The following is a 72089-nucleotide window of genomic DNA, read 5'->3' on the forward strand; positions in this document are numbered from 1 at the left end:
GCCATCTGCTGGGACCATTCCCACCATGTCCAAAAGTACAATCGCTTTGAGAAGCATCACAAGAATGTCTGTGCACCTGTCCCCCTGTTTCAGGGATGTACAGATTGGCTACATTGTCACTGTAGGTGAGTGTAGGCCCCTGAGCAAGACAGTGTGCTTCAGGGTCACCAAGAAGCAGTATTCTGGCCTCTGTTAACTGAATCTGAGAAAAGTCCAACATCTGAATTAGTTAAACAACAAGGAGAACTCTCAGAATTATCCAAAGACCTTCCTGTTCTCTTCACCTCCCAAAGCAACATTCAGGGCAATTGGATGGGTTGTTTACCAATGCTGGCTGTTCCTAATGAACCCTGGGTGTGTGCCTTTTAGAGAAGCATGCGAATCAACAAGGCTATACATAGAACAGAGTGATTTGCTCAGCAGCCAATGGGTCCCCACAGAGAATAAGCATACAGACTAACCAAAGAAAGGAAATGTTCCATTTCCCTGTTTCCTTATTTGTAGGCATGCAATGCATATTTTCTATGCAGTTGGTCGACTATTCAAATAAACAGTGACAAAACTTAATGCTCATTACAAGGGCTTGGTCTGTATAGTGCCACTATTACTGAGAATGCAAGTATTACTATGTGTTACCTTAAGTGTCATTTAGAAATGGAATGTTTAAGGGAATCACAAATAAACTCAAAAGGAATCAGTAAAACTAAATATAATTCCTGTATAGTTTGCAAAGCCATACATTAACTGCTGAATTCTGTTGAATGACGTCCAAAACCCAGATTAGCAGGTATCTGTGCAGTGGTAATGGCTTTCTCATATTTCCTTAATGATCTTATAATTGCCTCTCTGGAAATACAGAAAGTCGCTTCCCATCCGCTCAACACAAACATGTCACCTCCTGTTTTTCATTTCCTCGTAGTGCTTGTTAACCCTTCTCAATATTTTCCGGGCAGTCTTCAGTCCTAAAGTTGGTTGTTTTTTTTTTTTTAAGTTTCTCTCTTAAGGATTCTCTCAGAGGCTGGTACATTTGTGTAGAAGGAAACAAGGCAAGTTGCCCGTCGGCAGTCCGAGGAGAGCGTCTGCTACACAGTCTGAAGTGTGCAGTGTGCCTTGGCCTTGTCTGATTCCCTCCCGAGTCCCTTTGCAAGTGGGTCTGTGCAGAATCCTAGCGAAGGATTGCCCAGGATTGCCGCCAACCCAGCACCAGCTTCTCCTTTTCCCCGTTTCTTGAGTTTATGTGCAAATCTGCATGGAGACAACAAGGCTTTCTTCGTAGGGGTGTTTTGGGAGTGACTCCCTTCTGGGCTACTGCTCAGATAACCCTGTGAAGAAGTCCTTTAGAACAGTGTCTGGCTCTCAAAGTGAATTGGTAATAGGCACATGACATTCCTGAGATACGAACTGTCAGGCGTTACATACTGTCTGCTCTCTCCTGGTAGGGACAGAATACTTCCTGGCTGGTCCTAGTTCCCAGTTCCCAGAACAAGCACCCACTATAAGATCTACTTCTTGTGTGGGGAAATTTCACAAGAGCATAGATTTCCAGATACCTTTATGATTTAGCTAGTTCTGTTATTCTCATCATCTTCTAACACAGTTTGATTCCATCTCCTTCTGCAAAGCAGTTCTGAGTCTTGCCCTGAGCAAAGCCCCCTTCTTGAAATAACTCCAGGGTAGCCCAGGTAAAGAGGTCTCACGTGCATCTGCACTTCTGCTCCGCTGCTGCCTGTCATGAAAGTATGTCCCTTGGAGCTCATAATAAGCCCTTAAGGAGACTGGCAACAGGCAGATGGGATGATGGAGAACATCATCCCATCTCTTCACTCAGCAGGGAGCCTTCTGAAATGAATGTGTGCCCGGTGACAGGAACACACATTTAGGTCTTATTTTAAGCTTCAAACTAGGAGTTCCAGCTAGGCACTAAGCAGATGTCACACAGGTGCAGGCATCTTTAGTCCGAGGAGCCAAGTCCAACTATTCCACAATCCAAAACTCACTGAGCACTCAAGAGGCCACAAGTGCAAAATTCCACATATGATATCGTGTAATATGTTGCAGTTATGATAAAAAATTGCCCTCGAGTTACATGTATATATGGTGCATATATATATATATATATATATATATATATATGGATTTTGTGTTTAGAATTGGTTCCCATATCAAATACATCCTTCTGTATATGTATGCCGGTATTTCAAAATCTGTAACCTGAAATACATCTGGTTCCAAGCAGTTCCAATAAAGGACTTTAATATGTAAATTATAATTGTCCCAAAGTTGTTCACGCTCCCTGGACCCTGGCAAACAGGTCTCTATTCATTAGGTTGCCTTAAACCTGAGTTGGTCCTTAGCTCTCCCCTCACAGGAGCACCCTTCCCCACACATAGCTTCTAAATCCTGCCATTCCTATCACTCAAATTTGTCCATTATTCTTTATTTGTTCTGATACTAATGTCAGCAATCAAAATGTTTCCTGGATTAGCCTAAGAACTTCCAGATCAGTGACCTTTCTCTCGGTGCCACTTACTGCCAGTATCAATGTCTTTATGAGGCATCATCTTCTGATTACCCCAGGAGTCCCTTGATGATCTTGCCCGCCACACAGGGGGCAGCCTGCCTCCTTTCACTTTGCGATGTAGCAGCCTTTCGAATGCTTCTGCTTTGGCTACAACTGGGAGAGGAAGAAATGTAATCCCTCTTGCACAGAGATTATCTGAGCCTTGTGGTCTAGTCGCCCAGTGAAATATCAGTCATGTGGAAAACTGGCCAGCAACGTAGCTCTGTCTACTGGCTTGCCAGCTGGTGGAATCCAAGCTTGGAGGAACTGGAGGCCACCTGGCCACAATCAACTCCTGGCTGGCCTGGGATGGGCAGAGGGGTCATGGACCATTGAATTCAGGTTTGTTTCAAACAGCTGTGCTCTAGTCTTAAAAAAAAAACAACAACAAAAAACCCAAGCTCTTTGTTCTCTAATCAAATCAATTTGAGGACTGTTTATTTTTAACCTTTAAAACTGGAGACTTTATTGCTATGGCAGCTTAGGGTCATGGGTGATCAGGCCTCTCCCTGACCTTTGAAGACTGTAGCCTTCCCTAATCTGTAGGTGGGAATGTTACAGCAAGTACCCCCCCCCCCCATGTGCTTTCTGGAATTCTTTCCTATTGCTTTGCTTGAATAACTTTGATTCATTTTTCAAGAACCACATTTGATAAGTGGACCCTGACTTCTCTTGACCCCTTCATACCACATACATTACATACTAGCTATCAGTGTACTTTCTGGTGACTCCCTAAAGACTGTAATCTCTCTGACACTGGGACCACACTTTTCAACGTTATAACTTAAGAACCTGTATCTACCCACTCTTGTACATTAAGGAACAACTGAAGCCTCAGAAAAAAGATAAGGTAAGTGACTGTCTCAATTTAATTTTTGTGTGTATTGGTTAATATTATTATTGCTGAGATAAAATGTCATGACCAAAAGAAACTTGGGGATGAAAGGTCTTATTTCATTCATTGTTCCATATTACAGTTCATCATCAAAAGCAGTGAGGGCAGGAACGCAAGCAGGACAGGAACCTAGAGGCAGGAGCTTGATGCAGAGACCATGGCAGAGTGCTGCTCTCACTGGCTCGCTCCTCATGGCTTGCTCAGCTTGCTGCCTCATAGAACTCAGGACCACTAGCTCATGGATGAAACAGCTGACAGTAGACTGGGCTTGCTCCCATCAATCACTAATTAAAAAAAAAATGTCTTACAGGCTTGTCTACAGCCCATTATATGGAGGCATTTTCTTAAAAAAACAAACAAACAAACACAACTTTTTATTGACTTTGTGAATTTCCCACCATGCACCCCAGTCTCACTCATCTCCCTGCCCCTTCATGTCCACCCTCTACCCTTGCAAATATCCCCACCACCCATAAAATAAAATACTAGTAAAGACATCTTGTTGGAAAAAAACAAAAACATCTTGTTGGGGAAGCTGTACTGTATCACAGTATTTCACACAGTATAGCCTTCTGTCCACACATCTTTATTTGCAAATGTTCATTCCAATGAGTCATTGGTCTGTTTCCAGGCCTCTGACTTCTGCTACAGTATCTATACTGGATCCTCTCAGACGTCTGAACTGGGCTCCTCTCGGATGCTCTGTTGTTGCCCTGTGTCATGGAGATCCTGAAGCTTTGAACCTGCAGGAATGGCCCTTTGGTGTGCTCCGTAGATGGGTAGATGTTGGGGTGGGCAGACTCAAAGCCCCGATCTGGGCCTGGGAGGCAGCTGAGCTGGTTGGCCCTCTAGCTCTGCTTTGCCCACACCACCATCTCTACAGCACTGCCCCCTCTAGCTTACCCCATGCTGCAGACCACAAGGGATAGCACACGCCTCCTGCTCTCATGTCCTCAGGGGCAGCTCGAGGCATTTTCACAATTGAGGTTCCCTCCTCTCAGGTGACCTTAGTTTGTGTCAAGTTGACATGAAACTGTTCAGTGATATTGTGATATTATAAAGGAAATAGTGTAATTTCTTTTCAGGGTTGTATATTGCTCTTATTCAGAAATACAATCTATTTTTTTAAAGCTATGTTATATCCTCTAATTTTCTAAGCTCATCTATTATTGGTAGGTTTCAAGATGTATTAATTCTGTTTCTGAAATAATAAAACTTAGGTATTTAATGTGCTGTTGAACAAAGGTCTAAGGACTCACAAAAGAGTCTGGGGTTGCTTGAGACATATCACAATTACTGATATGCTTTAAATATCTAAAATCCATTTTTAAGGAAATGGGAAACTGAAAATTCGGTTTTAGAATTGTTTCTGAGGCAAACTAAAATATCTAGGTTCGTTAGTAGCATGGAGAAAAAGAAGGACAGGAATTTGGAAGTGTCTGTCTGCGTTTCCTTTTGATTTTTTTCGTAGTTGACATTCCTTCTGCTCCCGAAAAGCCAGCTCCATGGCTGCCCTGTGGCTTGCATCTACAGGGATGCTCTGAAGTCAACAGGTGTTCTCTGATGTCCGAAGTCTTCCTTGTTTCCTTTGGATGTTGTCCAATGCTGGATTAGGATGTGTCTGCCTGAATCGACTTCCCTCCTCATGGGATTGGTTGGCTACAAGATGCCGAGTCCCCTGTGCCAAGGAATTCCCCTAGATAACACAGGTCTCCATATTCTAGCCTCGTGGTATAAATGGCATGTGCCAGTGCCTGTGTGGAAACCAATCAAAACATTTTGATTAAAACTTATAAACTCCAGAAACAACTAGGAATTATTTGTACAGGAAGTAGATACAAACATAGTGAGTCTTTTTTCTTCCTTTAAAAAATGGCTAAAATGGCTTTCCAGTTTTAAATATATGTAGCTACCTTCCAGAAACAACTAGGAATTATTTGTACAGGAAGTAGATACAAACATAGTGAGTCTTTTTTTCTTCCTTTAAAAAATGGCTAAATGGCTTTCCAGTTTTAAATATATGTAGCTACCTTTAAGCCTATATATAGAAGAAATCATGACATTTATGATTTTCATGTTTTAAAAAGCCAACTTGGTGGTCAGCAATTGATTTATGTCTTCTATCAATGAGTCATGTGAAAGAAATGATGGTGTATTCACTAAAGTCATTTCATGTCTCCACCTACCAAATCATTTAAAAATATGTTGACTTCTTTCTAGATGACATTTAATTGCCTGAATTTAAGTTGTGGTTTAAGCCATTCTTTCTGTCAAAGTCATCATTCTAGGGGTTAAAAGGTTGACTCAACAATTAAGAGCACTGGCTGCTCTTCCAGTGGACTAAGGCTCAATTCCCAGCACACAGATGATGTCTCCCAATCATCTGCAACCCCAATACCAGGAGATTTGACACCCTCTTCTGGCCTTCACAGACACTGCATGTATGTGGTGTACAGACAGACATGCTGGCAAAATACCTATACACACACAAAAAAATAATAATAATTTTTTAACTAAAAAAATAAGTTCCAAAACAGAAAAAGACTTTGGCTGTATCATTAAAACATAAAATGGCCTATGTAACAAACTTGCTGGGAGAACATTTTTCTTATGCCACATCTCTTCATCCTTGCTTCGCCAGGGTCCTAAATGCCCCCTTTTCATTATAGGGCTCATTGTATTGCATCATTCACTGAAAACCAGCATAATGTCTTCTTCTAACTGTAAGCAAACTCTTAACCTACTCTACCAACTATCCAAATTATTAGTTATTCAAAGATCTAACTTTACAGGCTGTGGTCTATGCTCCAAGAGAACGTGGAATAGTCCCATCTCAATGGATATTTGAGTCAAATGAGGCAAGTTCATGCACTCATTAATTATAAATACTGATGTTATGGAGAGCAGGACAGGACAGGGTAGATCCCTATGCTTGTGGTGCTCGCAGATCAAGCCAAAGGTTATTAAGAAGGGGCCATGACCAGGTGATGGTGGCTCACACCTTTAATCTGGGCCCTTGGAGGCAGAGGCAGGCAGATCTCTATGAGTTCCAGGACAGCCAAGGCTACCCAGAAAAACCCTGCCTCAAAGGGGTAAAACACAAACAAAAAACATAAATAGGGGTCAGGGGAGGCATTTCCAGAGTATCTGGGAGAGATGCTCTTGATAACCTTGTAAGTTCTAGAATTCTGAGCACACCTCTAAGAAGCCATTTCCTGATTGCTGATTTATTTGGGGCATGAGTAACTATCTAATGCAGGGCTGTCCCCATTTGACTGCTTCAGAGAATCTCAGCAGAGCCAACAGCCCCCCCCCAGCACTCAGTGTTTACTCTCTCTCTCTCTCTCTCTCTCTCTCTCTCTCTCTCTCTCTCTCTCTCTGGCTTCTAGCTCCTTGTCATCTTTAGCCTGATCTTACTAGATAGCAACATTTCTCCTCCCATTGGCTTTCCAGATTCCCCAGTGCTTTCAAGAGAGGGGAAAGTGATCTCAACAGAAATCCATCTTTGGAGAGGCAAAACTACTCTCCAACCAGCATCTTCTCTCAGTGAGCATCTGATCAACTGCATGTCTTCTCCCCTGCTTCTTGGGCCAGTCATACTTCTGTGGCTTTCAATGAATTCTGTTCTTGTGTTGCCGCAGCCTTAGCCAGAGCAAGCCCTTTATACCTCTTGGTCACTCAGCCATTGCTCCGTGTCTCAAGGGAGATGTCTAGACTCAGAAATCTTATCACCCAGCAGCAGAGAACTAGGTCAGGCTGGCAATGATCTGAGTGTGAATGAGGAGGAAAGGGCTAGCACAGTAGAGAATGCATCCTCGGGATGGAAATTGGGGTGGGGGCTCACATCCTATTGCTGTCCTTGATGGGGAATCCTATAAAAAAAAAATCCCTTGCTAATGTATTTGAAACCTACTTCTTTTTAGAGACTGTTTTAAATAGATTTTTATTTACCTTTTGAGAATTTCATACATGCATATTACAATTATATTCACTTCCCATTCTTCTCTTAATCCATGAGCCTTCCCAGCCTGAGGAAGTTTGCCTAGCCTCGGTCTTACAGACTGAAAGAATGGAGGTGCAAGGAAGCAAAGGAAGAAGGAAAGTGAGACTTGTGTGTCCTGGGTCGACCTCCCTGGGCTCTCTCTGCACCTGTGGCAGCACTGCCTGGGCGGAACCCAGGTGGAGTTACTCATTACCCTGCTGGGCACTCCCTCCAAAGGGTGGCTGAGGCTGACGGAATGATTTGAAGATACACTGGGTTGGGTCAGATGGTGATGTTTGCACAAGTGCGTCAGAAGGTCCAGGGCTGGTCTTAGGAGATCTCACCAGAGAGCCCAACCACGTTAAAGATGAGAGGCTCAGAGTGATCTCCCCTGGGCCAATTGTAATAAGCAGCAGGGCCAAGATATATGGCACACTCTAGGGTCAAACCTTATGTCATCAGTAGCTACGTAATGATACTTATCCTCTCTTGGTGGCTCCTCTGCCCTGACCGATTCCATCCGTACATAAATTAGCCAGGGCTGACTGCTTCGGCTGCCGCTCTAAGAATGCTAGCTTAGGGTAATAAAAGCCGAGGCGCTGTATGAAGAAAAACCACTTTGCATTTCATAGTGGACTACATCCTGAGGGACCAAGCAGCAACTGTTCTGAAACATAACTAACTAGTGATAGAACTAGTCCTTCACTACAGTTCTGAAATCCAGTCAGCTCTAAAACTGCAGGTAAAGCCCGGCCTAACTGGACTCGTGGCTACTCAAAATGGGTTACTCCACTTTGTACATTGTCTTTTGCAAAACTCAATGCCATGTGACTCCTCCAGGGCCATGATCCCCACCCCCCACCCCAAGGAACAGACTTGGAATTTTGTCCATCTGCCTGAGCTATTGACCTGCACCCCAGGGTCACCTGCTGGTGGGTGTTCCTGTCCATGAGCAGGAATAGCATTTCTTGACTGGCAGTAGGTGAGAGCTGTGCCCTTTCCCTCAGGCAGGCTCGTTCTCTTGGGCTAAGTCCTGCTAAATGCGTTAAGCGCACAGCAAGAAAGTGAAGACTCACACTTTCTATTCCAACCTGTTATGAAGTCTTCCTCTCTACACCCCGAAGAGCATGCCTACAACAGGCAGACTACCTCAGAACCGTGTGGACTGAAAGCATCCTTTGGTAGATCCAAGATCCCTCAAGTAAAATTCTAAGACAAACCATAAAAGTCCAAGACTGAAAAAAAAAAAAAATCCACACCATTTTACAATCTAGATCAGACACGGGGGTAGGAGGAGCGGTGAACGTTAAGGTCTCTTTTCAACTTCACTTATTTTTGCAGTGAAAATCTCACTGGAGAGCCCAACCACATTAAAGACGAGAGGCTCACATTTCAACGCCCACCTGTGGGGTACGACTGTACCAGACCTCTCCAAGATACCAAGATACCACTGTGCAGCTCATTGTTTGTTTGTTTGTTTTTAATAGCACAAATGCTTTATTTAACAGTTGCCGGTCATCCTGTGGTTAAGTGTTGGATATCCAGGACTCGGCAGCAAGATCCTCACAACCTCCTATCCTCTCTTTCTGACTCCAGGAAGGTGAGCACATCACCCTCTCGAGCGGGGCTTTTGATGTTTCCTGTGCTAGAATGGCTGGTGTCATTCATAGATTCCACACGTAGCTGCGCGCGCTGTACCTGCCAGCCGGTCCTGTTCGGCGCTTTTATCACCCTAGCCAACTTTATCGGCCGCATGAGCCTCGTGTCCATGATGGCGGCGATCTGGTGGAGAGCGATTGCTTCTGTAATAGGCCCAAAGGCTCTGAAGTAAGAATTTGGATCTTGTCTTTGGCCAGTTACGTTGGCGTATGGCTGCACTCAAGCCTGAAGAGGATCCTAGGCTTGAAGGCCAGCCTGGGCTACACAGTAAGACCTTGATTCAAAGCAGCAACGCGATAACAACGCAGAGTTCTTGTAGCTTGTTCACGCAGGTGACAGGGGACACTCATCAGTACCTGGACACCAACAAAAGCATTGTCCCTGGGTGCTGGAGATGTAGCTTAGTTGTTGGAGTGCTGCGGTATCCTCAAAGCCCTGAGTTTAATTCTCAGCATCCCTAAGCCAGGTCCTGGGATATATGCAGCCCTCAGGATGTACTCAGGATGCAAGAGGATCAGCAGTTCAAAGTCATCCTTGGCCAGCTGAGTTCAAGGCACACTTGGGATACAAGAGACCCTGTGTCAAAAAAATAAACAAAAGAAGTGTTCAGGGATGGGGATGGAGCTCAGTGGTGGATGCTAGCATAATGTGTGAGGCCCTGGGTACTCATTCCAGAAGTACACAGCTATTTAACATACTTCATTCTAAATACTAAGGATGTATGGTGCACAGATGATCGATGCAGAACTTTCTAGCCATTTCAAAAGTGAAGTTTCTGATACCAGGAATGCTAGCTAGCCACCTTTGTTTCATAGATTAATATAATTTTCACTGTACAGACATTTTTAAAATACTGCATGTTCGCTATGAAATTATTTTAAATTTTATTTTAAATCTGCCTATATTTTAAAATGAAAATATTTAATTAGGCATGATGGTACATGACTAAAATCCCTCTCACAGAGCAAGAATTCAGGTAGGGGATGGAGAATTGGCGTTACCTGAGCTATGTAGGAAGACCCAGAAAGAAAGAAAGAAAGAAAGAAAGAAAGAAAGAAAGAAAGAGAGAGAGAGAGAGAGAGAGAGAGAGAGAGAGAGAAAGAAAGAAAGAAAGAAAGAAAGAAAGAAAGAAAGAAAGAAAGAAAGAAAGAAAGAAAAAGAGAAAGAAAGGAATGAAGAAAGGAAGGGAAAGACATTTGAAAATCTTAAACATCTTACTGGGTAAAAGCTGGGTGTAATGCCTGTAGTCCCAGCACTCCAGAAGGCAGAGGCAGGTGGATCTCTGTGAGTTCAAGTCCAGCCTGGTCTACAAAGGAAGTCCAGGATGCCAAGGCTACACAGAGAAACCCTGTCTTAAAAAAAAAGAAAAAAGAAAAGAAAATCCTAAACATCTTCAAAGGTTTATTTGAAAATATAATAGTGAAGAAGCCTTGCTAACTCCCTCTTCTAGTTTCTTTTCCTTATCTCATAGCTGTTTAAGTGGTTTAGCTGGGACTATTGTGTGCAAACACAAAGTCAAGAAGGCCATTCCAACAATATTGTCACCAAGGCAGTATCTGTGATGATGTCTTAACCAACACCTCAAACTGTAAAATTACATAAAACTGAATACATATTCCAAGAACATATTTGAGTTTTCCAAAGTTCTAGGAACTCTGCTTTGGAACCCGTGAGGCAGTTTTGTCATTATGTGTGAAATCTAAAAGGAGCCTCAGGACTAATGCCAGTATGTGTGTCTTAAGTTCTCCAAGCAGATGGATTTTGTCTAACCACAGGTCTAACCACAGTGGGGTAAGGGTCAGACTATACTTGTTATCTAGTGGATAATCAATAAGATGCTAAAGATGACTGGCAGTGAATTTAGGTGACATTTCAAAGAAAGCCAATTTGTGTGTTTGCTTGGAATTGAGTTGATCTAAAATGTGAAACCCATCTTTTGCTGATTGAGGAGAAACTTCTGAAGATAATTTCTTTCTCGTATTCTATGGACTTTTGTAAAACATTCTGCTTATCACATCCACTTATTTCCAATTTAGTGACATTAGATGCTAGTGCGCTTTATGTCATAGCATGTCTTACGTTGTTTCAAAGCTGGGGAGACTATGGTGCTTGTGGAGAAACTGCACATAGGTGGGCGGGAGAGGACAGCAGCATCTTTCTGTCACTGGGTGCTGAAAGGCAGGTGAAGAAAGTTGTCTCTGCTTAGAAAAAACAGCAAGTTTTACTCTTACAATCCACATTCACAAAACTGGGCGTGGGAATAAAGCAAGACTTCAGAGACCCCTTAGGTTCAGTGTTGGCCTGGGTATTCTAGGACATTCTTTGTACGATTCTAAGTTTATTCAACACTATGAAAAGAGTTGAAGATACATATGAGATGGGTTGGAAAATACAGAGTCATCGGCTTTATGGCTTTTTAACAGCCCCTAACTGTTCACCCTGAGAACATCATGAAGGACAACAAAATTAAACTATGCTTAATGAAATCCTTGTAGAAAACCCTGTCGCTCTGCAACAAATCATGTCATTGAGGAGCGAGTGCTTAGTGTTCCATGGAGAGTAACATTCACCACCCACCATCTTAAGTACACAGCACCACAGACAATTAAGGATTTCCGTATAGCATGAAAACATTCCAGTTCAACCTAATAAAAAAATTATACTACTACAAGTTCTAATTTTGTCTTCCAAATTTTACTTCTATTTCTTTGCTTGCACTAAATAATGGCATGCTGTTTATTTGCCTAACTACAATATTCTGTAGTATGACACCACAAATAAAAACCAGGCAGAGCCATTGTGTCCAGTAAAAGCCATCACTCTAATGTGTGTGTGTTGCAAAGCAGATCAACTTTGGAATTATCCCAGTTCTCAATATAACAACCAATTATGGACGGACACACACACATGTTTGTATAATTTAATTAGCCAGGGATCTAGACTGACGGACACAGGAAATACTCACAGGTTATGAAATTCTGTCTCATTACCAATCCTTTATGTTTTCTCAGTAATAACCTCCCTGGAGCCAGCAGATCCTTCCCTTCTGTGATTCCGTACAAGAATTAAAGAAAAAAAAAATGTTTTAAAATCCTTCACCTTTCTCGGATACTTTTTTATAAGGTAGATCCAAGAAGGGGAGGCGGTGGCATCTGTGACAACAGAAACAGCATGCACGGGACAAAGGCTTCTTTCTCGAATGTTGGGACAATGCAAATCTTTAACCATGTCCCTGTTGGTATCATCTGAACTATCTTTACAGACCGTCGGTTGGAATCTAACTGTATTGGGAGGAGAGAAAGAGCCCACTTTACCCTGCTCACCTGTGTCTTTTCTAAAGGTCGATTGTCTTTCTAGTGGGGGATTATTACAGTCATGAGGACACTGTAAAAAACAGCTGTGACGCTCACTAAATGGCTAGCGCCACCTATTGGCTACTCAGAAGCACAAATGCTTTTTCACAATTCCTTTTCTTTTTATATGCACGTTCGTGCTTTACGAAAGCCACTATAGTTGGGTGCTGGTAATGATAATGAAAAATACAGAGTTCTTCTGACTTACAGCTTCTGTCAGTGTGTATGTGCAGCGACAGCCTACATTTCAATTGTAAGATGAAAATAGAAAAATTATCAAGTACCAGAAAGACCCTCATGATACCACATGATTTTTGTTTCTTACTGTTTATCTTGTGTACATACGGGCAGTGAGTGAAGGCTGGGGAATCTGGGACATCTATTCAGCAGTGGGAGGCCATTTAACATTGTTGAACCTACTCTTTAAATGTTAGATAGCTGGCTGCGGTGGTGCACGCCTTTAGTCCCGGCACTGGAGCCCAGCCTGGTCTACATAGTGAGTTCCAGGACAGTGAGAACGATGCAAGAGACCCCATCTCAAAAAAAAAAAAAAAAACAAACAAAAAAACCAACCAACCAAACAAACAAAAAAAAGGAACAAACACAGGCATAAACAAAACAAGTAGCAGTAAGTACCAGCGAGATCCGGAAAACCTAAACACAGACGTATGGCTGGTACATTTACCAGCATGGTGCAGCTGCTGTGAAAAACAGTCTAGATGCTGCGTGATGGTTGCACAGTCATCATATGGCCAGTGTTTCCATGCTAAGGAACTTGAAACCGAAAGTCTGCCCAAGAAAATTGTGCATAAATGTCCATAGTCACATTATCTGTAATAACCCCAAATAGAGACAACTGGACTGTTTGCTGAATGCTGTGCCCGTTGATGAGTGGTAAATAAAATGTACTATTTTCATACAAAAAAAGGTTATTTGAACTACTGACAAAAATGAAGTGTCAGTCCATGTTAACAACACATATCAGCCTTAGAAACACTGTATGGAGAGAATGCCTTCACAAAAGAAAAACAAAAAACAGGTATGATAACAATCCTATTTATGTGAAGTGTTGAAAATAGACAAAACTGGAGGACAGAACTCAGTTTAGCATTTCTGAGGGTCAAGTTTAGGGTAAATAAGAGTGACATAAATTCCTTTGGCAAATGATGAAATATCTTAACATTTATGGCGGTTGACAGATGTACATGTGTGAGTATAATGGAAAAAAACTGGACTGAATACTTAAAAATGAATTCTATAATATGCGAATTAAATATCAGCAAGAACTGTTATAGGGACTGGAAAGATGTCTCAGTAGTTTAAAAACACTTGCTGCTCTTGCAGAGCAAGAGACCCAGGTTCAATTCCAGTACCCACATGGAGGTTCACAACCATCAGTAACTCCAGAGCATCTTCTGGCACCACATACTCACATGGGGCACAGACATACAGGCAGGCAAAACACCCCTACTCATAACAATAATAAAATCTCTAAAATCATTTTAAAAGAAAAGTGACTCATCATGAAATTGTAACTTAAATTAAAAGTAGCTGCAGAGCTGGGCAGAGGCGTGTGGATCTCTGAGATCACGCAAGGTCAGCCTGGTCTATGGAGTGTCTTCCAGGACATCAGCGCTACACACAAAAACTGTGTCTCAAAAAAAAAAAAAAATGAAGGAAAAAAGGCATATAATATGCACACTCTGCTTTATAGAGAAAGAAGCAAATCGGTCATTCCAAAGTCCTACAAGCAACTGAGCTACAGGTTTCAGACAGACCTGGGCAGGTGGGGGGACCCATTTTTGATGCCCCAAACAGCATCCTCAGTGGTCTTGGGCAGGGTTTCACTGACTAAAGACCTCCCAAGTACATGGTATGACTCACCATTAGGAAAGCCTCCAATTTCAGATTGTACTATAAACAGCATGATCCAGAGAGAAGAAAAACGAATCAGTGTACAGGAGGGGTTACCCTGCTTGAGGACAGCTCTTCTCCACTTTCCACACAGATGTGAGGCCGAGCACTGAGTCTTTGGAGAGCATCTCAATGTGCAGCTGCAAGGGAGAGAGCACTGTCTGTACCTGCAGAGCTGTTTTTCCATTTCTCGTTGGCACTTGTGTCTCCCTATTAAAGATTTTCCAGATGTTGCGATTCCTTAGAACAACTTCAGAAGATGGCTTCCTCCCCTCCTCCTCAGCCTCCTTTCTTTATTTCTGGCCCTGGACATTGGCCAGCAGAATTATTTGTGGTTCTTAGTTGGTAACATACCTTAATAGTAGGCAGAAGCGGTTTTCCTTTGTTTTCAGTTTTCTGCGGTGCGGTAGTTAAAAATTGGCTCCTATCAGAAAGCTCTCTCTAAGCCTAATGCGCTCTGCCCTGTACATACATGATTAACCAGCACGGCGTGTACAGCAAAGAAGCCAGGTGAGAGATTTATCGATTCTGGCTGAGTGAATGGAAAAGCAACCTTGAACACTTTGTGAAGTCCATAATGGGCTTAACGACTCCACTCTGGAGCCAACTTAGCATGTCCACTTAACCGGGCAAGGAGCCTGTGTTTGATCTGACTCAGTAAAGCAGCCCAAACTGACAACAGTCGACAATTTAAAGCTCTTATTCTTTTTTTTTTTTTTTTCCTTACTGGTATAAATCATATTTATTTCAAATAGAATTAGTATTTCATAAAATTTCACATTTTGTTAGATATCTTGGGGGAATACTTTCTACTGACTAATACTGTGAAATAAATTCATACGATGAATAATTGCTTTCAAGTTCAGAACCCACTCAAGGTAAAGTTCAATGATCTGGCAGTTCTAGAATATTCTGATTCCAAACTCAAATTGGGCTATATATAAGAACATCTCATTGTGTTTAATGAACTGGTATTATACCACAAATATTTGTTTTGTGGGCACTCAATCTGTCTGATTCAAATATGTTATCCAAAAATATGAGGCAGTGTCTTCTGAAACTAGATATAATCTTTCTTTGGAAGTTTAAATAACACCAGAATAGAAGACAGGAACTGTTAAACCATCTTCCACTAATTAACTTTCTAAAATCAGAAAAAAGAAATACAGAGTGGAATAATTGCACATATATTTACATTCAATTATGCAAAAATTACTTTCAGCCCAAATTTTTATGATGGTCTGTTTGTTGGTTTGAAAGCTATAAAATGAGGTTTTTCTTTCTTTGGGTTTTAGTTTTCATTCATAATAGTTTTCTGTTTACAGCAGTGATTTTACAGCCCTGTGAAAGTGGAGAATCCATTTCATATTATTTTAGAGAAATAAGTTAAAGTGGAAAAATGTAAACCATCCAGTTGGTGCATGCGTTTAGTCCCAGCACTCAGGAGACTGAGGCAGATGAATCTCTGAGTTGGAGGCTAGCCTGATCTACAGAGCATGTTCCAGGACAGCCAGGGCTACACAGAGAAACCCTGTCTTGAAAGACAGACAGAATTGAGAGGGAGGGAGGAATAGCTAATCCCCCCACCACCACCAAAGTAACAATGTCCAAGTTTTGCAAAATGGACGTCCATACAAGAACCAAAAGGAGTGAAAACTCTTCATTCTGATTCTGTCATACTACTTACTTGGATATGGAGAGGGGAAAAGGAGGACAGCAACTTCCAGATTTCAAAATGAGTGGAAAGGCTTATCACTTAGTGTTACAGAGAGTCTAATTTTCTTTTCTAACAAATGTTTCCAACAGAAAATTTAGCACAATTCACTTTAGAAAAATTCTTCCTTTGGAGACAGGAAGGACGCGTTAGGTATTTATGGGCAGCTGGCAAATATTCACTGCACCTCAGTGTGGCGGAATGCCTCCAACCCTGAACCTGTGGGGCCTCGATTTACAAGGAGATGGCTACCAACTAGAATTTTAGCAATTTCTTTTATTTAGAAACTTCTTCTATTAACAATTTCTTTTATTTCTGTGGTGCTAAGAACTCACACCAGAGCCGTGAGCATGTCAGGCAGGTGCCCTACCATCCTCAGACCTGATTTCCACATGTCGGTATTAGTCATATGGGGAGAAAACAAAATATCCACTACCGATGAAATTTTCTACTACAGGGATATTTTTTTCAGCTGTCTCAGCTGCCACTCCAGTAATTTGAACACTGACCTACGTTCTTCTGAAATTTCTCAAGTCTCAGAGTGAAGAAGGGAAGGGATGTTTGATAAAAAAAAAAAAAAAAAAAAAAAAAAAATGGACTGGCCAGCCCATTCATATCAGGACAAAGAGAACAAGCTAAGTAGATTTTCTTCCCATCCTGGCCGTTACCCACATCGTGTTGAACTTGATTGACTGAAGGTAAGCTTATCCATTGTTTCAGCTCCTCGGAATTCCTGAAGCCTAGCTGCCTGCCACTTGCTCTTAATAAAACGGAGAAAATGAACGTGAGCCGCCAACAAGGCGCTTCCTCGCTGCAGGAAGAGAGGAGAAATCTCATTTAAGACTCTTAATATAAGTTTGCCCAATGCTTTAGGCAAACGAAAAACAAATACAAACCCCCTTTTTAGAAGTATCTGTGAATTCGTTTCCAGTAAGCCCTGACGTTTGCATTTTTATCTGTTGGTCCAAGAGATTATGGACAGAATGTTTTTCTATGAAATGCTCTGGGGGTGGGCAGATGATCTCTCACCGCTGGGGTGGACCAGGCTGCCACAGCCAAGCTGGTTTTCAGCTCCAAACCAGATCTTTAGTATTTGTGTTGTTGGTTTTTTTTTTTTTTTTTTTTTTTTTTGTTGTTGTTGTTGTTGTTGTTGTTGTTGTTTTCCCCCCAGATTGCTCTGGTTTCTAAATTTGAAGGTAACTGCATTACTGAGATAAAATACAATAAAGTTCACTTGTTTCAAGTATACAGTTCAGTGGGCTTTAGTATATATTTAGTATATTCTGTTGCGCAGTAACCAAGACTATCAAGTCAACAAAACTCCAGTTCTTGTCCCTCAGGTCTGAGTAGCCCATAGCCTTTTCCCCGATATACAATGTCTATTGGGGATATTTTTTTACCAACAGAATCAAGTGAATCATGGTCCTCTATGACAGGATTCTTTGATCATTTGTAATGTTTTCAAGATTCAATGACTACTTCTTACAATTAATTTGGGAACACTTGTAAACTTACAAAGAATTGCTAACCTGAGAATTGTACAACTCTTCTCGATGTAGCCCAGGCTACATCTATTTTATAGAAAATGTGGTGGATGGACTTAACAAGATTCTTTCCTTAGAAGTTTTCATCATTTTACAAATAACCATGGATTAAGAACTGGTTCTTAAGGTAGCACCCCTTCCTCCCAGCAGTGCTGGTGACTGAATCCAAGGCCCTTCGGATGCTTAAGCAACAAACATCTACCAAGTTCTACCTGTAGTCTGTGTATTAAAACTTTCCATATGGGGCTGTGGAGCCTGTTAAGTGGGTACAGGACCTGCTGCACAAGCACAAGGACCCAAGGTTGATTACCGACACCCACAAAAAAAATCAGAGGCAGAAACAGAAGGTTTCCAGGGATTCATGGGTCAGCTAGTCTAGACAATTAATGAGCTCCGGGTTCAATGAGAGGTCCTGTCTCAAAAGAACAAGTGGAGAAGCAATGCAAGAAGACAACCCACTGTCAGCTTCTGGCCTCCCAGACAAGCAACACACATGCAGCCCTCCTAACTTCCTCACAATAAGTAAGCAAACAAACAGGCCTTATACTGTGATAAAAGAACACATTCTTTGGCTAAGGAGCAGAACTCCAGGATGCTTGGAGTACAGATTCCCAAGGCCCTCTGCAGATCCATTGAGAAAAAGAAAATTCCTTTGGATGGAATTTGGAAATCAACTTAAAGCATGTGCTGCCATCAGAGTGTATAGGATAAATGTAGTACATTGTATGTTCTTATATTTGTTATTGGCATCTAGTCATCCAGTATACTATTGCAAAAAGATTCCATTCAAAGTATATTGTAAAAGGTGAAACATGACTTAGTGGTTTGCCTAACATGTTTAGAGATCAGTCTTCAGCACACACACAAACATACATGATCATATGCTCACACTCATGCATGCACACATGCTTACACAATCACCACACTCATGCACTCTCACAGGTGCACACACCTGCTTACACACACACACACACACACAAGACTCATGTTGCACCACATCTTCAATCCTTACTGGGGTGCCCTTACTAAGTGAGCCAAAGTCCTTCCAGCAATAGAGAGAGAGACACACTGGCTCACAGAAAGGCAGCTTGTATAAAGCCAAATTAGTGGTTCAGATTACAGAGAAAGCACAAGCTATCAAATGAAACTTAAATTCTTATCACTCTAACTCCATTTCCTTATGGGGGAAAAATGGAAGCAGTAGGAACATTTACTGTCGAGGCTATTTCTAAAGTTAATCAAAGTACGTATACAAAAAATACTCTGCAAGGTATTATATAATGTTATTATAGTTTTCAAAATATAATAAATAAATAAGTGCCTGAATCCATGTCCTTTAAAATGTTATACTACTGCAACAGCTTTTCACAAAGTAATATACTATTTTAAATAAATTTTGTAAGCCTATTGTATCAAAAAATAAATCTACAGGAGAACTCACTTTTCTCCTTTGTGCAGTCCTCCACTCTGTATCAGTTCTGACAGCATCATAGTTTTATAACCTAACAAAAAAATCCCACTAGAAAGTAAGGGAAGACAACTGTGGTTGAATGTTTAGTTTTGATAAAATGTATAGATATATAAAGTATGTAATAAAATTCACAGATCATTTGAACTCCAAAACTGCTACTTAAAGAAAAATTCTGAATGACTATAGCTACATTATTGAAGACACAGCTGATGATTGCATTTTAAAGTGAAATGATTGCAGACAAATCATTCACGCATCTCTCTGTGTACCAAATGATATATCAGATGATGATTATAAACTATGTTTTATTAAGAAGTCTGAACTTCATAATAATTTTTTTCTGGCTTAGAATGGTAATATTTGGTGTAGAGCACTGATGTTTGTATACTTTCCTGTGTATGGAAATCTGCCACATGGCTGTTTCGTTGAGGTGGAAGCAACAGGAAGAACGCAGCCAAGACTTCAAGGTCGATGAGAAGGATGCTGAATGTTTGCAGAGGTAGGGTAGAAAGCATGTCTTTAAACATGATATCAGAGGTTGGCCATTTAGCCTGATTCCCTGAGAAGGACAAACAACCTGTCCTTGACGTGGACTACGCTCGAGAGCCAACTATCTCGAAGGCTGAAGCACAGAAGACTGATGCCACCGAAGCTGCCAGGGCGACAGAGAAAATGCAGCTGTGTCTCCTGCTGCTGGTGCCCCCGAGCGCTGCGCTCTCAGGTCAGACCACCCCTCAGCCTCACGTCAGCAGAACAGAAAGAGAAGTGTTTGGTGTGTAGGCGTAGCTACGGTTAATCAAATGGGTTTAAATATTTGGCAGCTGAAGAAAGAAGTCAGTGTGGTTGAGAATTGGGTCACTGGAAGGTTATGGTCACCTGAAAGCTCCCATTCCCCGTCTCCTCCAGCCCTTTTACCCCAGACACACCTAAACGCCATCCCAGCAGAGATGCCATAAGATCTACGTTTGCACTCCGGGGGTGGTGAGCCCAGTTTTTCCAAGGTGACGTCAGTGTTGTCAATAATTGGCACTCCATTAGTTGGTGGTCAGGAATGACACAGGTTTTCCCGCTACTGTTTTAGTTGGGTATTTCTCCCCCCCACCCCACCCCCTTTAAACTTAGAACTAGTGACAGAACTGCAAAATGTAAAACAAACAAACAAACAAAAAAACCGGGAGGCTGCTCCCTTGAGACCCCCTGATCTGATGATTAGCTACACCGGACCAGTAGGGGCAGCACAGAATCCAGGAGCAAGCAGGAGGCACCTGGGGAGCAATTCCAGTTCCAGTCATTTGAGTTCAGCCACTTGTGATACACAATGTACCGTTCTATTTTGCGCACTTTCATTTGTCTGGTGATTTCTTCTCATTGTTTGTTGAAAGGTAACGTGTGCAGCAAGTTGAAAGTAAGGGAACACTCTGGTATTTGTGAACAGATATGCTCCAAGAAACCCTACTTCAGTGAAATTTTAATACTAAGTTGTGACTCGTACTACAAACGACTGAATCATTTTCTCCCTAGAAATAGTAATCAAGGCAAGAGCAAGAGGGTGGGACAGGAGGCTGGTCCTCAGATCTTTTTGTTTGCCATGGGTGTAGGAATCTTTCTTAGTGAATCTGCAGGTGGCTTGACAGAAATTCCTTCTTCCCAGCTTCTGGCTCTAGGTGATAGCTGGGCTCTCATCCCCTCTGCAAACACCTTCAAAGAGTACACTGCAGATATGAAGGACGGGAGATCAGCTTTCTCCAAACACAGGGAGACTGGGCTACGGGAGCAGGTGAAAATCATATTCTTAATCACAAGCAAACACAATTAACTGGCAACTAGATTAAGATACCTAATCAGTCAAAATTATTTAGAGGCTCTTAGAAGGAGCACCCTTCTTTGGAGAGTTCTTAGTTACCCTTTGAGATAATACTGTTAATGAAATACATGTTCCCAGGGGAACCCTTTTTAGAGGCATTCCTCCTCCTATAGGGACATAATGAGGCTTCAGGAAAAAAATGATAAAAGTTCTAAGAGTAAAAAGTATTTTCAAAAAAGTGGGGGTGGGATTTGAGAAAGTCTTCCCCAACTTCAGTCCAACTGATGGTCACAGAGAAAGTGTTGGCGAGATGCTTTATCCACTCAACAAACGTGGTGGCATTCTCGTTGTATACTATAGTACTGAGCACAAGGCATGCCAAAGCCATGAACGACACAGGTGACTTTGGAGGGAGCTGGCAGTAACGGGCCAAGGTTAGATAAAGACCAAATAAATGTAATGACCGAATGTAATAAGTGAAGGAATAACGATGCAGATGGGAGAACGGTGGCATACGTTTCAAAAAGAAGAGAGGGGCCTGATTACAATAGGTGGGGTGGCCACAGAAAATGATCTGTGTCCTTAATAAAGGGAAGAGGACACAGGCTCTGAGGGAGAACTATCTTGCCGTGTTCTAAAACAGCTAAAGGCTAGCTGGTTAGAGCTTTGTATTAGGAGATGTGGGTAGAGAGCTAGAAAGGGCGCGAACATTCCGGGAGGACCATGAGGCTGCCACTGTGATATCCTGTTTGTGTAGGATTGAGCTGGAATTGGGGATCACAATGACACAAATCTGCCCCAACTGTCCTCTTGCTAATAAAGTGATAGTCATGTCAAGCTGAGGATGAAGCCTAAAGGTCCGGTGGCAGAGCGAAGGCCATATGTTCAATTGCCAGCACTGAAAAACAAACAAACCGAAAACAAAGCACCCAAAGTCAAATCCTGTAGGAGAGTAGTAAAGGTATTCCTATCGATCATCTTTATAAATAAGCTATTATACTTTATTTACTAAACAGAATAAGTACTGGCGAAAGCAGATCACAGCTCCCCTCCAGTTACTGACTACTGGAGATGTATAACTGAGTTTTCCTGGAAGGTACACTTTGCCAGTCTAGCTAAATCCCACTGTGGCCAGACCAGGTGCTACATGCACATTTGACTACTGTCAGCTCTTTCATGATTACAGTCTCAGTCAGCAGGCGTTGTCCCTTCTACTCTGGGAACAGCTGCAGTGCTGTAGACTGGGTCTCCTGTGCTTTGGAGAAGGGGAGAAACTTGCCCACGGGGAAGAACTGGGGTAAGTGCCTGTCTTAGTTTGGGTTACTATTTCTGAGATGACACATCACGACCAAAGCAACTTGGAGAGGAAAGGGCTTATTTCTCTCACAGTTCCGTATGACAGCTCATCGTCAAAAGCAGTGAGGGCAGGAACTCACACAGGGCAGGAACCTGGAGGCAGAGGCTGATGCAGAGGCCATGGAGGAGTGCTGCTTACTGGATTATTCCTGCTAGCTTGCTCAGCCTGCTTTCTTATAGAACCTAGGACCACCAGTCCAGGGATGGCACCATCCTCAATTTGCTCTGCCCTCCTCTACTGATCACTGATTAAGAAAATGCCTTACAGCTCTAACCTGTGAAGACATTTCCTCAGTTTAGGCTTCCTCCCCTCTGATGACTGTAGCTTCTATCAGGTTTTCATGAAAACCAGCCAGTAGCATGCCGTGGCTGGTCATGTGACTGAAGCTGGACCTGTGCACTGTTTTGGCATCTGAGCTATCTCAGGAACAGCAGCACAAAGATGAGTGCAGATCTTTGAAGTGATCCAGTATGTTTTGGAGATATGGTGGTTGGTCTTCATTTTCATGTCTTTCTGTTGAACTTTGTCCTGCTGAAGGTGGCAGTGACTCATGGGAATTCAATCATGCATAGAAGCGGTATAAATTAGATGGGCCAATCCCTACCCTTGGGACAAGTCAGAAAATCTTGCTTGTGACACATTATGTTCTTTGTGTAAGGTCATTGAGAGTGGTGGGGAGGACAGCAGGGAAGAAGGGTAGCAATAATTTGCGAAGTATTTCTTCAAAGATGTCTATAAATAAGTCTAAAAATCTTATTGAATATTCTACTTCTTCCTGCATTTTTGTTTGGCTCTTTAAAATGTTAATTAATTAATTAATTTGCTGCAGTGCTGGGGATGGAACCCAAGGTCTTGCCTTCCCTAGACATACATTATACCATTGAGATTTGATGGTTTTGAGTAGGGAAATCCTGTGAAGTCAAGCTAATCTCACATTATTCACGTTTACAAACTCAAGGAGTTTTATTTCTGGTTTTTCATGATATAGAGTTGTAATTTCAAAACTGTGAGGGACCCTCTTCAAGTCAAACATAAACAGGGCTTTATGATTTTTTAACTTTTTCCAAAAGAATCTGCCAGCACGAAAAGACACTGAAAAAATGTTTTTTTGTTTATGGCCACATGTATTACTTGAATTAAAAAAAATGTGAATGAGAAAATTAGGCCTAGAGAAAATGTGTGTACAGTCTAAGAACCAGTGAGGTGAGGCAGTATAGGGAGCCTGGGCAGTGTGGAGAGACAGCGTGAAAGCACAGAAAATCAAAGGTAAATTTAAACCCAGCAGCTCTGCTTCCTTCTTTTTACACATTTCTTTATTTGGTGTGCGGGGTGCACATGCGGAGCTAAGGGGACAACTTTCAAGAGTTGTTGTTCTCTTTCCACCCTGTGGTTTCTTGGGTGCAACCCCAGGTTGCCAGACTTAGTAGGAAGACTTAGTTGCCAGACTCAGCCCTTACCTGCTGAGTCCCCCACTCTCCCTAGCTATTTGTTTCTCTTGGAGGAAGGGAGTTGCTGGAGAAGGGCCACCCAGAATTGCTGGCACACCTGGAAGCAAAGAAAATAAGAGTCCAGATTGGGAAGCTGGTAGGGCCGGGCGATGGTTACAGTGAGGAAGCGCACAGGTATGGAAGGACATGGGGTATTTCTCAGTTTTCATGGTGGAAAATGGATTCTGCATCCGTGCACATGTACCTTGAACTAAGTGAGAATATTACTGCATAACACCGAAAGTCTGAAAGTTAGAAAGAACCTTAGGATTGGATTGGAACTGGATGTATTCTCAACTCAAGGCATATATGTGCACATGTATGTGGTCACATATATGTAGAAATGGTTATATACGTGTGGGGGGGCATACATACACAGAATTCCTCATTCATGAGGCATATGCCTTAAGATCCCCCTGTGAACAACAGAAGCTAAGGATAATACTGAACTTTATATTACTGTTTGCTCTCTACATACATTTCAAGGACACTTATGTGTCTTAACTTATAAAATAAACTATAAGCTAAGACACATATAAGTTAAAACAATAACTATAATAAGCTATTTTAAACTTTGAATTGTACTTTTTTAGAACTTTCCATCTAAAATTTCTAGTCTGTGACCCTTGTCAACTGAAACCACACAGGAGGAAGGTGTGGTAAGTGGAGTGGTGTGGAGATAGGTGCATGTTTCTAGGCTCTGTCTGCTCCATATGTGTAGAAGTAATGATGCCTCAGGATCCAGGAGAGCTCAGGCCTTCCTTTTCAAATGCTTTCTTCCAGAAACAGATGCTCCTAACTCCCTAGAAACAAGGCCGAGGTAAGGCAAAGAAAGTACAGGATGATCTGGAATGTCTGGTTATGCCAGATGTATGGAAATATCCAGAAATGACTAGAAATCGAAGGGTAAAGGGGAAATCTCAAAGGGTGGTTTGCAGGACAAATCTGAAGCAACAAGAAGCCTCATCTAACGGTATCTATTAAGGATGGCAAACTGTTTAAAACAGAACGTGTGGGTCTATGACTCCACCAACAACGCACAGCAAATAATGAGAAGGAATAACAAGAATAGAAAACCAATTCAAATAAAAGACATAGTATAAAACAATGCATAACCCATCTACAGACCTAAAGAAGCTAAACACTAAGGAGGACCCTAGGGAGGATGCGTAAATCTCATTCAGAAGGGCAAACAGGATAGACACCAGAAGCGGTGGAAGAGAGAAAACAGGATGGGAGCCTACTACAGAGGGTCCTCTGAAAGGATTCACCCAACAGGGGGGATTGAAGCAGATGCTGAGACTCAGGGTGAAACTTTGGGTAGAGCACAGGGGAATCTTATGGAAGAAGAGAGGGGTGGGAATAGAGGGACATGGAGGAGACAGGAACCCCACAAGGAGACCAGCAAAACTAAAAAATCTGAACCTGCAGAGACTGATGCACCAAAGGAGGACCATGCATAGAGAGGACCTAGACCCCCTGCTCTGATGTGGCCATTTTGGCAGCTCAGTCTCCATGTGGATCTCTGAGTGAGGGGAGCAGGGGCTGCCTCTATCATGAACTCAGTTGACTTCTCTTTGATCACTCACCCCTGGTGATGCATCCTTCCCAGGCCATTGAGGAAGAGGATCCAGGCAGTCCTGATGAGACTTAACAAGCTATGGGCAGATGCCAATAGTGGAGAACTCCTCCTTTCATTGGACTAGAGGAAGGGAATAGGAGGAAGAGGGAGGGAGAGTATGGCTGGGGAGAGTTGAGGGAGAGGGCTTCAATTGGGACTTAGAATGAATAAGTTGTGAAAAAAAATAAAAATTAAAAGTTAAAAAAAAAAAAGAAAACAAACTCATGGGGCGCAAGCCAGTAAAACACTCCATGGTCTCTGCTTCAGTCCTTTCCTCCTGGTTCCTGTTGCATTCCAGCCCTGTTTTCCCTCAGTGATGGATTATGACCTAAGAGTGGTAGGCTGAAACAAACCTTTTGCTTCCCAAGTTGCTTTTGGTCATGGTGTTTTATCATGGCAACAGAAGGCAAACTAGGATAGGTAGTAATGATGCTCCTTTAGTAACGGGTTACATGGCTGCACCGTTTCCCTTGGGTCAAAGATGAGATCTAACTGACACAATAATTCTAAAACATCTAAAAAAAAAACTTTTGCTCTATGTAAAAGAACACTCCACTCTAGTCTCTTGGCCTCCACTTAATTTCAGTGTAGTCTGTTTGTTGTACTGTCTTTTCTAGCTCCATCTGTCCCCTGGAGCATTCAGCCAACAGCCCTCTGTGTATTAGGTGTGTCTTTTAGCACTTCTACTCTGCAAAAGTTTTTGTGGTCATTTTGTCACTTCTTTTTCTAGAAACACTGTGGAGAGACCAGGTACTTACACACACACACACACACACACCCACACACACACATTTTTTTAAAAAGATAATTGAGTATAAAGCAATTTGAGTGACTTGCTAGTTCTCTTGGTATCAATTATTGAACAACCATGCCAGAATCTGGAATTCTTTTTACTCTACAACACAAAAACGCCTGGGCTGGGCTGGAAGATTTGTGCGTTTGTGGGTTATTCATCCTTTGATGAAAATTGTTGTGTTTGTGTGGCAGGCGTAATCACCAAAGTAAACTTTGCCTTTAAAGCTCTAGGAATGGGACTTAGGACCACACTAGGCTCAGGTAAGGGCAGGTAAGGACAAGGTGTTAATTTGTGTTTCAGTTTTTTTTTTTAATGGCATGACAAATGTTTTATAATTCTGTTTATTTTCCCTTGTGCAGCTTAGGGTTTTATTTACTTATTCTTAATAGATTTATTTATTTTATGTGCATGGGTATTTTGCCTGCATGTATGTATGTGCACCTTGTGTATGCCTTGTGTCCTCGGAGGCTAGTGTCACAGTGTCACAGTCCCTGAAACAGGAATCATAGACGAGTGTGAGCTGCTGTGTGGGTGCTGGGACTAGAACCCGGGTCACCTGGAGAAGCAGTCAGTGCTCTTAAACACCAAGCCATCTCTCCAGCTCCTGGGCTTTAAAAGGTTAATGTGCCTCCTCCCAATTTTTATTCTTACTACCAGAGTAAAAAAAGAAAAAAAAAAGTTCATGTTTTAACATAACCAGAAAACACACAATAGTTTACAGAAGCCTCCCTAAAAACTTAACAATGAACGCTGGTAAAAGCATGGCAAGAGCAGACATTTCTATCAAAGATGCTACCGTACTGAGAAACAGACTTGCTGTGCTGCTGCACTCATTCCCCCCTACACAAAGGCAGCTTCTGCGTCTACACGCGTTGTCTCAGCACATTTTCATTGATTTAAATATGTATGTACCTACTACGTGACTGGCCCATTAGGAACAGCGAGCTTCTCTCATCTTCATAAAGCTCTCAGAGGTCATTGGTATTATCATGATGCTCCAGTCCACAGGTCGGTTTTAAAGCATTCCATAACATTCCAAAGACAAGCAACTAGTGTGTTTCCTCAAGTAGAATTCGGTTCTAAGCAGCTTGTTCCCATGCTTCTGTTCACCACCAAGCAAGTCATGATGTACTAAGCCTTATCCTTAGGAGGGACTGGATAATTGTCGATCACATGGACAGTCTTAGCTCTTGGGATGATTGGAAGCACCAAGCAAATTACTAAATTGCTTTGTACCTTGACTGTCTGTCTTATAACAAGATAATTGGAAATTTTCTTTCTTTAGGAACAACCAGAGTGCAGGAAACTTAATAATTGCTACATTAGAGAATTTACTATGTTTCTATGTCTTTAAGACCTGCATTGAAGTCACCAGTAATTTAAGTAGGTGATGGGTGAGATCATAATGGTTCAATATTGCTAACTAAGTCTTTTACAGTCTGAGAGAACAAGGAACACAAAAATACAACATCAGTTTCCTTATATGTGAATGTTAGCACCATCTTTGAACTCTTTTCAAGTAGCTCAGCTGCATTAGAATTTGTCTGTAAGAAACAGGAGTCAAAATAAGTGAGTATCATGTAAGGCCTAGTCTGACTTTTTAAAAAGCTAGATTCTGTTTTTCAAGACCAGGTTTCTTTGTGTAGCCCTGGATGTCCCGAAACTCGCTCTATACACCAGGCTGGCTTCAAATTCACAGAGATCTGCCTGCCTCTGCCCCTAGAGTGCTGGGATTAAATGGGTGCACCACCACCACCTGGCAAAATCCTAGGTATTCTAAATGATGCTTTCTTTTTGCATTGTTGTATTTCTGATTTTTAAAAGTTATCATAATCCAGTTAATAAGAACACTGCATCCTTCTCCAAGGATATCAATCCATCACTACCAACTTCTTTCTTTCTTTAATCCTTGTAAGTTCCAATTTTTCCTTTCATTATTTGTAAAGATGTCACATTAATAAATTCAAAGTAAGACCCTTACTGTTTCCAGTGGTCCAAGAACCCTCGTTATATGACTTTAAGTCACTGATTCTTTCTTTCCTTACCTCAGTCTCCTTAGCAGAGGGGACTAAGGGGCATCAGCTCCACTAACCTCCAGGGCAGTTGTGAGGCTCAGATGAGTTAGGAAAACTGCTTTGTAAACCATATCGTGTTTATGAAGAAATTAACATCAAAGATAACTTCCAAAGTGCACTAAAGACAAACAATTACTTCTGTATCATAAAATTACACATAAAATTATCCATGTGTTTCTTCAGCCTAGGTTTCTGCTCTGAAAGCATTAAGAATAGCCAGAGGATCCAAAGGCCCTGTAATGTGTGATTTCAGTTTCAGGTTGAATTATTGGAACATAAGGGAAAGAATATTGTTTTCCAGACGCCCTGTGACCACAGGTCTCTATAGGAGAGCCTTTAAGGTCTGTGGAGACCTGTGGTTCTTGGTGCTTCACCTAGAAAGATGGCACTAGTCTTTCCCTTATCAATAAGTGTTTATTAAAGACTCGTGAGGAAAAAAAAAAAAAGATGAAGTGAAGGGAAGAGAAGACAAAGTTGATGGCAAGTCCAAACTCTGGACAGAGAAGAACATTCAGGTAGCTGGCAGCCGAAACCCAGAAAGGCTTCCTAAGGTTCCCCCTCCTGCTTTTATTTTAAGCTTTGGAAGCTAAATTAGGTTCAGGTTCACAATCTGCTATGCTTGTGAGCCGAGGTGCATACAGCAGGTAATGAGTCCTGTCAGCAGTGGCAGGTCCCACAAACTATTATAGCTTTGATCGTTTCCATGATCACAGAATGCATACCCTGCCCTAACCAACCATCTGGCACCATGCAGTCGGTCCTCCCAGGAGATCTCGGAAGCAGAGTTTTCAGGATGGAAAGGCACCCATTGCCTCTTCCTCACAAAAACAGAACAGACAACTCCGTGTGCTCGACCCGCTGTGCTCTGCATCGCTTTCACATGCCGGCAACAGATTATTACAGGAGCACGGACTGAGAACATATCCCTGGATCTCAGTAAACCAAGGAAGAAGACTAAGGACATCACCACGCTGGACATTCCCGGGAAGCGTGCCCTGCCCCCCGCTGCTGCTCTCCTCCGTGGGAGTGCAAGCGCTCTGCTCACAGCGGACCTGCTGCCAAGACTGTCCCGTGAGGACCTCAGGTCTCCAAGGGAGCCCCGTCTCTGTCTCTTCGCGGGTGTGGGTGACAGCAACGGTAACAGGCGTCAGGAGGCTATTACCTTTATAAAAAGCCAAGCCACATTTGATTTGCCTTTAAAGTTCAAGGAAGACTCCATAGAAGTTGAGCAAGACCACCTTCCCAAGAGAACCTGAGGTTTCATAGACCAAGCAATAAAGATAAAGGAGTCCACACTTCTTCCGGGGACCACAGTTGGGGGTGTGGGTTCTAAGAAACACTCCCCACCAGTTTCTGAGTTGGGAAGTGAAGCGGGAACAGTGCGTTTCCTGCTTCTCCTCTAAAAACTCAGCCAGGGCCAACCGGGAAGGAGGAAGTGGTCTTAGAGTCGCCAGCTGCTAGGGTGGAGTTTGGGGGCAGCCAGAGAGGAGCCACGAATTTCAGGGGGATCCGGACAGTTACACGCGAGTCCCCGCCCACTTAGGATGCGCGCCCCCATCCTTGTAGGGACTGAATCCCCGAACTTAATCTTGGGGTCAAACTCTCTCAGCTCCCACGGGAGAGGCCGGTGTGAAGCCAAGACTGCAGGGTACTGGGCCAGCGTGGGGGCGGGTGACCGCTGTCTTTCCCGCCACTCTTCTCTCCGGCTCCCTAATTTCCCATCTCCATCCCAAACCCACCAGGAACTGACCGGGGAAAGGTACCCAGGGGAGGAGAGAGGGCACCCGTTTGGTGCCAATCCTCGGCGTCGCTCCGTGTGACCCTGAGAGGTGCGCAGCCCGAGGCTCCGCGCTCTGCGCCTGTCACTTCCCTCTCACTTTGGCTCTCAGCGGCTGCCTCTGAGGCACCGTTTTTTAGCTCGCCCAGCGGTACTATGGTCTCTCTCAGAGTCCGCCGGATGATGGCTCGCGCTCCCCTTTCCGCCCCCCCATGAACTTGCTCTTCAGAGCCCGCGGAACTGCCTGGATGCCCACGGATTCTGCGCAATGGGACCTGAATGTCCCCTAACGAGGCTCTGGCCACCCGAACACGAAAGCCACGAAACCTGCAAGAAATCACCGGCAGTCAAGCACGGCTTTGACTCTTCCACTTCGGAGCGACAGTTGATCACCCACCCGCTTGCCATAGGCCCCAAGCAGTCCCCGGCACGGCTTCTTGCTACCTTAGTCGCTTCCTTGCCCCGGCCTTTTAGAGCCTCGGGTCTCACTGGGGGCTGTGGCGCCGTCGGTAGCCGCCCAGAAATCCTGCCCTGTGCGAGTGCGACACCGCGGCAGGCTGCAGCAGACAGGCGCGCCAGGCTCCCGCTCCCGACCCCCACCCCCACCGCAGTAAATCTCTAGTGTTGAGGGAAGCAGGGCTTGCAGGAAGCCGCTCCGGATGTTTGCTTCTTTACATGTGGCATTTGTGGCTGGCTTTGATAACGTCGTGAGCTCGACTCCCAACACCCATTTTAGCGAAGAAACTGAAATATGGCCCGCTCACACCGCGAGCGGGTCTGCCGTGCGGTGGCCCCCAACACTCCTCCCAAAAGTATCTGTCAAGAGAATGGTCAGCAGAAGTTAGATCTAGGTAAGAGGACGGGAAGGGGGCTAGTCTTGGGAAAGCGCCACATTTCCTGATAGACTTTTTTTTAAGTGAAGTACTACCTTGTGACTCCAAGGGAAGCTGTTTTAAGAAATGGGAGGAAAGGCCAAAATTTGGACGCTTCACTCTTAGTGGTCTGTGCTTTCTCTCACGCAGATAAGCGGTCAATCTTCAGGGATGAGTAACGCTGGGCGCCCGTGGGCTTTCTTTCCCACCGCTTTCTCCGTATTCTCGGTTCCCTTCCCTGGGCAAGGACAGAAGGAGGAACCAAGGTAAAATGGTGCACATACATTTTTCTAGACCTGCAACTGAATTATATTTCTGTTGTCTCCCTGCTTTTGGAGAAATCAATTAAGACAGAGAAGACGGAGAAAATTGCATTCTGGACCCGGTACTGTTTTTCAATCTTCATCCCACACAAACCCCTTAATTTGTGAAAGATTTCGCAGAAAGAGAAATTTCGGCCCTGAGATCTTTGAAAGGATGTCTGTTATTAGCTGGAAAAGAAAAGAGGGAGGTAAGGGCCTGCGCCCTTGCCCCTGGGGTGCTGGAGGGTCACTCAGAGAGACAGTCTCTCAAAACAAATAAACAAGGAAACAAAAAAGATAGATTAAAAAAAAAAAAGAGAGAGAGCATCTGGCTAGAGAATTAACTTGTAATACTGCTGTCTCTACCCCTACAGTTTCCTTAGTTAAACATTTGAAATCCGTTTTTTTTCTTTTACTTTTAAGCCACTGTTTTTTTAAAAGAACACAAAGCTTTGAAGAGCACATCACCAGTTAAATTTCAGATCAATTGCGTTCAAGTCACCAATTTAAAAATATTTTCTTTGATTTGTTAAAGCAGATTTCTTTCCCTCCCTTTGTGTGAACCGCACAGCTCTCCCACTGCCACCACCGTCTCTGAGCAATTACCAGCTATAAATGGGGCGGCAGGGCAAGGGGGTTCACTGTTGGCTTCACAACATGACAAATTAGAGAAAAGTTGGCTTCTCTGTGATGTCTTTGGAGGAAAAGTAGTTCCAGAAACCTAGAAGCTAGCAAAAGCTCTGTGCTTTTTGGAATCTGCAGAAAGCTAGACTTGGTCTCTGAAACAACACACAAGAAAGCCTAACATGCTTTGTGGACACATGCAAAGCCATCTCAGGCTTAGAATTAATGATACTTTTCATAGTAAGCAAATCTGCTTTGGAAACATATGCTGGCTTCTCTCTCTCTCTCTCTGTCTCTCTGTCTCTGTCTCTGTCTCTCTCTGTCTCTCTCTGTCTCTCTCTCTGGAGACAGGGTTGCACATAGCTCAAGCTTGCCTCTAATCCCACAGGTAGCTGAGGATGATCTTGAACTTCTTATGCTTCTGACTCCTTGTCTCAAGTGCTGGCATTATGGGATCACAGGCATCAGCATAGACACAGACATAGCCTCTTTTATGTGGGATTCTTTTGGCCTGCTAGGTGAGCATTCTAACTGAGCTATACCCCAGTCCTTAAATTTTTCTCCCTCAAAGTTATGCAGAATTGACTGTTGGTTCTCTTAGAAAACTATGCAAATATGCAAACTGAAATGCAACCCTGAGCCCGAGTACTTCTGGAGCTCCTGGTCTGACGACTGGCTGGTTGCTAGTCGTGAGCAACATTAGCCTCTGAATCTCAGTTTCATCTCCGGGAAGCTACAAAGCTGCCCATTCACAAGCTGGTTAGGGGCTAAATCAGTTTGCTAAAGTTTGGGAGGTGCCGAATGGCTGGCTTTTGGGATAAGCACTGCAGGAAGGTTTGCTTTTATGGAAAAGTACTTTTAGGTCAAAATGAATTTAAGGTTGTTCAGGTTTTCATTCCAGTCTTAGGAAATATATATAAACTTTGTGACCATCCGTCAGGGCAACCATCTTAAACGCTGTGGATTTTGCTGCTTAAGTGAACTGACCCTTTTCCTCTAAGGAAAAACCCAGGGCTGCTGTCTTTTCATTATATCTTATATTTAATTTTTGCGGCGTTTGGGATGGAACCACGGCCTCTTGCTAGTCTTTAGAAGTAAAACCAGGTCTTGCCTCTTTTACTGAACACACTCGAGCAGCTTTTCTTATATGTATCTTATGTTTCAGGCAGAAATTCCCAAGGGCTGACGTGAACATTTAATTCATCGAGTAGTGAAATATTAGCGATATAACACTTTATATTAAATTTTGTTTTTTTAAATTACAATTTGGAATTTACCTTGGGCATTTTTAATAGAATGTAAGCATGATGAGGAGTTCTTGGGAGAACGGGATTTTTTTTTTCCCGGTAAAAAAATCATATGAAGGTAATTGCCTCCGATAATAAAGTTTTTGTTTTTGTTTTTAATGGAATGGATACCTAGTATGTTAATACGAATTACCTCGGACCAGTGCTTCAATCTTCCGGTACAGTGAGCACTCCCAGACAGCTGAATTTCAGCACTCTTATTTTCCCGAGTCGCCGAGGACTTGGCGCCAGAGCCCGGCTCCAGCCAGTTTTTCCCCCTGGCAGGTGTGTAGCCTTCGCGCTCCACCGGGGGAGGGGAAAGGGGCGGGTGTGGGGTTGAACGGGGACTTGGGACTCGGACCACCAGCTGGGCGGAGGCCCAACATCTAGGGTCCGGCCCGCCCCCGCCGCGCCATTGGCTGCATCTATAAAGAAAAGGGCCCGCGGCCGGGGGACACCCGCAGTGTCACTGGGTAAATCTCTAGCGTTGGCTGCGCGGTGGGTTTCTAGCGGGTGAAGCTGCGGGAAGTCCGCGCCCGCTCAGACTTCACGCGTTCCTCCGGGCTTCTCCAAAAAGAATCCCTTCCCCTCCCTGCCCCAGGGTCGGGGGGAAGCGGCGTGTTCCGTGGTGGGTAGCGGAGCGCGGGGTCGGTCTGGAACGCCATGAGCAGCCCGGATGCGGGATACGCCAGTGACGACCAGAGCCAGCCCCGGAGCGCGCTGCCCGCGGTGATGGCCGGCTTGGGCCCCTGCCCCTGGACCGAGTCCCTGAGTCCCCTCGGGGACGTAAAGGTGAAAGGCGAGGTGGTGGCGAGTAGCGGGGCGCCAGCCGGGACCTCCGGCCGAGCTAAGGCTGAGTCTCGCATCCGGCGGCCGATGAACGCCTTCATGGTCTGGGCCAAAGACGAGCGCAAGAGGCTGGCACAGCAGAACCCGGATCTGCACAACGCAGAGCTGAGCAAGATGCTAGGTGAGTCTTACCGGGGGATCCAATCCACCAAGCGCGCTGAGCCAGAGGATATTATTTTTGTTTTGTTTTGAATCTTGCACCCGACACAACCCGTTTACCAGTAGTCCCAGTCCTTCCCTCCAGTTCCCTATCTCTCAAAACCGCTTTTGGCTTTGGGTCTTTTGAGTACTAGGGTTTCTCAGCGCTTCGTATAGGCGAGCCGGACACGACAGGCCTGACGCCTTCTCATTCCCAGGGACTTTGTCAGTTTTTCGAATTGAGGGGAGATAGGTAAGGGAGGAGGCCTCTTCTGGGCGGCCTCTCCTCCCTTAAGGTCTCGCCCCGAGCCTTTCACCCTAGTTTGACCCGGCTTCTGGCCGGCTGGCTCAGCGGAAGGCTGCGCGCGGCAGAGGGGCCTAGGCGCGGGCACGCAGCCGGCTAACCCCGCGGGGCCCTCTCCACCTTCTTCGCAGGCAAATCCTGGAAGGCGCTGACGCTGGCGGAGAAGCGGCCTTTCGTGGAGGAGGCCGAGCGGCTGCGGGTGCAGCACATGCAGGACCACCCCAACTACAAGTACCGGCCGCGGCGGCGCAAGCAGGTGAAGCGCATGAAGCGGGTGGAGGGAGGCTTCCTGCACGCTCTCGCGGAGCCTCCGGCCGGCGCGCTGGGGCCCGAGGGCGGCCGAGTGGCCATGGACGGCCTGGCCCTGCCTTTCCCGGAGCCCGGCTTCGCCGCCGGTCCGCCGCTGCTGCCCCCGCACATGGGCTCCCACTACCGCGACTGCCAGGGCCTGGGCGCGCCCTCGCTCGACGGCTACACCCTGCCCACCCCGGACACATCCCCGTTGGACGGCGTGGAGCAGGACCCGGCCTTCTTCGCCGCCCCGCTGCCGGGGGACTGCCCGGCGGCCGGCGCCTACCCCTACGCGCAGGTCTCGGACTACACGGTGCCCGCCGAGCCTCCCGCCGGCCCTCTGCGAGTGGGGCCGGACCCCCCGGGCCCCGGGATGCCGGGGATCCTGGCGCCCCCTAGCGCCCTGCACCTGTACTACGGCGCCATGGGCTCGCCCCCGCCGAGCGCCGGGCGAGGTTTCCACGCGCAGCCCCAGCAGCCGCTGCAGCCGCAGGCACCACCGCAGCAGCCGCAGCCGCCGCAGCAGCACCCGGCGCACGGCCCCGGGCAGCCTTCGCCCCCTCCCGAGGCGCTGCCCTGTAGGGACGGCACGGAACCCACGCAGCCCACCGAGCTCCTAGGCGAGGTGGACCGCACGGAATTCGAACAGTATCTGCACTTTGTGTATAAGCCCGAGATGGGTCTCCCCTACCAGGGACACGACTGCGGGGTGAGCCTCTCAGAGAGCCACGGGGCCATTTCCTCCGTGGTGTCCGACGCGAGCTCGGCGGTCTACTACTGCAATTACCCTGACATTTGACGCCTGCCCACCCCGATCTGCGGGCCAGAAGCAGTGTTAGACACTTCCTGGAAGCTGTTTTGTTTTTAAGTTGCCTTGGCACATAATTTATGGTAATTTATTTTGTCTGCCGCTTGAACAGTTGAGGGGCCACATGAGATTTTGTTTGAAGTGCATTGAGGGGCTTGTTCCCCGCATCACTGTCCAGTTTCAAACAGTTTTTAATATCTCACCACCTTAATTCCATTTCTTGAAAGTGTACTGATCCAAAGAAATTTTGTCATGTTTATTTTTTTTTTTTCAATCTTAAATAAAGTCTGGAATCTTTTTAAAATCAATCTCTATCACATTGGTATTATCAAAGATCAACAGTGAATATTATACAATTAGAAGTTATAGTTAATTGTAAAATTTTCATTTTCCTACAATGGTAAACCTAAATACATGCAAGAAACCCTTACTATAAACGGGTGTTCAGATGTGATTATAATTGTTCAACTACAAAAAAATGCTCACAGAAATGAACTTGCTATGTACATTCTAAATGATATCGGTTTCAAAGAATAATGTTGTGAATGTTTAATTCTGTACACTTTAATGAAAGGTTATCCAAAAATTCTGGTTTTTCAATCTTGAGACCTGCCGAAAAAGGGTTTTCAGGTGTTTTTTTGCTTGTCTTTTCTCCCAACTTGATCCCTCATTCCACAAAATTTGCCTTTAATCCCCACACTAGAGTCACAGGAGCTAATCAAAATAAAATTTTTGTTGTGACTATTAGTGAACTTTAGTATATAATTTCAGCAGTGTATTTTCGCTATGGCTGGCAAATGTGGATGGTTGCATTCCGACATTTTGCAGCTTTCAGAAGTTGTGTGTGCTGTGCTTTACACTGAAGAAACAAACCAGCCTAGCCCATCGCCTTCACACCCTATTGTGGAGAAACAGGTACAAGGCTTTTGGCCATTAGCCCTGCATATCAGCCCTGCTGATTGCTGCCACACGGACTGAGACCATGGGGTTGGGGGTGGGGGGGATGGCTCGTAGTGGGCATTTCCCGTGCCAGGTGTTTCCTCGGTATCATCCTGCACAGCTTGTGCCTGAGCAAGCCTCCCAGTTGGGCACCATACTCTCATTTTCCAAGTGATAATGATTTAAAAAAAGGGGGGCAACATTTCTGCCATGGTTTACAAAGTTTTGGTGAAGTCTTTCTCCCCTCCACCCTACCTACTGAGGACAAACGTTAGCTCCTAATGTATGTGTAGAGTTCCCGTGTGTAGGGGGCATAGGTGGGCACGGGGATTCACATTCTGGGAAGCATGTAAAGTATGTTTGTGGTGCACATCCCTAAGTTGATGGATTCCACTGGATTCGCTTGGAAATGGCATTGTACGTTTTAAAATTTTATATATTTTTCATTGTACATTTTAAAGGGGGATTCCCGTTTACTAGGCATGGAAGGGTAGAAAATTTCAGTGACGAAACGTTGAGCCTATTTTGTTGGACAAGGTAGAAGTGACTGTAGTCACTTTTAAATGATTATAACAATTAAACATTTAGAAATTTGGGGGTCACCTCAGGGTGGTTATTTAACTTATTTCCTTTTCCTTTCTCCCTCTCAGCCCCTGCTACAAGGCATGGAAAGCAGACCTAAGTTAGACAAGCGCTCTACACACAAGTTCATTCCCCGCGCTCAGTTTTCTTCTTTTTCCTGGCTGTCCTGGAACATACCAGGGTGGCCTGTACCTGCCAGGTGCTGGGACTAAAGGCATGTTCCTGGCTGAGTTTTATTCAGTGTCTTTTCTCATTCTGTAGTTTGGCTTTCCCTGATCCCAGAGAGGTTGTTCTGCTTCCAGCTTCAGTTCCTTTACCGGGGCTGCCCAGGCCCCTTCAAGGCCACATGGCCAGTTCAGATTTTTCAAGACGTTTTAAGCACCTGAGTCCAAAGAAACTCTGTTGGAAGTTTGGCTGCTATCTCTTAACAAAATAAAGAGGATAAGTAGGGAAAAGGGGGAAGGAAGAAAAAGAGATAGAGCATTTAGGGCAAAGTCTAAAATCTGGACAAGTTACATTTTTAACCACTCCTAATGTACAGATGAGAAGACAAGACAGCTAAACTTATCAAGGCAGTGTTACAATATGGATGGAGGTCTCTTCATCTTCATAGACAGCTCTTGTAGGTAGAGACTTCAAGCCAGTTCCCTTTCTTTCCTCAAGCATTTGGGTAAAGTGATCAAATTATGTGCTAATGATTGCTTTGTCATTTGGTAGTCATCTCATTTTTCTTTCACTGTCTTAGGAAGGAAACAAACACAAAAGACACCCTGCCCCCTCTTTTTGAGATCCTTTAGAAATAGTGTAAGTATTTAGGGTGCATTTTGTTGGGTTCTAAGCAACCTTAGGTGTTTGCATATTTGTATTCACCTTAACAGGAATTCCTCTCTAGTAACATGCATACAAAGGACACACCCTTTGTACTTAGGTATAATTCTGACAGTGTGTGACTCTTTGCAACTATCCAAGGGTTCCAGAAGCCTTGGTGTTGACCGGCAAATAACACAGACAACCAAATGCCAGGCATCAGATATTTGAAATCCAAACCAATTGGCAGGCATCAGATATTTGAAATTAACTGTTTCTACAAGGAATTCTTTTTTTCTTATCACATAATTCAAGGAACAAACAGTATTCTCTTATGTTTAAAGGGAACCTATAATGTATGGGCTAGATGAATATGTGAATTGTTCTTTGTGCCACAGTGATGGTCATTGCTGGATTCCAAGATTGGTCCCAGAGAACCCACTTTGTGCACTTATGCCCGTGCATCATTCCTTTCTGCATTTTAATTTGAGTGTTGTTTGCTACTCCAATTCACTAAAAGGTAAAAGAAGTGAAACTATGACATTTTGAGGACTGGCTTGAAGGAGGGATTAACAGGCTTTGTTTCTTGTGTTCTTGGGAGTCCTGGACAATTGTGTAAAAAGCCTGGTTACCACTTAACCAGCATGGAAACTCCATAGAGATGGAGAAGAGAGGCTGTGGGTTTCCTGCAGAGGGAGAGGGCTCAGCTTCTCCAGCCCACTCCCACCTGATTGGACCCTAAGCAGCTGAGTAGGAAAATACCAAGAAGAAGGAAGCTAGGGCTGTAGTTGAGTGTTAGAGTGCTTGCCAAGATAGGTTTGATCCACAACCTCACTGAACAAAACAATTGCAACAACAAACACAAATCAAACAGAAAAGCCCAGACATGCTACAAGTGGAAATGATTTTTTTTTTTTTTTTTTTTTTTTTGAGGGGAAGGGGTTGTTTTAGTTTGGCAACAGACTTCTGAAACATCTGCTGTCCTTAAGCCCTTGTTTTTAAATAAAGGAACATAGGTCTTGGTGGCAAAATCAGGAAAAGGCTTTGGGTCCCAACAGAGACATTATTAAAGTGAAGGACAGTGTGTTAGATAGGGTTAATACTCCTACGTTGAAACACTGTGACAAAAAGAAAGTTGGGGAGGAAAGCGTTTATTTGGCTTACACTTCCTTCCACATCATAGTCCGCCACTAAAGGAAGTCAGTGCAGGAACCCAGACAGGGCAGGAACTCAAACAGGACAGGAACTCAGACAGGGCAGGAACCTGGAGGCAGGAGCTGACGCAGAGGTCATGGAAGAGTGCTGCTTACTGGCTTGCTCCCCATGTCTTTCTCAGCCTGCTTTGTAATTGAACTGAGGGTGGTCTCACCCACAATGGGCTGGGCCTTCCCACATCAATCATAAATTTTAGAGATGCTCTAGAGCCTTTCCTACATCCTGATCTCATGGACACACTGTCTCATCTGAGGCTCCCTCTTCTCTGGTAACTGTAGCTGGTGTTTATCTGATGTAAGACCAGCCAGCCCAGACAGGATGTGAAATGTGAACACGGAATGAAAGACTGACTCTGGTATCACCACATCTGTAGATTGCTACACTCACATGAAGAGATCTAGTTGCCTAGCTAGTGATCATGGAGGTAGAACTCAGAGCCTGACCTATGCTCTGACCCATGGGGTTCGACCACCATAATATACTCCAGCCTCTAGCTAATCTTTTTTTTTAAGTATATCAAATTTATTTCAACTTTTTACTGTTTATCTTGGAAATAAATTCATTATGGGTAAATTGGGGTTTTTCCCCCTCAGCTCTATTTTTGAAGTTCTTTAGAAGTGTCCAGAGGTGAGAATCCAACCTTTCCCTGACCCAATATATCCAGACTTCAGACTGATATGGAATCAACACGCCTCTGAAACACTAACGGTGAAGCTGTTTTTCCCCAAGAGGACATGGTGTAATCTCTTTAGAGCAAATTTGTAAATTTGATGTACAAATGGCTGAGACGCTATCACAATGAAGTTCTTTTACTTATTTCCATCTCCCTCTGCAAACAACACCCAATGGTTCTTTAAATCTGTGGTGGCACTACGAAGGAAAAGCATATGCAAACAAAAGGAATTCAGGGACAGTAGGCGAGAGTTCTAGGAGCCAAGTGTACCTACTCAATCTTAACTTTTACATGTTTCATTTCTTTTTAAATACTCAGAACTGTGTCTGTCACAGAAAATATCATTCGTGTTCAACACCCATCCTCCACCCCATTCTTTGATTTGTTTTGACAGTAGCGGTCAGGGAGAGGTATTTTACAACCATTATTTCAGCACAAATTTATTCTTCCTGCTTACAAGGTGCTTCCTTTTGGGTCCAAAAGATTCCTCTGAAGAAAAGTGGTTTCAGTCTTCTCATCTGGAGAAGGAAGAGGAGTGGGCTCCGGTTCCTCCTACATAGGGAACCTATGACCCACTGAGCCTTTCATTCGCTCTCTGGTCTGAGGTCTAGCTGTATTTCCTCCTTTCTTCACTATCACACCTTTTCCTGCTCTTCTAAATAAGAAGGTTGCTGAGTGCTTTTTTTCCCCCTGAATAACCAAGCATCATTGGATTCAAACTGCACGGTGCTTGATACACAAACTCAGAATCCCCACCACTGACCTTTCTAACTCCGTTACCAGTATTAAAAATTGTCATGTCCAAATGCTTGGTATATAGCGGGTCCAAGCACAATATAGTGATTAATAATGGTTCTCTTTATTGTATCAAGTCCGTAGCAGCTCCAAGCAAAACCAATTTGGTTGAAAACACGAATAAAAACTTATTCTTGGACCATTAAAATGGCTCAACAAGTAATGGTCCTTGCCACCAACCCTGACCACCTGACTTCAGACTCTGTAATTCATGTTACAGGAAGAAAAGAACTGACTTCTGCAAGTTATCCTCTGGCCTCCATAGACACTCTGGCTGGCGTGTGTGATCACACACACTCACACACACATGCACACACACACACACACACACAAACACACACTCACGTTCATTCACATGCATTGAAACACACATACTCACACATACATAAACAGTCATACACACACTCACAAGCAGACACACACAGAGTCAAACACATACACTAAGGAGCACCCACAAATAATTATAAGAACAAAACAAAATTTAACTATTCTTGCTTAAGAAGCTACCTTTGGGAATTTTATTTCTACTTTGGCTGATGTCTTGTTAAACATTTTGTCAAAATGATTTCACCAAATTGATGTTAGTGAAGGAAGATAAAGGCCTGTGTGAAGACTCAGGAAAACAGGCCAGGAAGGTAGAAAAGCACAGTGGTAGATGTTCTTACTCACTCGGTTGGCAGATAAAATACACCTGAAAACTTATTAAAGAAAGAGAAGAATTGAAGTACTTGTGCCTATCAGATTCCTCTGGAGACGTGAGGCAGGATTGGAACTTCCGTTCTTTAAATCCCTGACCCGGCACCTGCTAAAAGCACAGAAAGCTGATAGAAGGACATAATGTGGTTGTTGATGCCTCTGATATTTTTCTTTCTTTTCTTATTAAAAATAACTTGTTTGTCTTTATTTTATATGCATCTATTTCATGTGCATGTATCTTTGTAAGGGTATCAGTTCCCCTGGAACTGGAGATACAGCTATGAACTAACTGCCAACTAAGTGATGGGAATTGCACCAGGGTCCTGTGGAAGAACAACTAGTGCTCTTAACCTCTGAGCCATCTCTCCAGCCCTGTGCCTCTGGTGCCTCTGTTTTCTGTTGGGGCATCTCAGAGAATTCAAGAATTCTTGCTTCGCTTATCGTTTCCTTTTGAGTTGCTGCTGGCGATAATTCTCTAATATAACATCCTGGGACATAAAAGTTAAACAACACAAGAGAGAAAGCTATTGGAGCTAAAAGATCCAATCCTCTGCATCTGGAGCCAGAGGTTTGTTCAGTTTACCTGACTCAGGAACATAGTTCTGTAGGCTTGGAGACACTGATTTTTAAAAAAACAAACAAACAAACAAACATGGAGAGTCCAGTGTGGTGGCTTATGCCTTTAATCCCAGAGGTCTACAGGACAGCCAAGGCTACACAGAGCAACACTACTTCAAAACAAAACTAAAAACACCAACCAACCAACCAACAAAAACATGGAGAATGACCAAAGCTTTATGCTATATATATCAATAGAAACCTTACCATATCTGCTCAGGGATCCTAGGAGATTGTACATAAAGGAACTCACGGGTGTCTCAGAAGGTGCTCCTGTGTTTCCTGGCTCATCGTTTGAATTTGGTGTACATCTATCTATCCCTGCAGTCTTGGTCTCAAAGTTTTCTATCGCAAAAAATAAAGACATCAGAATCCACCTCCTCTGCTGCCATGATTGACAGAACAGGAATGAGAATGTTAGTCTTGTAAGACTGTACGTATCGGGGTCATAGGATCATCTTCGTTTTGCTCTGAGCTTTGGACAGCACTATGTCTTCGGTTATAGAAGAGAAATTATTTTCATTTACGTTAAGTGTATGGAATGCCTCAACGGTAGTTTCATGTTCCTTGCTTTTAAAGGGATGAACGTGCAGAATGCTTGAGGGCCAATGAGCAGAGTAAAATAAGGGAAGGAGGCCAACTGAGAAGCTCCCCACTGAGTTCCTATCATGTGGAAACCTGACACCAGGCTTCTAAAGCCCTCCAAGGCAATCTTCCTAAAACAACGACAAATTCGGCTGAAAAGAAAACTCAGCAGCCCAGCACAAAAAGGAAGGATTCTGTTGCGTTTTAACAATTAAAAAATCAGATGCTTGCAAGTAATAGTAGGGAGTGCAGGTGCCAGACACAAATTCAGTCAGCGAGTAGGTGTCAGATGTGTGCACACACTCCCACCCACCAGGGGCCAGAAGCCCACACACCGCAGCAAAATACTTGGATTACAGGATAGAGTTTTAGAAAATAAAGGCTAAGGCTTTTAGTGACAACAATGAGATTGTGGGCTTTATGTACGTTAAAATAATTAAAAATTTCAAATGGTGGACACGCTTGCAAGAACACAAGCAAGGTTAGACAGACAGGGTATGAGAGTTCTCTCTCCAGAGTCAGTCCTACAATGTGGCAATCGATACTGACATCTTTTTTTTCTTCCTGCTAGACACTCCTTACACTAATTCTGTTCATCTGGCTTAGTTAGTAGTCTAATTTAGGTTTGTTGGTTGTGTTTACTTCCTGCTGCGATAACTAAAAATTTCCTCTCCAGCGAATGTGGCTACATGAATCTCCATTTCCGTCCGAATTTTCCTTGCGTTGCCGCTGCCTCTTAAGCCCAAGCAGCACGTGTCTCCCCACCCATTTCGCTCCTTAGCAAAAGTAGCGTCTTAGATCCTTGCACGGGAAAGCTAGGGTGCCTGCCCTCCCCCAAGCGGCTTTTCTGTGAAGTAGCATTTTGTTTGTTCGTTTGTTTTGTTTTTGTTCTGTTTTGTTTTTCTGGAAGGGGTATGTTCAGCACGCAAAATATTGGTTTATCCTTTTAATTAAAAGGAGTACCCATTTACTTTTTACAGCACATCCCAGGAAAGCAAGATTCTCGTCTTAAGAAGTTGTAGCCTTGCATTCACTTTCTTCTCTGCCCAAAGCATGATACAAAGAAAGAAATACACACTGGGGACCTAGGATCGTCTACGGAAGGGGCAAAACGCAGGCTCCTGTGGCCGCCGCAGCAGCCCCTTTCTCCAGTGTTGTGTGGCCAGCTACTGGGGCTCAGTGCGGGCCGGGCACAGAGCACAGCAGGGGTGCCGGCTTCCTTCGCCTGAAGTCAGGCTGCGGTTAATCAGAGGACATTTAGACAAATCTCTGGAATGACAGTAACTAGGAAGGTCAAAGAGCACAGATACGATAGTGGGGGCAAAGGCGGGGAGTGTGGGTGGAGGAGGACATCTGACTCGTGTTCCGGATATTTCCTGCCCCGCTTTACCGCGCGGTGCCCAGGGGCTGTCCTGGCCAAGGCCGGAGAACTTGGCCCTCACAGAACCGTTGTTTGCCTGCTGAGCTGAGACTTCCGAAGTTCCCCGAAGGGACATCTAAGACCCACTTTTCTGACAGCAGGGGAGAAGTTCTTTTTTAATCTAAATTGTGTGTGTGTGTGTGTGTGTGTGTGTGTGGTTCTACTCAGACCCTCCTATTTCAGGCTTCTGAGTGTGGGAGACACACCATCAGACCTGCTCTTATTATTATTATTATTACAATTTATTCACTTTGTATCCCAGCTGTAGCCCCCTCCTATGTCTCCTCCAGCCCCACCCTCCCACCCCTATCTCCCCACCATGCCCCTCCCTTAGTCCACTGATAGGGGAGGTCCTCCTCCTCTTCTATCTAACCCTAGCCTATCAGGTCTCATCAGGAGTGGCTGCATTGTCTTCCTCTGTGGACTGGCAAGGCTGCTTTCCCCTTAGAGGGAGGTGATCAAAGAGCCAGCCACTGAGTTCATGTCAGAGACAGCCCCTGTTCCCATTCCTAGGGAACCCACTTGGAATCTGAGCTGCCATGGGCTACATCTGTGCAGGGGTTCTAGGTTATCTCCATGCATGGTCTTTGGTTGGAGTATCAGTCTCAGGAAAGACCCCTGTGACCAGATATTTTGGTTCTGTTGCTCTTCTTGTGGAACTCCTGTCCCCTCCAGGTCTTTCATCTCCCACTTCTTTCATAAGATTCCCTGCACTCTGCCCAAAGAAGCCCCAGAAGGCTGTGTCGCACCCCTAGTAGCTGATTCAGCTGGGTGAACGACTTCTGCCTCAACCACTGTAGGTCCACGAGGTCTCTGATCTCGTTTTTTGATATCGGTTAACGTTAACTTTCCCTTATATCTGTCTTCATTTGTGTGATGACGTGCGGCAGGCGACCCTCGCCTCCCTGAGACTTCTGCGCTCCCCTGTGGGGACAAGACTGAGTGCCCAGCAAGGCAGGCATTTGGAGAGGGGTTGGTCCCTAGAGGGAGGCAGGGCTTGGAGGGGATACGGTGAGGCCAGATCGGTGGTCAGGACCAGCTTCGCCAGAACCCTGTCACCCTTTGCTGAGGCCACCCTCTCGCCCCTACCACCCTTCCCCCCCAGCGCCGCTAACTCAACACTGCTGCAGACCGCCAGGGATTAAACGGGCCCTCTAAACTGGTACCCTCTCCCTGCTTTAGGACACACACCCTCAGGACCGCTCGGAGCCAGCCTAGACCTTTCCTGCAGCCTAGCTCTGGGGAATCAGGCCTGCAGTGCTACTTGTGGACTTGTGTCAAAAATCCGCCGGGGCCAGACCTCCTACTGCCCTCCAGCGACCGGGACCTGCCTATGGTGCCCCGCATTTTCCCCCTCTGGAGCTATTCCTGATGCAGTAGCAAAAGCCAGCATAATTTGTCAGCTCAGCAGCATGCCGGCCCCTTGGCCTGGCCGCCACCTCCTGCCCAAGAGTTTCCTTGTTGGGATGGTGGAGGAGCTGGGAGACAGCTCAGGAACTATCTGCCTAATCCTCTCTGCTAGGCCCTCTGAGTTCCACTACTCGTTTACTGCGTATTAATTATGGCTACCGTCGGAAGACGGGAAACATCGATCCTTCCCAGAGCACGCTCCCAGTAAGGACGATGTTTGACGTTGTTAACACCGCGAAAGGGGCCGTGCAGAAGCGTTTGTTCGGAATCGATTTCTATTTACACATACTATTTCTGCATTAACTAGAGATTACATTTAGAAAGTGGAAAATAAATATGCCATAGTAAGAAACAGTGTTCTCTTTTAAAAAAATTGGATCGTTCAGACTATTTTAAAACATTCACTCCATAACATTTATTAGCCTCCATGTGTCAAGTTTTTTTTTTTTTTTTACTGATATATTTGTAAATTTGAAAATAAAGCCTTTTAAAAAGCTGCTGGAACCTGCCATATTAATATCCCAGCACCTGGGAGGAAGAGGCTGGTCAGGCAGATCTTTGTTCGTTCAAGGCCAGTCTAGTCTACATAGCAAGTTCCAGGCTTTAAAAAAATTTAAAAAAATTCTGTGTAGGGGCTGTGGTGAGGAGTGGCTTAGTGGGCAGAGAGTGGCTGTGGCGCAACCGTCAGGACCTGAGTTCTTTTCACCAGCAACCACTGAACAGCCAGGCCACAGGCATGGTGTCTGTACCTCAAGCATGAGGTTTGTGGGGAGAAAGAGGATCCCTGGAGCTCCCTGGCTAACAAGCAGAGCTGAATCAGTGAGCTTCGGATTAGTGAGAGACCCTGTCACAAAAAGCACAGCGGGGAGGGACTGAAGAATCACTTGACGTTGACCTCTGGCCTCTAAACACACTCTAAATGCACTTACCCACACAACTTACATACACACACACATTCGGTACATACGTATAGTTTATAGTTTGCAAAAATTACACAAAGCATGCTCGTCTCAGGGTCTCACAGGAAACAGGTGACATATGTGGTGATGGAATAAAAATCAATGAGAGCCTCTTCGAGAGCCTTTTCGAGGCTCATCTGGTAAGACTGGAAGTTCACAGGGCACCAGATGCTTAATGACCAGTCTGGTAGGATGGAGAAGCAGTTACTAAAGCCAAGGGTAGGCTAGGGGTCATGTCCGAAGGAGTTGTAGTAGACTCGGGAAATGGAATGATCTGACTGTGGGCCATGGCCCAGAGAGATGGGTTTAGGAAATAAACCCCAGGGGAAATCCCGTTTCCTCATTTTCCTAGCCAACCTAAACCCAAACCATATGGGTGAATGTAGCTGTGGGAGAAATTGGGGCATGCGTCATCTAGACAGGACCAGGGTTTTCAGCATGCCGGCAGGGCCTAGGCTCAGCTGCACAGGAGGACCTAGCGTAGAGCTCAGGATGAGCCGATGACACCGCCTACACCTGTGCGGACTACAGTGCACTTGGAGGAAGGAGTGTCAGCTGTGGTTGTCAGGAAGTTTGTGGTCCAGGTGGGACAGGAGAAAATAAGAGGGGGGGGGAGAGAAACAATACAATGCTGTCAGGCAGAAGGTCTTTTTCTATTTTCTCCAGCTGAGGTCATTTTCTAGAAAGCTTAGGCAACACCCTCCTAGAAACTTTTGACCTGCACCTTAAAACGCTACCGAGTAGAGAGCCACTACCATGTAGAGAGCCAGGCAGCGTGGCACCTCTGTGATCCCAGCACTTTGGAGGCTGGGGAGTAAGGACTGACAGTTGACTACCAGCCTGGCCTGCACAGTGAGGCTCCGATTAAACAAAACAAAACCAAGACAAAATAATTAAACAAGGCGGGGGGGGGGGGGGCAACCAAAACTAAAACGAACTCCAGGATGTTATTTACTGGAAATACAAATATTTAAGGTGACTTTTTTTTTTTTAAGTTTAAAGTAGATTGTTGGTTTTTTTTTGTTTTGTTTTGTTTTTTTGTTTTTGTTTTTCCTTGTCTTTCTTCTTTTCTCTCTTTCTTGTGCTGGCCTTTGGCATGCTAGGTCTGTATTCTACCCCAAACTACACCTCTAGCCCTAAAATAATAGCAGTTAGTTAAAGCCTTCCTGCTAATCATACAGTTCACATTTTGCTGCTTACCATGCTACTTCAGATTTTGTATGAACTTGGATATTTTCAGACCAAAACTCAGTTCTGTGTTGGAAAAGATTTGGGTGCTTTCCCCCATCTTCACTCTGTAGATGTAGGTGATCCCTACATTGGTTTCTAAGGGAGAGTATTTATGGCCAAAATGTAATATGTTAACACTCACTGAATGAGCATTAAGAACCGAGGACAAACTGGGCAGTGATGTTGCATGCCTTTAATTCCAGCACTTGGGAAGCAAAAGTAGGCAGATCTCTGAGTTTGAGGCCAGCCTGGTCGTCACAGTGAGTTCCAGGACAGCTAGGGCTACACAGAGAAACCCTGTCTCCGTGTAGACAGAGAAACCCAACCAACCAACCAAACAGACAAAAGAATTGGGGACAGAGCTCCCTCTGTTGTCCAGATGGGATGCGATGGTGGCACTTCCTGATGTCTCCCCTACCTGTGTTCCTTCAGTGAGGCCATCTGTTTGGCATCTGGCCGTGAGATTGGTGGACATCACCACTGAGATCTGCTCACTGAATTGTTATTATCAAGTTGAAGGATGGGCATGTGGCCAAATTCAGGGCCAAAGAAGGAGTATGATGGGGAGATCTCTGGGCACAACTGTGTGATAGGCTGTGACTGCAGAAGGCATTTTGTTTACTAGAGAAGAACTGTAGGGAATTAGGAGTTAGACAGCATTAGTGGAGAAAACTGAGATATGAGGGAATCTAGGTCCTAGGTGACAGTATCCGAACTTCTGAATCAAGGCTCCTGGGAGATAAGCTCTGACTCTGAGTGCTTCAGTTACATGCGCAACTTTAGCTAGTTCATTTGTTTACCATCTCTCCTTCCCTCCAGGTGTCATGCACAAGTCAGTAATCTTAGCACTAGATGAATCCGAGACAGAAGGATTTCCAGGTTTCAGGCCAGCCTGGGCTACCAGTGAGACTCTACCTCAACAAAATAAAACAAAGCAGAACAACCACCACAGCCAACAAAAACCCTTGAATTGGTTTCTTGTTTGAAAGAAAAGGAGTCATAACACAGGACCAAGAGCTAGCCAGGCTGGGGATATGTGATTACTCATCATTCTGGAAATGCCTGTATGAGGATACTATGTATACTCTGCATTTGCACTGTCTGAGAAACTGGTGGAAATTCTGTGTTGGATTCTGGTTTAGACCAAATTGGAATGTGTAAGATGTCCCAGAGAGCTTGCTGAAGTGTCCACTTTGATTGAGTAAATCACACTCTTCCAACAAGCTTCCAGATGGCCAGAGGGGTGTAAGGCCTGAGATCTGTGACCCACACTGACTTTTTAGGAGACTGCTCTGGACCTAAAACATGGCAAGTATAGGAGCATACACTGTAGAGTCTCTTCAGAAAAGCCTTTCAACTAAACAGTGTTGAGTGACTTCTTGGTTATTGGCCATGTCTTTCTGGTTTCACCTTTGAAAGAGTTCGTTGTACTCTTCTGCGGTCATCTTTCTTTTCTGCAAAGTCAGTCCCTCTCTTTCCTTCACTCTTGCCATTGTCCACCCCTACCCCCAAGTCTTACTGTACAGCTTTGCTCAGACAGGACTGGAGCTTGCTATGTAGCCCAGTTGACATCTCCAACACATCTCCGAGTGCCAGGACTGTGGGCAGGCACCACCACCACCCTGGACCTCGCTATAAGGGGTTCCTGTACTGGAAGGAGACTGTGACGTGACACATTATAGCAAGGCGTGAACTCCCATCCCCCACCCCATGGAGTGTTCTCACCGACCTCACCGTCAACTGCATTCCTGTCTAACTTCACAAGAATCTCTTTCTTGTTTGCTTCTGTCTCTCTCACTAGATTAAAGATAGGCCCTCCCCATGACACAACCTATTAAAGTTAGATGCAGAGTTGCACTACCTTCTATGAGCCTGGGACTCTCGAATGAGGCTGCACAGTGGAATCAATGAGGTTTTTCTTTGTTTGTTTTTAAGGCCTATGGGGGCTTGAGAAGCTACATAGGAACCTACTGTTTTATTTACTTAATTCTTTAAGATTAATCAATTAATTTATTCACTTTACTTCCTGATTGTAGCCCCCTCCTTCTTCTCCTCCCAGTCTCACCTCCTACCTCCCTCCACCCATCCCTTTCTCCCCTTCTCCTCAGAGAGAAGGGGAGCCCCCCCCATTAGTACCAATCCTCTGACACAGCAAGTCACAGCAGGACTAAGCACATCCTCTCTCACTGAGGCCAGACAAGGCAGCTCAGCTAGAGAAAAGGAACCCAAAGGCAGACAATGGATTCAGAGACAGCCGAGCTCCAATTGTTAGGGGACCCACATGATGACCAAATTTCACATCTGCTACATAAGTATAGAGGGCCTATGTCCAGCCCACACATGGTCTTTGGTTGGTGGGAACCTACTATTTTATAAGCCTCCGAAGTATATATTCAGGTAAGAGTGTAACTGCACTGCAATCACCCTCCATGAGAGGTGGTGCTCACCCCAGGAGCTCGGTACCAGTTTCGGGATACTTTCCCTTGAGTTGTTGGTCAGGGATGTCCAGAACACCTCAAACAAGCAAATAAACAAACGCTTCTGGTTGCAAACAAGAACCTGATAAACTCCTTTTGCCGAAGACACCACACACTTCGGTTACAGGACGTAGAGAAATCAATTTGGAACTAATCAGGAAGGTGGCTAACTCTCCCTGCTGGCTGTCATTGTATCAAGGGTGCCATGCAGACTGTTGGAGGGCAGGGGGAGCCAACAACAGTTTATCCAGCTATGAAACCTGTGAATTGCAGTAATGGCCAATGTTGCAAGAGACACCCATGGTGCAGTAAGTGGCCCAGATGTTATGTGGAGGTGACCAACTGTTTTCTGATTGAATTTAAGGAGAAAATATATGCCTGGTAATGCAAATATGGCCAAGAATGCAGGCTAGGTAGGGTAGCTTACAGATCACAACAGTGTTATTTTGCTAAACAGACTATCTCTGTAAGCTTCTACCCATGGATTAGTGCAGTGTTCAGATCCCATCAGAGACGTTTTATCTATCTATCTATCTATCTATCTATCTATCTATCTATCTATCTATCTATTTATTTATTTTTCTGGAGTAGGTGGTGGTTAACGAAGAAACTCAAGACTGGTCAAAGTGCAGAGAATAAATGACTGAGAAGTGTTCTCCCACAAACGGCTCAGGGATGATCATGCCATAGAGGGAGAAAAGAGTGTAAGAGCAAGAGGTCAGGGAAGTCTAGAGAAAATAATGTCTTTTGTGGATAACAGGACTTCTGCACTAGTGAACTCAGAGCAGCTATGGTTGCGCAAACAAGCTCACGGCGGTCAACATTCTAGTAAGGAGTGAGAATGTTAAGGACAGTTCATGGCATCTCAGGGAGGGAGAGTAAGTTTTCTCTAATGGTGTGGCTACTGACCGCTCTAGTATGTTCCAATGTACGGCCCCACACCCAAGAGTATATGGGCAGCACAAATAGGAGCTGATAGGTTTTTAAATAAAACAAACAAACAAACAAGAAAAGAGGGTCTGGAGAGATGGCCCAGTGGCTAAGAACACTCGCTCTTGAAGAGGACCTGGGGTTCGAGGTCAAGCACCGAAGTGCTGTCTATAATTGCAGTTCCAGGGGATCTGATGCCCTCTTCTGACCTTCATAGGCACAAGGCATGCACACATGTAGTGCACAGACACACATAAACCCTGTGACAAGAAAATCCACTCAGAGTGTGGAAAGTGGGAGAAGGCAGTAATTCCTAGGATCACGGGAAAAGCTCGAACATCTCTGTGGACACCTGGACATGGATTCATTTCAGGTTAGGATAAAAGAGAGAGATTACAGAAAGCTTGGCAGGAGAGACTCCAGGCTAATCAGGAAGGGTCTCTTATCAACTTTGCAGCTGACGGCTGACTTGCAGATGAGTGGTGTTAGCATTGTGTTGTTTCAGGGGATTTCCTGCTGGAACTAATTGTACCTGAACACTAGGAACCAGATTTCAAAAACCATGAAAAGGCCTTTCCCCACAATCAGCTCACTAATGATACCTTGAAGCAAAGTTTCAGTCACTGGCCTAAGTGTTCTGTTTAGCATCTTAAAGGTCCCCGGGCTCAGACCTTGCCCCCTCCCCCATGCCTAAAACCTTTATTCTACCCAAGCACAGGGACAACACCCTGTGTCAAAAGGCTCACTATCTGACCTGTCGTATCCTGAAAGTCTTGAAGATGGTTGGCTTTCCCAGAATTTTCCTGGGGTTTGGGAAGGAGCTGGTCAGGGAAGCAAGCGTGATGTAGTCTCCCAGAACCCACCTCTAGAGGCCTACCAAGATGTGCTATCTCTACTCTGAGAGACAGGGCCACCCCGCCAAAGATCTGAGAAACTAACACTGCGGGGATTTGGCGTAACAGGAGCAGGAGCAGCCGGGCCTTCTGGCTCAGAGGCCTTTCTCCTCCCAAGTGAGCCCAATGTTCCAGAAGCCACCCCTCTAGGAATGGGAAAAGGGAAGGCACCTTCCTTTCCCTGCTGCAGCGTGGGGGCGGTGGTGGAACTGTGGACCCAAGGTTGATGACCGGCAGGGCTCTGCCGGGGGGGGGGGGGGGGGGGCTAAGGTGCAAGTATTTATAGCCAGGCCTACACGCCCTCTGTTACTCACAAGGGTTGGCCCGGCTTGAAAGCATGAACAATCTCTTCCGGGCACTCCCTGTGTCCACTTCCTTCGGATCACAGGGCCCCCTCCTCTGGCTGACCCCTGGGGTCAGCATCCTTTCTAGATGATCCACCCGTCTCTCTGCCTGAGACTGGAGGCTTGAGGCTGTATTCTAGAATGTGGGGCTCCTGGAGAAGTGTTTCCCCTGTGTACCCCTTCCCCCGCTCCCGTCGGGGTCCTTAGAATATCGCAGTTTTGAAAGCAGAAAGATCACTGTGGTTACGAGCTGCGGGAGGAAAAAGTTTGAAAATGTCATCTGTGAAAAATGGGTGAAGGCACACCAAAAATAGAGAGGCAGGAGCTTTTTGGGTGCCCTAGGGAGTTGCTTTTAAGTGTCTTCTAGGGGAGGATTAGGCGGGTAGTTTGGGCTGGCCTTGGGCTCTCAAGGCACAGGGGTTCTGGGTTCCAGTGAGAAAACTGGCTGGCTGTTCCTGGGCCAGGCCCTCAGCCACTCGAAAAGCAGGCAACAGCTGCAGACAGCGCAGCTGTAAGGATGAGCATTGCTTGCATTTGGCAATGGTATTATTAGGAGGTCTGTGTATCTATGCTCCTTGGATTTGGCATTTCCGTAGGTCCAAGTTGGAGGAAGGGGAGGCCATGGCAGGGTGTGGCTGCTGTTCCAGCCCGAAGGCTTTGTCCCCACCTAAGCAACAGGAATCTCTAGAGTAACTGATTAGTTTATTGAGCAAGTAGTGTGCAAGAGTTTTATTTTTACGCCAAGTAGGCTTTAACTACGCTTTCTTTTTTTATAATTTCTTTAATTTTATTTTATATGCATTAGTGTGAAGGTGTCAGATCCCTTGGAATTGGGAATTGATGTTACAGACACTTGTGAGCCGCCATGTGGGTGCTGGGAATTGAACCGGGTTCTTTTGGAAAAGCAGAAAGTGCTCTTAACCACTGAGCCATCTCTCCAGCCCCTAACTGTGCTTTTTTTTTTAAGCCTCCCAGACTAGAGATCTTGGACAGATTTTTATCACTTTCTAGTTATGATAAAAATCTGTTTCCTTTGCTGCAGGGGAGGAGGGACTGCAGTTGTCTCCCGTTGCACAGCCTCTGTGCTGAGGCACCCTCATCTGGAAGGCAGCTTTATTCTCCGGGATCAGCAGCCAGACGCTGAGGCCGGGCCACTTTGCACAGTGACCTGGTGACCCCAGGGGAGCAATGCCACGTTGCCAGTGACACTGCACCCGATGCCTCCTTCCCCGCCCCGCCACTCACTTTTGAATTCTTTGTTGCCTCTTCCTCCTTAAGACTTAGTTTATTTTTTACACGTGTGCATGTTTTGCCTGTACGTCTGTAGGTGTGTCAAATATATGCAGTGCTCTTGAAAGCTGGAAGGTACCAGATACCCCGGAGCTGGACTGCAGGCAGTGGTGAACTACTGTTGGTGAAGATTGGTGTCCGGCTCTTACTGTGGTCTCCATGACATCACAGCGGTGAGGAAGATGGCCTCATTATTTCCGGGCCATTGTAAAAGTCCTAATGCTCTGCTGGACTTCTTCTGACAGCAAGCCCATTGGAGAGGGGTGGTACGTTCCTTCGAAGGAGGCAGGATGACAACTTCCCCATGCTGACTCCACCGACACTGGGTGAAGCCTATTCATGCTGGAGAGGATAGGCCTATCTTCTCACCTGGCCATTTTGACCCTCTCAAAGTGTTACAGCCTCCAGATGGGAGAGGCCTGAATGCCTTCTTTGCTTGTGAGTTTGGGGTTAGGCCAGGTTTGTGTTCTGTTGTGGTCGACTGTTTGAAAGAACTCTTCCTTGCTAGACTACCCCATCATTGTCCGTGGGTAAGAAAAAGCAGGCATTGTAGTTTGCCGTTGTTATTTTGCTCTGTGCGTCTTGACATTTCTATGTTGTTGAACTCTGTGTTCCATCGTTTGAGACAGATGAAATAAAAAGAAGACCCAGGGAGCTCACACTACATCATTTTCTAGGTCTGTCCTCTCACTAAATTTTAGAATGTTTTGTTTGCTGGATGTTCTTGCTGTTGTTGTTGGTGATGGTGATGGTGATGGTGATGGTGATGGTGATGGTGATGATATTTGTCTTTGAGACGAACAGGGAAAATTTTGTTTACTTCAACACAAAAAGAGGGTCAGAGAAGTAACCCACGTCTCCCAGAGCCTCACAGTAGGGAACTGGCAGGGCTGAAATCAATATTACAAAGTTGAACTTCAGAATATACAGTCTACATTTACTGGAAAAAAATCTTTTATTTACCTTTTTTGCCAATTTAACACATGGATACAATGCATGTCACTCTCTCTTTTACTCCCAACACATCCCCTCCTATCTTCATATCTTAAAAAAATAAGATTGTTGTTTTAACATTCTACAGAAATACATCCTCTAACAGCATCATGAGAGACCAAAGAAAACAAACTCCAGGTTAACTCAGCCAAAGAGCCTCGTCTTCTAAACCTCAAGACATTTGAAGGGGGTATTGAGTTACTGTCTGTTTTCTTTGCTTCTCAGCTGCCGTGAGATCAGCAGTCTTCTCCCCACAGGATTTCTCTATGATGTCTTATCTTTCACAGGCCCAATTTAGCAGGAGCAAGTGTCCATGAACAGAAACCATCAGCCCACATACGTTTTGTTCCGTCATGTCATTAGTTTTTTTGCAGTAGTGGAAAACTGACGAACACAGTTCAGTTTTTTTTTCTTCATTTTTGCTCTTTGATGCAGACATTTATCTTATTTAAGTTTTCTTATTAGTGGATGGCTTTTATGTTCTGTATTTTTCCTTAGTGCAGTTGTCTATTTTTTTGTTTGTTTTTTGTTCCTATCACAGAGACAAGCCAGCATAGGGAATAACTTAGCAGCCTGGGACTCCTCTTGGCTTGGGCTATGCACACATCCCTCTTCCAACGGTGAACTTAAGTAGCCCGAGATCCTTACCTGAAAGGCATTATGTACAAACACACTTCTCCCAACAATACACCTAGCAACCATTAGCAACTTAGGATTCCCACCTCCGTGGAGCTGCAAGCACACTCCTCTTACAACAATGGAGGAAGTTTCTCTTCGCCTTGATGACCATCAGACTTGGGTTGGCTCAGAGGTTAAGAGCACTGTCTTCCTGGGGTCCTGAGTTCATATTTCCAGCAACCACGTAAATCCTTTTATTCTTGGTTTGTTTGCATGTATCTGCCCATGTGTATGTGAGCACATGTGCAGTTACCCTTGAAGGTCAGAAGAAGGCATCGGCTCTCCTGTAGCTGGCACGAACTCTGGTCTGCTGCAGGAGCAGCAAGCACTTTTAACCATTGAACCGTCTCACCAGCTTCCAGTTTGATGACTTTGGAGAGGAATATACCTTGCCATCACCTATCAACATGTCTCTCAAGCCAAGCTAATTTTCATGTCTCTTCTTAGTTAATACCTGTCTCAGTCTATGCAGCCATTGGTCTAGCTTTAAAGTTTGTAGTTTAGGTTTCTGTTTGTTTGTTTGTTTGTTTGTTTTCCTACCATTTTTTGTTTATGGAGTAACATTAAATTTGTTGTTTTATGTGCAGCGTATCTTGCTCAACATAATGTTCTTGAGGCTCAGCAACGTCAATGAATGTATTAGTTATTTCCACCTCATTGATAAGCAACAATCTAGAGTATAGGTTATAGCACACCTTGTTCAATCATGTATCAGGTGATGGACATCAGGGCTTGGAGACTGAAGTAGTCTGAAGACACCTCTTATAAACATCTTGAGAAAAAAAAATCACTATGTAGATATATGGTTTACATATACCTAGGTAAGTGATAGTGTGGAGTTGAATGAGTCACTTGTAAATATAGATTTAATATCTTGAGAAACTGTCAAGCTAATCTCCAGAGTATTTGTGCTACAGCACAGTCCCGTCACAGGTGAGTGGTACCTTCAGTCACTTCTGTTCTCATCAACAGCTGTTACGGCATCTTCTTTTGCTTGCCTTGTTTGGTTTTCTGAGACAGGGTTTCTCTGTGTAGCCTTGGCTGTCCTGGAACCCACTCTGTAGACCAAGCTGTCCTCGAATTCAGGGATTCACCTGTCTATACCTCCCAAATGCCAGGATTAAAGGTGTGTGCCACAATGCCTGGCTGTACCTTTAAACTTTTGAGTGGGCACAGATCGAGTGGTTCCCAACTGTGATGTAAGTTTTATTTCTCTACTATCTAAAGATTTGGAGGATTGTCATGAGCTCATTTACATCCGTGCATCTTTAAAAAAAAAATAGGTGGTTTCAATCTTATGCTTTTCAGGTGAGTCTTTAAAAAATTATTAAACTGAATGTTTTTGTATATTTTTAAATATAAGTTTTTGTCAAATATTAGTGTTGAGAATCTTTCCTTCTAGCCTGTTTTTTTTTTTTAAATTATTTCTTTAGGTCGCCATTGAAGAAAGTAAATTTAAAATTTTGATGATGTCTGATTTATGACTTAAAAAGATTTTTTAAAGCTAAGAACTCTTTGCTTTACCAAAGTTCATATTTTTAATTTTCTTTTAAAAGTTTTATAATTTTAAACTTTACATTTTGCCTATTATTATTATTATCATTATTATTATTTAATTTTTGCATGTGAGCCAAGCATCACTGCTTTTGTGTATAGATACTCAGCTTCCATCATTATTTGTTAAAGGTATTCATTTCTCCATTTACTTTTATTGGACTAATTGTTAAAATGTCAGCTGCTGATACATCTCTGGGTCTATTTCTGAATTTTACACATGGGGTAAATAGCATGCTATCCTGAATATTTTAGAATTATAATAATTTGTTGATTAAATATTAATGTTGAATTTAGAGAGTATAAATTATCCATCCCTGTCCCCTTTTAACAGAAAGGTATTTTGCAGCTAGAAAGATGATGGCTCAGCAGTTAGAGCACTTTCTGCTTTTGCAAAAGGTCCACATCCAGTTCACAGATTCTACATCCAACTCGCAACCATCTGCAAGCCCAGTTCTGTGGCAACCAATGTCCTTTTCTGTCCTCTGCAGGCACCAGGTATACACATGGTGCACATAGATACATGCAAGTAATACATTTACACATAAAATAAATAAATCTTAAAAGAAATGACATTATTAACTTTAAGTATTTCTTTTCATATATATATATATGTATATATATATATATACATTGTATTATCACTTGATAAATCCCCCCAAAGCCTGTAGAAACTAAATATTCACTAAAATATATAACTCAGTTTGAAAAGACTTAACTATACTAATATTGATAACTACAACCATGAATTATATCTCTATTTGTTTAGGATTTCTTTGATTTCTCTTACCACTGTTTTGTATGTTTCATTATCTAAATATTTTATATATTTTATTAGACTCAAATCCAAATATGAATTCTCATGCAATTACAAATTATGTTTAAATTTCTAATTGTTTAGAAATGTTTGCTTTTAAAAATGGTTCTTGACTTTGACTCACTTATTCTAGCACTTTTTTTTGCAGACTATTAGGGATTTTCTTTATAGATAATTATGTTATTTTCTTAGTCCATGTTCTATCTCTATGGAGAGACGCCACAGCAACTCTTATAAAAGAAATCTTTTAATTGTGGCCTGCTTACATTCAAGGTCTAGTCCATTATTGTAATGGTGGAAAGCATGGTGACCTGCAGGCAGACATGGTAATGGAGAGGTAGCTGAGAGTTCTACATCCAGACAGGAAGACAGCAGGGAGAGAAAGACACTGGGCCTGGCTTGGGCCCTTGAAACCTTGAAGCCCAACCCCAATGACACACTTCCTCCAACAAGGCCACACCTACTCCAAAGGCCACACCCACTCCAACAAGGCTACACTTCCTAATAGTGCCAATTCCCTGTAGACCAAGCATTTAAACACATGAATCTGTGGGTCCCATACCTATTCAAACACCAGTTTTCCATGAACCATTAGAGTTTTAAGTAATACTTTCAAATTTGCAAGGTTTTTTGCTTCTTCTTCTTCTTCTTGTCATATTGCGTGAGCTGAGCTTCTGTAGAGTGGAAAGAGAAACATCCAAGCCTTCCTTCCTGTTCTCATTTAGAAGTCACTTGCCACAAAGTAAATGCAGATTTTTCTATTCCTGGGATGTGCCTCTTCTAAAGAGGCAGAATGAGTTTTGGTGTTTAGGGAGCAGAAAAGGTGAGTGAGTTAACATTTATGGAAAGTTTCTCTCCTGGGGATCCTGGGGATGAATGCCCCATCACCAAATATGATTATAAGTCCCTGATTGACACAGTTCAGTTTTGTTATTTTTTTCCATATGAGATGTCACTATGTACCCTAGGCTGTCCTTGAATTCATAGTGACACTCCTATCTCATCCCCCACATTTAAAAAATTACAGGTGTGTTATCACTACCCCCAACTTAACAGGATGTGTCTTTGGGGCAGCTGGGATCAGAGGAGAATGGTCATTCATTTAACTGAAATGTTTGCTATTTAGGCCATATCATGGCCCATGCAGTAAAGAAACAGTTTGAGTTGGGTGCAGCTTTCAGGGTATGGAGGCTTATGAGGCAGCATACTTAGCAATTGTGGGGTTTGGGACAGGTCAGCTTTCACTTTGGATAAGAGGAAGACTATGGTTAATGGCAATTATGGGTAACAGAAATATGTCATCTCAATAGTCATGATTTGAGAGACAGGGCTACTGGAATCTTGGATCCATTTGGGAGAGGTTGTTACAAAGATCTCTGGCTTACATGAAGCCTGAAGTTCTTGGATGGTTCAGAAAGTCCATGGAGGGCAAAAGTGTGCTTCTTGCCAATCAAGAACCTGAGGTTAAATTCAGTTGTTACTTGTGTCTTATTGTATTATTGGGCATTGACCCCAGGTCATTGTGTATACCAGACAAGCTTTCTAGTACTAGCTACACCCTCAGACTGTAAACATTGCTTTTCTTTTCCAATTTCCCAGGATGGCCTTACACTCACTCAGTCTGTAGTCTATGCAGGTCTTGACTTTGGGATTCTCCTGATTTAGTCTCCTGAGTAGCTGGGGTTATAGACACACACCTCTACACCCTGCCTTCAATTTAAATACGAATGTATGAAATACAAAAAAAAAAAAAAAAAAAAAAGAAAAACGTTTGAAAGGGAAGGGCCTGTGTTAATGGCAGCGAGTTGACATTGGATTATAGACTCTCAAAATCAGACTGAAGCGTTAGTATCCCACTTCGAGGCAGAATCGTTACATGTTTAACTGAAGAAGCTGTGGACATGGAAAGGCCACTGTTACTACCAGTGCACACCAGAGCTGCTGCAGTGCCTTCATAGAAGTAGTAGAATGTATGCAGAAGCACAGGGACCATATAGATTCTACATTATAGGACACACACACACACACACACACACACACACTAGCCTGTCTGTGTGATGTGGATTAAAGGGTATAGAGAAATAGTACAGGGTTGAACAGAGATGGGCAACACTTACTAACTTAAGTTTCCTGTAATGAGTTAAAAACGAGGCAACGATCTGAACCTATTTCCCACTTTCTCTTATCAGTCCAACATCCATGTCAGTGGGTATTTCTGAGAGATATCAAGGGAATACTTATTGTTCATGTAGAGGGTGGCAGGTCTATTCAGCAGGGAGAAGCTATTTAAGAACCCATGGTCTTGGGCTCTTTCCAAGGCATTGTAAGATTATTTTATGGTGTCTGATTTACTTTAAAGTTTCTTGTTATTGCAGTTTAAAAACAAAATTTATCCTGCACACATCCTGTTTAAAACAGAATTTTCTCCTCTGTTAAGCGGAGATAAAGTCATAAGAAAGTGCACTCTATCTCGCTGGTTACACCTTGGTACAGGATGAAAATGGGCCATGGTTGCCAGATTGATGTTCAAGGGGACACGAAATAAATTTCAAATGTAATTTTGTTATGCCTAGAATAATTTAAAGGGAATGGCTGGTGTGTGCATGTGTGTGTGTGTGTGTGTGTGTGTGTGTGTGTTACTGGAGATGCAATCTAGGGTTTCACACATGCTGTACAAAGATTCTACTTAGAAGTTATACCCTCAGCCCCAGAGTGGCAATTCTAATAATGATACGTAGAAGGGAAAATAATATCTTTCCTTCTTCTTCCTTTCCTTCTTCCTTCTCCATTTCTGTAGTTTTCTTTTCCTTTCATTTACAAGTATATACATGTTCATATCCGACATCACAATACCGCTTCAACATTTGGACAGAGAGACTGAGTTTCTCTGGTTTGAATGAGAATGGACTCCATAGGTTCATATGTTTAAATGCTTGGTTCCCAGCTAGTGTATTGTTTGGGAAGGATTAGGAAATATGTCCTTGGTAGAGGAAGTATATTTCTGGGGTGGCTTTTGACATTTGACCAGGTCCAGTGTGTCTCTCTCTGGGCCTGTTACCTGTGGATTAGTATGCAACATTCTCAGGTACAGATCTAATGCCGTGCTTATCTGCTTCCTACAATGATGGTAATAGACTAACCCTGTAAAACTGTGAGGCCCCAGGCAAATGCTTTCTTTTATAAGAGCTGCCTTGGTCATGGTGTCTCCTCATAGCAACAGAGCAGTGACTAAGACAGCCTCTATGTCACTCTCCTTTTCTTCGCGTTGGGGTCTAGCTGTATTTCTCAGGGTGGTAGGTGAACCTAAGGATGACCCCTTCCTCTCTTCTTTCCAAGTGCCAGAACTGAAAGCAGGTACCCCATGCTCAGTGTGAGGGTGAACATCTCACCTCAGCAATATCAGATGCGAATGCTCCCAAATCCAAACCCTTTAAGGACCACATCCTACAAGTGGAAAATTTACAGTCAAAACACAGGCACTCTAAAAGTGGGCAAAATTACATCCAGGCAATGGCATTAAGCCATAGCTAAGTGTAAATAGATTTCCTGTTTACACTCAGATGGAGCCCTATAGACATATTAGTATGCATATAAAAGTATTCTAAATTGACAAACATCTCCAGTCCTCAATATATTTTTCAGATATGATACCTTCAAACTGTGCTATTTTCTCTCTGAGGACATCAGCTTACAGCTGAGGTTGGTCACAGGGACATGAGCATGCAGCCTATCATTCTTATGAGGTTCTCTGTCTTGGACAATAAATTTTTTCCTTTACAAACTTGTAGAATTTTACATCTTTCTCAAGGAAAAAAAAAAGTACAGAGTATATTTTGGCTGAGGACCTCAGGAGTATAGTATAGAGCTTGAGCATAGGAAACCTGCCCTACCAGTGACATACTTCCTCCAACAAAGCATCACCTATCCCAACAAGGCCACACCTCCTAATAGTGCCCCTCCCTATGGGCCAAGCATTCAATCACATGAGCCTAAGGGGGCCTGCTATTTTATGTGCTAGTCTACTGCTACCCTTGCTCATTCCTCTTCTTTCTATCATTATTTTTCCCTCTACCAGCAATTTAAATTTCATGTTCATTTATAATGAAAGCTGTATACGTTCATAGTTTTAGTGACATATTTGAAGCCATGCAATAGAAAAGCCAGCTGAAATTTGTTTTGTTTTGTTTTTTTATTGATTTATACAACTAAAATGTTCTGAAGGAAGGCTAGTTTCTGACGTGGCTGGATCTGTAGGCTTGGGGATACTCCTAGGGCTACATTTTCTCTTTGCATTTTTTTTCTGCCTTTGTTTATTGGGCATTATGTACATTTATTTTTAAATTGCATACAGAAGTCAAGGTGACTGAGATGGCTCTACCTGGCAAGGGTCAAGTCCAGACAAAGACTGCCAGAATCCACCAAGAGTCTCAAAGCACGTTGTAGACTTTTGTCACAGGTCAGGTGGTCACTGAACCCAGCACTGAGCAGAGGAATGGATTCTTTCCCATCCTCACGAAGGAGGATGGAGGCTGACTGCTGGGGATAGAAGATGTATCTCCTGGAGTAAATGGGAATCTGAAATACATGTGAAATACTTGGGTTCTAGCTTTACCACAGCCACTGTCTGCTTTGAATTAAAATGATTTCACTATTTAGAAGTGAAATTCAGTGTGTTCTACTCAGTGTCTTCTAACTTAAAGGACTAAGAAGTTAACCTTGATTTCTTCTAAATCTCCTTCCAGATCTAAATTTCCATAAATCAGAGAGATAGATCAGAATAGTGAATAAACACTGAGAGGAAAAACAGAGCAAAACAAAGAACCAAAAACCAAGTAGGCATTATACTGAAATATACAAATTTACAGAAAATAAATGCTTTTTAGAAAAGGTTTTACAGTTCTGTAAAGAATTGTGTTGCTATTTTGATGGGAATTACATTGAATCTGTAGATTGCTTTTGGCAGGATGGCCATTTTTACTATGTTAATCCTACCGATCCATGAGCACGGGAGAGCTTTCCATCTTCTGATATCTTCTTCAATTTCTTTCTTCAGAGACTTGAAGTTCTTTTCAAACAGGTCTTTCACTTGCTTGGTTAGAGTCACACCAAGGTACTTTATGTTATTAGTGGCTATTGTGAAGGGTGTAGTTTCCCTAACTTTTTTCTTGGCCCTTTTGTCTTTCATATACAGGAGGGCTACTGATTTTTTTGGAATTAATTTTGTATCCAGAGACTTTGCTAAAGGTGCTTATCAGCTGAAGGAGGGCTAATATCCAGAATATATAAAGAACTCAAGAAGTTAAAAGGCAACAAATCAAGTAATCCAATTAAAAATCGGGGTACAGAGCTAAACAGAGAATTCTCAATAGAGGAATATTGAATTTCACAGAAACAAAGAAATGCTCAATGTCCTTAGTCATCAGGGAAATACAAATCAAAACAACCCTGAGATTTCACCTTATACCCATCAGAATGGCTAAGATCAAAAACTCAAGCGACAACACATGCTGGAGAGGATGTGGAGAAAGGAGAACCCTCCTCCATTGCTGGTGGGAATAGAAACTTGTACAACCACTTTGGAAATCAGTCTGTTGCTTTCTCAGACAATTAGGAATGGTGCTACCTCAAGATCCAGCTATACCACTCCTAGGCATATATCCAAAATATGCTCAAGTATACAACAAGGACATTTATTCAACCATGTTCACAGCAGCTTTATTTGTAATAGATAGAATCTGGAAACAACCCAGATGTCCCTCAACTGAGGAACTGATACAGAAATTGTGCTACATTTACACAATGGAATACTACTCAGTAATTAAAAACAAGGAAATCATGGAATTTGCAGGCAAATGGTGGGCACTAGGAAGGATCATCCTGAGTGAGGTATCCCAGAAGCAGAAAGACACACATGGCATATACTCACTTATAAGTGGAGATTAGACATATACTATAGGATATACATACTAAAATCTGTACACCTTAAAGAAGCTAAGCAAGAAGATTATCTGGGTAAGATAACCAATCCTCATTTAGAAAGGCAAACAGGATAGACATCTGAAGAGGGCGAAAACAGGGAACAGGACAGGAGCCTACCACAGAGGGCATCTGAAAGCCTCTACCCACAGGGTATTAAAGCAGATACTCAGACTCATAGCCAAACTTTGGGCAGAGTGCAGGGAATCTTATGAAAGAAGGGGGAGATAGAAATACCTGGAAGGGTCTGGAACTCCACAAGGAGAACAACAGAACCAAAAAAATCTGAGCCCAGGGGTCTTTTCTGAGACAGATACTGCAACCAAGGACCATTCATGGAGATAACCTAGAACCCCTGCACAGATGTAGCCTATGGCAGCTCAGTCTCCAAGTGGGTTTCCTAGTAAGGGGAACAGGGACTGTCTCTGGCATGAACTCAATGGCTGTCTCTTTGATCACCTCCACTATGATGGGGGATCAACATTACTAGACCACAGGGGAAGACAATGCAGCTAGTTCTGATGAGACCTGATAGGATAGGGTCAAAGGGAAGTGGAGGAGGACCTCCCCTATCAGTGGACTAGGGGAGGGGCATGGGAGGAAATGAGGGAAGGAAGGTGGGATTGGGAGGGAATGAGGGATGGGGCCATACTGGGATACAAAGTGAATAAACTATAATTAATAAAAAAAATAAAAATAAAAATAAAAACATGGAAAATAATTAAAAAAAGAAAAATGTTTTACAGGTTATATTTTCAAAAATAATTTTTAAATTTATATTTGTGATTATAATATAATTATATTGTTTTCCCCTTCTTTTTTTATTTCTCTAAATCCTCCCGTGTAACTCCATCCTGCTCCCTTTCAAATTCATGGCCACCTTTTTTTAAATTGTTGCTAGTTATATATGTGAATGTTATATGTTCCTAAATATATAAATACAATTTTCTCAGTCCATATAATGTTACTTGTTTGTGATCCCAGGGCTGACCATTTATTTGATATTGGATAACATGTTAGTGTGCACGTCACTGGGCAAAATAATTTCTCCCTCTCTCAGCATTCCTTAGTTGCCTGTACTTTTAGTCTAGGGCTGAGGCCTTGTGGACTTTCCTTCTGTATGGTAACTTCTCTATTGGTGTCCTCCTTGTTCAGGTCATGCTTAGGCAGCCATGTTATTGAGACTCCCAACATGAGTGTAGCTTCTCTGACATTGCTAGGACACATAATCTCAGAGCAAAGTTCCTGTCCCTCTGGCTCTTAGAATCTTTCCACACCATTTCTTCTGAAAGAGCCTGAGCCTTAGGTGCAGGAGTTGTGTTGTAGACACATTGTTTGGGGCTGAGCTTCAAAACTCTTCATTTTGATCAGTTGTGGTTTTTTTTGTTAAGTCTTGTCAATTGAAAATAAAAATTTCTTTTATATATGTGAGAGATTTATACTTGTCTGGACATAAGGGTAAATATTTAGAATGTACTTAGGGTTTATGCTTATTTATTAACGTGGTAGTTACTGATCCTCCTCCTCATTAGTCTTGTATAGTTTACTTGGTTTACAGTAGCAGGCATGGTTTCCCTCTTGTTGAGTGGGCCTTAAGTCCAATTGGAGAGCTGTTGGTTACCGCCAAGGTATGCATGCCACTATTGTACCTTTATGTTTTTTTTTTGTGCCATGCTAGTTGGTGTTGTGGCTCATAGGTGTCGTAGCTGGGTAGAACTACTGGTTGCTTCCATCGTTTGGAAACTTGCTGCCACTTTCTGGTCCCATGAAGGCTAGTTCTCAGGGAGGAAGCTTTCAGGATAGATCTAGCTTGGATCCTCTGAGCCCTGTTTCTGAAGTGCCTGGTTTGTTCAGCAATAGAGACTTACCTTACACTTCTGAGGGGCAATCAAGAACAACAACAATGACCTATAACATTTTGGGAGTCTTTTGGACAACCCTTACCAACAAGTCAAAAGAGGGCTTCTTCTACTCAGTGTTGGGGTTTCGTTAGATACTTTGTGGCTCTCTTGGAAGCATTGTAAGCCCAAATGGAAATTTTCACTTATATATGTTTTATGTATACACAGACTCATATGTGTTCCAGATATTTTTAGGTAGATAGTTTCTGGTACGATTACTTGTGAGTTTTCAGACATCCATATTGTTATCTTGCCCTCCCTCCTCCTTGTTCTCTATCCTCCCCTCAACTAGAGCACTCCCTGTTCATCCTTTAATAGTGAGGTTTTAAACAGTGAATTTGAATAGTAGTGTATTTCTGAGACAAGGTCTCACTGTGTGGCCAACGTTGACCTCAGAATAAAGAACCTCCTGCCTGAGTCGTCATGCTTAGATGTGAAATCTTCCTTTCCAGATTGGTGTCCTTACAAGCTGTGCCAGGCTCAGTTTCCCATGAAGTGGGACTGCACAAAGGCTCCTTGTGATATATTCAGTGTAGAGTTAGGAGTACTGTCTACAGTGAACATTTTCTTCTCATTTTTCTGTTGTTTTTTTTCATCTGTAATAAATAAAGTTAATAGTTCTTGATACAAGTTGAAAGATTTCAGTGTGTTTGTTTGTTAGCAATCTTTTCAGAACTAATCTAAGGACTGGGGATGTGGCTCAGTTGTAGAGCATTTGCCCCAGCATGCATAAGGGTTCCACAAAGAATGAAACCAGTAACAGGAGAAAACTTAAAAAAGCAAATAACTAGCACTTCCTTCTTGTTGGTGTTCACAACCTTGTCAAACCTCCAGCCCAAAAGAAGACTAAATCATCCCAGGGATAAAGATGCATGACTAGAACAAGTTTCTGGTCCATTTAAGTTTTAAATATGAAGCTAGAAATGACAAGAAGTATATTTATGAGTTAAACAGAAACTAGAAGCCCCATGTGGTCTCCGGAAGATGCTTCAAGGTGACGAAAGCACCACACCCCAGGAAAGGATGGGAGCATGAGTCTGCCCAACTTCTTGAAGCTAGGATGAAAAAAAGCAGATTTGTCCTGGAGATGGAGATGAGGTTGAGGATTCACAGAGGATGCACAACGAGAAAAGCCCAGGAAGGAGCCACAGAGAAGTCTCCACCTCCCATAGTGCTTAGTGACTTCCTGAGCCCCAGGGAGAGGTGTTGACCTTGATTTTTTTTTGAAGTATTTATTTATGTATTTTTGTTTTTTTAATTAAAAATTAGTATTTTTATTATAATTTATTTTTTATTTATTACAATTTATTCACTTTGTATCCCAGTTGTAGCCCCCTCCCTCCCTTTTCTCCTCCCACAACCCTCTCCAAGTCCACTGATAGGGGAGACCCTCCTCCCCTTCCATCTGAACCTAGCCTATCATGTCTCATCAGGACTGGCTGCATTGTCTTCCCCTGTGGCCTGGTAAGGCTGATCCCCCATCAGGGGGAAGTGATCAAAGAGCCAGCCACTGAATTCATGTCAGACAGCCTCTATTCCCCTTACTAGGAAACCCACTTGAAGACTGAGCTGCCATAGGCTATATCTGTTCAGGGGTTCTAGATTATCTCCATGAATAATCCTTGGTTGGAGTATCTGTCTCAGAAAAGACCCCTGGCCTCAGATATTTTGTTTCTGTTGCCCTCCTTGTGGAGCTCTTATTCCCTCCAGGTCTTTCTAGCTCCCCCTTCTTTCATAAGATTGCCTGTACTCTGCCCAAAGTTTGGCTATGAGTCTCAGCATCTGCTTTAATACCCTGTGGGTAGAGTCTTTCAGAAGCCCTCTGTGGTGGCTCCTGTCCTGTTCCCTGTTTTTGAATGTCTATCCGGTTTGCCTTTCTGAATGAGGATTGATCATCTTACCCAGGGCCCTCCTTCTTTCTTAGCTTCTTTTGACCTTGATTTTTTAACAAACCTGCTTTATTTAGGGTTATTAAAAGCTTCTGCATCCCTTCCAATCCCCCAACACTGGATAGGAGGAAAAGTAGGTTAGTGGGGACAGAGGTCGAGTTCTCTCTGCTATTTCTTTCTGGGTAGGGTCATAGGATTCTTTTGGGTGCAATACCAATATCAGTCGTCCAGAAATACAGAAGTTCAGACAAACCAGCAAACCAGTAAACAGCAAATGCCGCAGCGGGACGAACCAGCAGCAAACAGTCCTCCTCCAAGCAGCCGTGCCTTCTTCCTTTGGGCTGTCATATTTATACACCTCAAAGTCCTCAGAATTCAACTAATTCCACCTGGCAAAGACCATGCTCTGCACCAGAGGCTTAACAGGTGTGGACCAACTAAAATCCCCAACTTGGAATTTTAACAAAAACATATTTACAGATCACAAACCAAAACATCCACAACAGACATGGGCAAGGACAACCCTCAAGCCCACAGCCTTCACTAGGCAGAAACTTGATTTGGCACAAGAAGCAGCTGAGTAATAAAGATGATATCTATAATGGCTGTGCTGGGTACCGCACCACATGAGCTGGGTGTTACAGTGTGGCTTCTATCTGAGCAGACAGCCCTGCTCAGGTACTGAACAGAGAACCCAGCATCACATTCCTTCCCTGATCAATTACAAATGCTCTCTTTATTTGATTTACCACTCTACTGCCATTAATGTGCGTCACCCAGAAATGATGACGGCAGAGATACATAACGACTTTTCCTGTCAGGGGGGCGGATTTCCCATCTTACATCCCACACCACTCAGCAGTGCAGAACTGAGACGTTGTTTACTTCTGAGCTGAACTTAACTCATAGTCCTTATTTCCATGGATGGCATCTTTATAACTCGGCTGCTTCTTGTGCCAAATCTCATTCCTGCCTAGTGAAGCCTTTGGGCTTGGGCTTGAGGGTTGTGCTTGCCCCTCTCCCTGGGGCTTAGGAAATCACTGAGCACTATGGGAGGTGGAGACTTCTCTGTGGCTCCTTCCTGGGCTTTTCTCGTTGTGCATCCTCTGTGAATCCTCAACCTCATCTCCATCTCCAGGACAGGTCTGCTTTTTTTCATCCTAGCTTCAAGAAGTTGGGCAGACTCATGCTCCCACCCTTTCCTGGGGTGTGGTGCTTTCGTCACCTTGAAGCATCTTCCGGAGACCACATGGGGCTTCTAGTTTCTGTTTAACTCATAAATATACTTCTTGTCATTTCTAGCTTCATATTTAAAACTTGGATAGACCAGAAGCTTGTTCTAGTCATCCTTAAGATGAGTTAGACTTCTTTTGGGCTGGAGGGTTGATAAGGTTGTGAACACCAGCAAGAAGTGAGTGCTAGTTATTTGCTTTGTAAGTTTCCTCCTATTACTGGTTTCATTCTTTGTGGAGCCTTTATGCATGCTGGGGCAAATGCTCTACAACTGAGCCACATCCCCAGTGCTTTAAATAATTTATTGTTAACAAGCAAGCAAGCAAACAAACACACACACACACAAACACAACCAAACCAGCAGCATTCCCTCTGCACTCTCTATACAAAAGCTTCTGTATTGGCACACCTTAGGGTTTTTTTTTCCCCCTGCTAATTATAGTTATGTGTTGCAAATTCTCATATAACCACGCAGCAAACAATCATGATAGTTATGGATAACTTTATTTGTCTGTGTGTCTCTGACACCGTGCCTGTCTGCCTGTTCATCTTTCCTCTATTTTTTCCTTTCATTCTTGCTTGATTTTGTAATGCTAGCAACTATAGTGAGTGCTATGATACTTTGTAGGAACATTCACAAGACTTTGGTAACTCTGTCAGGGGTTCCTAGAACCAATATCCAATAGATACCATGGGATTGCCACACACAGACACACAGACACACACTCAGATACAAACAGACACACACAGATAGACACAGACAGACACACACACACAGACCATTAGCTTATCTGTAAGAGGAAGAACACTGCCACAAGCTATATAACATGTGTGAGTCTCGAGGCCTTGTGCTAAATGAAATAAAGAGCTCAAAAGGGGACAAATGCGGTGTAACTCCATTTCTGTGTCGGATTACTGTGAAGCGGACTGTGATACTCATCATCACAGAGCGTTTTCTTCCTGACACAGGATGTAATTTGTGGAGTTTATGTGCTTCCATTGCTGAGGGGGAGGGAGGAAATGCACATTTTCTCCTGACATCTTAGCACAGATCAGGAGGAAAAGCAGGTAGTGAGTGAAACATTTGGAATGTCACGTGTTGGGTCGATGGTGAGGCTGTTGGAGGAGTTAGGCTTGCTCATGTTAGTTCTGTACATGAAAGCATAAAGGACATTTTTGTTGAAAGAGTGGAACATTCGAGAAATGGAGGTGTAGAAGTTGATTGGGAATGGTAGGCCCATTAGTTACTTTTTTGTTCCTGTGATAAAAATACCATGATCAAAAATAATTTACAGAGGGAAGCATTTATTTTCACCTTTGACTCTGGAGGAAGACTCCATAATGGCATGGCACAGCAGCAGACTGCAGGAACTGGAGTCACATTCTTGACCTCACACAGGAATCAAAAAATGCAAACTGGAATTGGGAAAAGGCATAACTTCCCAAAGCCCACCTCTAGCAAGGCTCTGCCTCTGCAAACAGCACCACCAGCTGGGGACCAGTGCTCAGCTGCATGGATACTGGGGACATTTCTCTTTCAGACCACAGAGAAAAGAAGCACAAAGATGGAGTGGTACAGTGGTTCCCATCCTGGGCAGACGGACCCCTCAAGGAGATGACAAAATATAGGCTCTTGGGCTGCTGAACGAGAGTCCCTGGGCTCAGCAATAAGCTTCCATGATTTTATTGTAACCAGTTCAGTATCAGAAGAGAGATAGAGAGAAGTCATGGAGGAACCAAAAGAAATTATACAAACACAGAAAAGCGTCTGGCAAGCTAGAAGTTGCTATAAATGCTCTGGCATGAATAAGAGTGAACATGACAAGAGTGAACACTGAGCAGAAAATAGTATTTAATAATTTGTATGACAAGGAAAAGATGTCTTCTATATGTACCATGTGCTAACTGATTGCGCCACTGGAGCAGATGTCTTCTTTTAATGTGGTCAAAGCAACTACATTTGGCCCTTTTTCCTAAAACTGAGAAATAGCATTGAGATGGGAGAAAATATTAGAGAAGGATGCTATGCATGTATTTTTCTCTGGACTGAGAGTTATTAAGTTATGCCAATGTTTAAATGTATGCCACTGGATATTTAATGAATGGTTCATCTAGCCTGACAAAGGATAAAAGTAGCTGGTATTTAAGGCAAGTGCTTCGTAAGTTCTCTGTAGATAGGGGAGGGCTGAGGAGCCAGTCCTTTGATTTGCTGTTGTGTGGAAGGTCAGAATGGAGAGACCAAAATGCCCACAAATGAGCCAATTTTCCAGAAGCCCTAGAACAGAGGTGCCTGGGTGGAAGTGGGTGATCTATGGCATTGGGCTGACTTCCTCTTCCTCCTGTTCCCTCGGATAGTACTATGATTCTTCTCACTTGAAAGCATTGTTATTGTTATTGTTATTATTATTATTATTATTATTATTATTATTATTATTATTTTATTATTACTTAGTCTTCCTTTGTGATCCCAGATATGGCTTGAGAAGCCTGGATTTTTTTAAAAATTATTTTTATTTTTATTAATTACAGTTTCTTCACTTTGTATCCCCCCTTTACCTCACTTCCTCCTCCCCTCCCAATCTCACCCTCCCTCCTTCTTCCCCACCTGTACCCATCCCCCAGTTCACTGATAAGGGAGGTCCTCCTTCCCTTCCCTCTGATCCTAGTCTATGAGGTCTCATCAGGGGTGGCTGAATTATCTACCTCTGTGGCCTGGTAAGGCTGCTCCCCCCTCAAAGGGAGGTGATCAAAGAGCAGGCTAATCAGTTCCTGTCAGAGATAGTCCCTGTCCTCATTACTATGAAACCCACTTGGACACTGAACTGCCATGGGCTACCTCTGTGCAGGGGTTCCAGGCCATCTCCATGAGTGGTCCTTGGTTGGAGTATCAGTCTCAGAAAAGACCTCTGTGCCCAGAATTTTTGAATCTGTTGCTCTCTGTCCTCTCCAGGTCTTACTTACTATCTCCCATTTCTTTCATAAGATGCCCTGCACTCTGCCCAAAGTTTGGCTATGAGTCTCAGCATCTGCCTCGATAGATACCCTGCAGAGCAGAGCCTTTCAGAGGCCCTCTGTGGTAGGCTCCTGTCCTGTTCCCTGTTTTCTCCCTCCTCCAAGGTCCATCCTCTTTGCCTTTCTGAATGGGGATTGAGCATCTTAACTAGAGTCCTCCTTCTTGATTAGCTTCTTTAAGTATACAGATTTTAGTATGTTTATCCTATATTATATGTCTAATATCCACTTATGAGTGAGTATATACCCTATGTGTCTTTCTGGAGAAGCCTGGATTTTAAGATGTACAGTGTCAGCTTTTCTGACTGAGGTCCTAGGCTGGACTCAGGGCTTCTGAGACATTCTGTTGTATGCAATTGTAAGCAAAGGCTTCTGAGAAGAATCAGCTGCTTCCTCAGACTTTCAAAGGAGCTGTTAGCTAAAGTGGTAATTAGCAAATCATAATGCCAAACTCCATTTTTCTGTCAAAATCTGGCAGTGCCAGTCACCGTGGATCACAAAGCACTCCTCGTTTGAACAATAAAAAGTTTTAGGAAGTCATCAAATGAAACACAGAGGGTAAGCCTTCTACTTGGCGTCTCAGCAGTGTTGAGGCTGGCTCCCTCTCTGTTGTTAACTTTCTGTTCTTCAGACTTTAGATACCTGAATGCACTGTGGATCGTCTTTTGGATTTCTGTTCCTAGCTTTGAC

General features: G+C 43.7%; 2 protein-coding genes across 2 annotated transcripts; one reads left to right on the forward strand and one right to left on the reverse strand.

The window, feature by feature from the left end:
- Window positions 1-7407: 7407 nt before the first annotated feature.
- LOC132654757 (small ribosomal subunit protein eS28-like) lies at window positions 7408-30605 on the reverse strand. The gene is made up of 3 exons (XM_060385924.1): window positions 30454-30605; window positions 11176-11294; window positions 7408-9672 (listed from the first exon to the last, which is right to left on the reverse strand). Exon 3 carries the CDS (start codon window positions 9205-9207, stop codon window positions 9001-9003), a length of 207 nt encoding a protein of 68 aa, XP_060241907.1. The 5' UTR covers window positions 9208-9672; window positions 11176-11294; window positions 30454-30605; the 3' UTR covers window positions 7408-9000.
- Window positions 30606-30636: 31 nt separating this feature from the next.
- On the forward strand, window positions 30637-37014 carry Sox17 (SRY-box transcription factor 17). The gene is made up of 5 exons (XM_021662507.2): window positions 30637-30860; window positions 31032-31147; window positions 33230-33378; window positions 33695-34063; window positions 34516-37014. The coding sequence occupies exons 4-5, from the start codon at window positions 33757-33759 to the stop codon at window positions 35472-35474; spliced, it is 1266 nt and encodes a 421-aa protein (XP_021518182.1). The 5' UTR covers window positions 30637-30860; window positions 31032-31147; window positions 33230-33378; window positions 33695-33756; the 3' UTR covers window positions 35475-37014.
- The last annotated feature ends 35075 nt before the right edge of the window (window positions 37015-72089 follow it).

Source organism: Meriones unguiculatus, chromosome 6 (genome assembly GCF_030254825.1).
Source record: "Meriones unguiculatus strain TT.TT164.6M chromosome 6, Bangor_MerUng_6.1, whole genome shotgun sequence".
NCBI classification, from domain to species: Eukaryota; Metazoa; Chordata; class Mammalia; order Rodentia; family Muridae; genus Meriones; species Meriones unguiculatus.

Excerpts from the sequence above, each read along its gene's own strand:
- LOC132654757 (XM_060385924.1), bottom strand. The coding sequence starts at position 9,207 with ATGGACACGAGGCTCATGCGGCCGATAAAGTTGGCTAGGGTGATAAAA.
- Sox17 (XM_021662507.2), top strand. The coding sequence starts at position 33,757 with ATGAGCAGCCCGGATGCGGGATACGCCAGTGACGACCAGAGCCAGCCC. Across the intron at positions 34,064-34,515 it reads AGAGCTGAGCAAGATGCTAG|GCAAATCCTGGAAGGCGCTG; the intron begins GTGAGTCTTACC and ends CCTTCTTCGCAG.